The 72,089-nt window shown below is 43.4% G+C and overlaps 3 protein-coding genes and 1 long non-coding RNA gene across 6 annotated transcripts; all 4 read right to left on the reverse strand.

Annotated features, from left to right (window-relative positions):
• Positions 1–2,698: 2,698 nt before the first annotated feature.
• Positions 2,699–4,943, reverse strand: LOC112224031. The gene is made up of 4 exons (XR_002949412.2): positions 4,849–4,943; positions 4,290–4,384; positions 3,003–3,138; positions 2,699–2,806 (listed from the first exon to the last, which is right to left on the reverse strand). It is a non-coding gene; the product is annotated as an uncharacterized LOC112224031 (long non-coding RNA).
• A 6,399-nt stretch (positions 4,944–11,342) lies between these two features.
• LOC112224676 (nuclear protein localization protein 4 homolog) lies at positions 11,343–40,882 on the reverse strand. Of its 2 annotated transcripts, none has more exons than XM_024388374.2 (17): positions 40,567–40,882; positions 40,252–40,300; positions 39,090–39,170; positions 36,503–36,612; positions 36,091–36,315; positions 32,366–32,414; positions 32,162–32,256; positions 31,864–31,987; positions 31,084–31,263; positions 30,116–30,202; positions 26,785–26,983; positions 24,362–24,522; positions 18,080–18,151; positions 17,007–17,099; positions 16,601–16,717; positions 14,264–14,366; positions 11,343–13,818 (listed from the first exon to the last, which is right to left on the reverse strand). In XM_024388374.2, the coding sequence occupies exons 2-17, from the start codon at positions 40,264–40,266 to the stop codon at positions 13,655–13,657; spliced, it is 1,875 nt and encodes a 624-aa protein (XP_024244142.1). In that variant the 5' UTR covers positions 40,267–40,300; positions 40,567–40,882; the 3' UTR covers positions 11,343–13,654. The 2 variants fall into 2 exon arrangements, with proteins under 2 accessions (XP_024244142.1, XP_024244143.1); XM_024388375.2 differs by lacking the exon at positions 40,567–40,882 and adding an exon at positions 40,416–40,552.
• Positions 40,883–44,064: 3,182 nt separating this feature from the next.
• LOC112224032 (retinal rod rhodopsin-sensitive cGMP 3',5'-cyclic phosphodiesterase subunit gamma) lies at positions 44,065–46,624 on the reverse strand. Of its 2 annotated transcripts, none has more exons than XM_042306320.1 (4): positions 46,478–46,624; positions 44,574–44,785; positions 44,422–44,462; positions 44,065–44,296 (listed from the first exon to the last, which is right to left on the reverse strand). In XM_042306320.1, the coding sequence occupies exons 2-4, from the start codon at positions 44,717–44,719 to the stop codon at positions 44,220–44,222; spliced, it is 264 nt and encodes an 87-aa protein (XP_042162254.1). In that variant the 5' UTR covers positions 44,720–44,785; positions 46,478–46,624; the 3' UTR covers positions 44,065–44,219. The 2 variants fall into 2 exon arrangements, with proteins under 2 accessions (XP_042162254.1, XP_042162255.1); XM_042306321.1 differs by having other exon boundaries at positions 44,574–44,782; positions 46,478–46,617.
• Positions 46,625–50,197: 3,573 nt separating this feature from the next.
• On the reverse strand, positions 50,198–53,564 carry oxld1 (oxidoreductase-like domain containing 1). Its single transcript, XM_024388376.2, has 2 exons — positions 53,353–53,564; positions 50,198–51,232 (listed from the first exon to the last, which is right to left on the reverse strand). The coding sequence occupies exons 1-2, from the start codon at positions 53,401–53,403 to the stop codon at positions 50,822–50,824; spliced, it is 462 nt and encodes a 153-aa protein (XP_024244144.1). The 5' UTR covers positions 53,404–53,564; the 3' UTR covers positions 50,198–50,821.
• Positions 53,565–72,089: the final 18,525 nt, after the last annotated feature.

Consider the following 72,089-nt stretch of genomic DNA (forward strand, 5'->3'; position numbering starts at 1 on the left):
CCCATTTTGCCACAACTTCGGAAGTATGCTTGGGGTCATTGTCCATTTGGAAGACCCATTTGCAACCAAGCTTTAACTTCCTGACTGATGTCTTGAGATGTTGCTTCAATATATTCACATACTTTTCTTTCCTCAAGATGCCCTCTATTTTGTGAAGTGCACCAGTCCCTCCTGCAGCAAAGCACCCCCACAACATGATGCTGCCACCCCCGCGCTTCATGGTTAGGATGGTGTTCTTCGGCTTGCAAGCCTCCCATTATTCCAAACATAACAATGGTCATTATGGTTAAACAGTTCTATTTTTGTTTCATCAGACCAGAGGACATTTCTCCAAAAAGTACGATCTTTGTCCCCGTGTGCAGTTGCAAACCGTAGTCTGGCATTTTTATGGCAGTTTTGGAGCAGTGGCTTCTTCCTTGCTGAGCGGCCTTTCAGGTTATGTCGATATTGGACTTGTTTCACTGAGGATATAGATACTTTTGCACCTGTTTTCTCCAGCATCTTCACAAGGTCATTTACAGATGAACATGGTACTTTCAGACATTTGGAAATTGCTCCCAAAGAAGAACCAGACTTGTGGAGTTTCTTTTATTTTCCCATGATGTCAAGCAAAGAGGCACTGAGCTTGAAGGTAGGCCTTGAAATACATCCACAGGTACACTTCCAATTGACTCAAATTATGTCAATTAGCCTATCAGAAGCTTCTAAAGCCATGACATAATTCTATGGAATCTTCCAAGCTGTTTAAAGGCACAGTCAACTTAGTGTATGTTAGCTTCTGACTCATTGGAATTGTGATACAGGCAAATTATAAGTGAAATAATCTGTCGGGTAAACAATTGTTGGAAAAATGACTTGTGTCATGCACAAAGTAGATGTCCTAACCGACTTGACAAAACTATAGTTTGTTAACAAGAAATTTGTGGAGTGGTTGAAAAACAAATTTTAATGACTCCAACTTAAGTGTATGTAAACTTCCGACTTCAACTGTATATCAGATCTGAGACAAGTCAGAATTTTGAACCGGAACCCACTTGGGTTTCCCAAAATATTTTTTAGGCAATAGATGAATGTAAAAACAATATATACCGGTATATTAAATGCCGAAATGTATTCTATTACATTCACCTTAATGCATACTCATGATATAAATGTGAGTTTAACACAAAAACTGGAAAAATATATAAATATTTTCCTTAAAATATAATTTTCTTAGATTACTAATGTTACTTACCCCACTACAACAACAAAATCCATATATAATAACATTTAATTTGTCCTTGAAACATTTAATTGAAATACTGTAGAATTCCATTCATTCCTATGGAGGACTGCTTCTTCTGGGGAGTACCAATATGGCCGATCGGTGGGGGCAAAGACTCTCAAAGGCCCTATACATAGCATCAACAATCCAGGGTTTATATACATCATTGGTGACAACAAAGTGAGAATGAAGCAGTCAGTTATCAGGGGAAGTGACTCATGTTCCAACAGAGGCCTTTTCAAAATAAAATTCCCTCAATGAATCTGCTGACTCATTTTTCTAAATAAAAGTCTCATGGGGCGGGGGGGGGGTATTGTTCATGTGTTGTAATAACTGTGATGACAATAATAATAATAATAATTAGATAAACATCACATGACAAATAATTACATTGTAAAATTTCAAATACTTCAATCAAATCCTCACAGGGAACTAAAGGAGCAATCCACAAAAATGTGGCGCCACCTATTGACAACAAGGTTATCAGAATCTTCCACAGGTTCACACTCTCATAAAACATTGTGTAAAACATTTGGAATAGCAAAACAATATTTACAACTAGTCTTCCACAATATGTGTTTTGAAATTAAATGTGATACGAGTCCATTGAAGGAAAGGGGAAAGCAATACATGTCTACTGTATGTTGCTTTTACAACTAATTGAAGGACATGCAATGTACTTCTAGTCTTGAGTGCTTAGAGGGAATGATATTGTCATTTTCACCACTGAGTTTTAGATGGAGACAGTATGGACGGTTGTGGACACAGTCCAACCTCTTAGACCTGGGCACCATTAGCAGGTATCTTGACTCTCCGGACCACCACCCGGTTCCTGCGTCCCTGTGGTCTGGTACTGGTTCCCTCTCCGGTTCCGGTCAGTGTGGTGTTCTGGTTCTCTTCCTCTGGTGTGTGTGGGTGGGGCTGTGGGAGGGGAGGGGCTTCTTCCTGCCCTCATGTCATCCACAGAGCTCTCGACGCCCTCAAACATGGTGGTCAGCTCCCCCAGACGCTCCTTCAGAGCATTAAACTCCTTGTAGAGATCCTGGTAGAGGAGGGCATCTGATAGAGGAGGGCATCTGATAAGAGGAGGGCTCCTGATAAGAGGAGGGCTCCTGATAAGAGGAGGGCTCCTGATAAGAGGAGGGCTCCTGATAAGAGGAGGGATCCTGATAAGAGGAGGGATCCTGATGGAGGAGGGATCCTGATGGAGGAGGGATCCTGATAAGAGGAGGGATCCTGATGGAGGAGGGATCCTGATGGAGGAGGGATCCTGATAGAGGAGGGATCCTGATGGAGGAGGGATCCTGGTGGAGGAGGGATCCTGATGGAGGAGGGATCCTGGTGGAGGAGGGATCCTGGTGGAGGAGGGATCCTGGTGGAGGAGGGATCCTGGTGGAGGAGGGATCCTGGTGGAGGAGGGATCCTGGTGGAGGAGGGATCCTGGTGGAGGAGGGATCCTGGTAGAAGAGGGATCCTGGTGGAGGAGGGATCCTGGTAGAGGAGGGATCCTGGTAGAGGAGGGATCCTGGTAGAGGAGGGATCCTGGTGGAGGAGACAAGTACAGTCCATTACAGTGCAAAAACAAGCAACGTTATAATAAAGTCTTCTTGGGATCTAACTAAAACTAAAGGTATAATAGTCTATGTATCCAAACATACACTATTGTTAAAATGTCTGATCTCTCCAATTAAATTCTCAAATCTAAAAACCAACTAAGACACATCTGAACAGGATATACCCAACTCCCGTAGTCAGGCAGCACAGAGCTGTGGTCGTTGAGGAGAAGGTCTTTGACTTGGTTCATGATAGTAAAACCTCTAGGTTGTCCAACACCAGGGTGAGGTTGACACAGCCTCTAGTATTCACCTTCTCTGCTGCAGAGGCATGAAGAGAAGAGGGGGGGGGGATCATTTAGTAAAAGTTGCATTGATCGTGTTTGGCATCACAAGCTGTACTTCTCCTTCCAGCACCAGCCCTATGCTGATTTCTGTCAACCTTGTTCAAGTCTAAAGAACACCTCAGGAATGCAAGAGCAAATCCTGACTGGGGATGATTCCCAGTGATGTCGTGGAGGAGGGTAAACAAGCCCTTTTTTTTTTTTTTTTTTTTACATTTTAGAAGACACTCTTCCCCAGAGCGACTTAAGAGTAGTGATTTTTTTTTTTTTTTTTTGGAATACAATTTTGCCACGCTCTACCAACTAAGCCACCCTCTACCAACTAAGCCACCCTCTACCAACTAAGCCACCCTCTACCAACTAAGCCACCCTCTACCAACTAAGCCACCCTCTACCAACTAAGCCACCCTCTACCAACTAAGCCACGTTTAAGCCACGCTCTACCAACTAAGCCACCCTCTACCAACTAAGCCACCCAACTAAGCCACCCTCTACCAACTAAGCCACCCTCTACCAACTAAGCCACCCTCTACCAACTAAGCCACCCTCTACCAACTAAGCCACCCTCTACCAACTAAGCCACCCTCTACCAACTAAGCCACCCTCTACCAACTAAGCCACCCCTACCAACTAAGCCACCCTCTACCAACTAAGCCACCCTCTACCAACTAAGCCACCCTCTACCAACTAAGCCACCCTCTACCAACTAAGCCACCCTCTACCAACTAAGCCACCCTCTACCAACTAAGCCACCCTCTACCAACTAAGCCACCCTCTACCAACTAAGCCACCCTCTACCAACTAAGCCACCCTCTACCAACTAAGCCACCCTCTACCAACTAAGCCACCCTCTACCAACTAAGCCACCCTCTACCAACTAAGCCACGCTCTACCAACTAAGCCACGCTCTACCAACTAAGCCACGCTCTACCAACTAAGCCACGCTCTACCAACTAAGCCACACACACAACCGCAAAGTAAACACAGTTTATGCAGTTTATGCTTTTTGTTGAACAAGGAGCATTTTTTTATTCACCGTGAACCGCAATCAGAGTTTACCTACATAAAAATGTACTTTGTGAAATAAATGTAATTCTGAAACGAAAACAGCCCAGGGCAGCTACTCACCCTCTGTGCTGTTGTCCCATTCTGAGTTCTGTTCAGTCCTCTTCCGTGCTGCACACAGAGCAGCCAGGCACAGCAGAGCCACCGCAGTCATCATCCTTAAGTCAGAACAAATATATTATACTTAAGCAATAAGGCACAAGGGAGTGTGGTATATGGCCAATATACCATGGCTAAGGGTTAGCTTAGGCACGACGCATCGCAGAGTGCCTGGATACAGCCCTTAGCCGTGGTATATTGGCCATATACCACACCCCCTTGTGCCTTATTTCTATTATAAACTGGTTACTAAAGTAATTAGAGCAGTAAAGATAAATGTTTTGTCATACCCGTGGCTGTCAGCCAATCAGCATTCAGGGCTGGAGCCACGCAATTTATACTAAACATTATACCTGAAGTCACATGATATAATCATAGCAGTTTGATTTGCTCTGCAGACATCCATTCTATTATAAGGAATGTCTAATAACCTGATTCTTTTCTCAGTGTTGTTCACCAATGACTTTTTCACTGTGTTTGCTGAGAATACATGTGGTGGTAAACATAAGTAGGCAATACGTACCTGCTGTCACTCAAAAGCTCCTGAACAGTTCGTCAGTGTGTTTGATAATCCCACCGTAGTGCAACGGTGTAGAGTGTCCCGACACACAGTCACTATGACATCACACTGAGAAGGGTGTGTCCTCCATGTCTCCACCCACTAAGAAAAAAAAAAACTTGCACAGGGCCACCCACGTTATTTTTCATTGTCCGTTGCTCATAATAGGGCAGCAGGTAGCCTAGTGGTTAGGAGCGTTGGGCTAGTAACCCGAAAGGTTGCTGGTTCAAATACCCAAGCCGACAAGGTAAAACAATCTGTCCTTGGGCAAAGCACGTAACCATAGTGTGCTCCAGGTTGGGTTCCATGCAGAGTAGAAACAGCTGCTAGTGCATTCAGAAAGTATTCATACCCCTTAACGTATTTCACTCATTCATAGCCTGAATTTAAAATTGATATAATAACATTCTTAGCCATCTCTCTATACACAATACCCCATAATGACAAAATGAACACACGTTTTTTTTGTTTTGTTGTTGACATTTTCACAAATGTATTGAAATAGAAATCTCAAATTGACATAAGTACTCACACCCCTCTGCTATGACTCTCCAAATGGAGCTCAGGTGCATCTTTTGATCATCCTTGAGATGTCACTGCAACGTGATTGAAGTCAACATGTGGCCAATTCAATTGTTTGGACATGATTTTAGAAAGAAACACACCTTTCAATTAAAAAGGTACAACAGTTGACAGAGAAGAAATTATACCTTGAAGTCCAATGAAGTGTCTGTAGATCTCAGAGATAAAACGGTGATGAGGCATATATCTGGGAAGGGTATACAGCACTATCTAGAGCACAGTGGTCTCCATCATTGGGAAATGGTTAAAAAAAAAAATAATACCCAGACAGCCTAGAGCTGGCCACCAAACTGATCAACCAGGCAAGAAGGTATACAGCACTATCTAGAGCACAGTGGTCTCCATCATTGGGAAATGGTTAAAAAAAATAATAATACCCAGACAGCCTAGAGCTGGCCACCAAACTGATCAACCAGGCAAGAAGGTATACAACACTTTCTAGAGCACAGTGGTCTCCATCATTGGGAAATGGTTAAAAAAAATAATAATACCCAGACAGCCTAGAGCTGGCCACCAAACTGATCAACCAGGCAAGAAGGTATACAACACTTTCTAGAGCACAGTGGTCTCCATCATTGGGAAATGGTCGTTGTCGGTGATCAGGCCTACCACTGTTGTGTCATCGGCAAACTTGATGATGGCATTGGAGTCGTGCCTGGCCATGCAGTCATGAGTGAACAGGGAGTACAGGAGGGGGCTGAGCAAGCACACCTGAGGGTCCCCCGTGTTGAGGATCAGCATGGCGGATGTGTTGTCCCCCCCCCAGGTGGTATCAGGAAGTCCAGGATCCAGTTTCAGAGGGAGGAGTTTAGTCCCAGGGTCCTTAGCTTAGTGATGAGCTTTGAGGGCACTATGGTGTTGAACACTGAGCTGTAAGTCAATGAATAGCATTCTCACATCCCTTTTGTCCAGGTGGGAAAGGGCAGTGTTGAGTGCAATAGAGATTGCATCGTCTGTGGATCTGTTGGGGTGGGATGCAAATTGGAGTGGGTCTAGGGTTTCTGGGATAATGGTGTTGATGTGAGCCATGACTAGCCTTTCAAAGCACTTCATGGCTACAGATGTGAGTGCTACGGGTCGGTAGTCATTTAGGCAGGTTGCCTTTGTCTTCTTGGGCACAGGGAGTACAGGGACACATGTTGGTATTAAAGACTCAGTCAGGGACTGGTTGAAAATGTCAGTGAAGACACTTGCTAGTTGGTCAGCACATGCTCGTTGTACACGTCCTGGTAATCCGTCTGGCCCTGCGGCCTTGTGAATGCTGACCTGCTTAAAGGTCTTACTCACATCGGCTACGGAGAGCGTGATCACACAGTCTTCCGGAATAGCTGGTGCTCTCACGCATGTTTCAGTGTTACTTGCCTCGAAGCAAGCATAGAAGTAATTTAGCTCGTCTGGTAGGTTCGTGTCACTGGGCAGCTCGCGGCTGTGCTTCCCTTTGTAGTCTGTAATATTTTGCAAGCCCTGCCACATCTGACGAGTGTCGGAGCCGGTGCAGTACGATTCAATCTTAGTCCTGTATTGACGTTTTGCCTGTTTGATGGTTTGTTGGAGGGTATAGCAGGATTTCTAGTCCCACTCCTTGAAAGCAGCAGCTCTACCCATTAGCTCTTATTGCCTGTAATCCATGGCTTCTGGTTGGGGTATGTACTTATTGATGAAGCCAGTGACCGATACTCCTCAATGCCATTGGAAGAATCCCAGAACATATTCCAGCCTTTTCTAGCAAAACAGTCCTGTAGCATCTGCTTCATCTGACCACTTTCTTATTGACCGAGTCACTGGTGCTTCCTGCTTTAGTTTTTGCTTGTAAGCAGGCATCAGTAGGTTAGAATTATGGTCAGATTTGCCAAATGGAAGGCGAGGGAGAGCTTTGTACATGTCTCTGTGTGTGGAGTAAAGGTAGGCTAGGGTTTTTTCCCCCTCTGGTTGCACATTTAACATGCCGGCAGAGATTAGGTAGAACGGATGAGTTTTCCTGCATTAAAGTCCCCAGCCACGAGGAGCGCCGACCTCTGGATGAGCATTTTCCTGTTTGCTTATGGCCTTGTACAGCTAATTGAGTGCGGTCTTAGTGCTAGCATCGATCTGCGGTGGTATATAGACAGCTACGAAAAATATAGATGTAAACTCTTCGTAAATAATGTGGTCTAGAGCTTATCATGAGATGCTCTACCTCAGACGAGCAGAACCTCGAGACTTCCTTAGATTTCGTGCAGCAGCTGTTTACAACTATACATCGGTCGCAGCCCCTCGTCTTACCAGAAGCCGCTGTTCTATCCTGCCGAAAAAGCTTAAATCCCGGCAGCTGCATGTTAATCATGTCATCGTTCAGCCACGACTCGGTGAAACATAAGATATTACAGTTTTTAATGTCCCGTTGGTAGGATATGTGCTCGTAGTTAGTTTTCTTTATTATTGATTGATTGTACGTTAGTTAATAGGACTGATGGTAAAAAGTAGATTACCCTCTCGGCGACGGATCCTTACAAGGCACCCGGACCGTCGTCCACGATATCTCCTGCTTTTCCTTCTGCGAATGATAGGGATTAGGGCCCTGTCGGGCATCCGAAGTAAATCCTTCCCGTCCGACTTGTTGAAGAAGAATTCCTCCAGTACATGGTGAGTAATCGCTGCGCTGATATCAAGAAGCTATTTTCAGTCATAAGACACGGTGGCAGAAATAATGTACAAAATAAGTTACAAATAACGCAAAAAAAACAACATACACAATAGGTTAGGGGATCGTAAAACAGCAGCCATCTCCTTCAGCGCCATTATTCAATTCTCTTTATGGGAGAATAGCCATACGGAATTTACTCCTGTGAAAAAGGCACATGACAGCACGCCTGGAGTCGACTACAAGGCATGTGATGGACTCAGAGCATAGGGCCTCCCGAGTGGCGCAGTGGTCTACTAAGGCACTGCACCGCAGTTCTAGCTGTGCCCCTCGAGATTCTGGGTTTGAGGCTCTGGCGCAGCCGGCCGCGACACCAATGGGGTGGCGCAAAATTGGCCCAGCGTCGTCCGGGTGAGGGGAGGGTTTAGCCCAGCGTCGTCCGGGTGAGGGGAGGTTTAGCCCAGCGTCGTCCGGGTGAGGGGAGGGTTTAGCCGGCAGGGAGTCCTTGTCCCATGGTGCTCTAGCGACTCCTCTGGCGGGCCGGGCGCAGTGCACGCTGACACTGTCGCCAGGCGCACAGTGTTCCCTCTGACACATTGGTGCGGCTGGCTTCTGGGTTAAGTGGGCTTTGTGTCAAGAAGCAGTGCAGCTTGGTTGGGTTGTGTTTCAGTGGATGCGTGGCTCTTGACCTTCACCTCTCCCAAGTCCATACGGGAGTTGCAGCGATGAGACAAGACTAACTACCAATTGGATGCAACAAAATTGGGGAGAAAAAAAGGGCTTAAAAAAGCGCCAAGTCTGGAGAAAAGCAGCTCATCACCAGTCTAACACCGTGCGGCAGGGACTGGTAACAATGAATGGAGCTAAACACAAACAAATCCTTGATAATAACCTGCTTCAGATGACCTTCAGAGTGCAAATGACCTTAAACTGGGAGACAAATACTTACGTTCCAACAGGACAATGACCCCAAGCATGCAGCCAAAGCTACTCTGTAATTGTTTCATAACAAGAATGTAAAAGTCATTGAGTAGCTTAGCCAAAGCCCAGACTTGAAAACTGCTGTTGACTGCTGCTCCCCTTCTAATTTAAGAGTTTGAGAAAATCTGCAAAGGACAATGGGAGAAAATCCCCAAATCTAGATGTGCAAAGCTGATAAGACATACCCAAGACAACTCAACACTGCCAAAGGTACTTCTACAAAGTATGGACTCGGGTGTAAATACTTAGGTAAATTAGATCTGTATTTCATTTTGAATACATTGATTGGCCCAAAATCTAAATTTCAAAACATGTTTTCACTTTGTCATTATGGGGTATCATGTGTAGATGGGTGAGAGACCATTTAATATGTTTTGAATTCAGGCTGTAACAACAAAATGTGGTATGAATACTTTCTCTAGGCACTGTAAATTTACATTTTAATAAGTGTTCAAAATAGTGATAACTAAATCAGATATGCTAGCATCAACGTTAAAACACAAAAAATACAAGAAAAATGACTCGTATCAGATAAATAATCTGTAAAAGAGCTTCAAAACTAAATGAAGGGAAATACTTTGTGTTGGTGTTGCTTCAAAAAGGAGCCAGTGGTTGAAAATTCAGAGTACAATTTGAGTTATTTAGCAGATGCGCTTATCCAGAGTGACTTACAGGAGCAATTAGGGTTAAGTGCCTCGCTCAAGGGCACAGACATTTTTCACCTAGTCAGCTTGGAGATTTGAACAAGCAACCTTTCAGTTACTGTGCCAACACTCCTAACCGCTAGGCTACCTGCCCGACTTTAGGCCAGACTTTAACTACTCCATTAAGTTAACCTGTTTGGGATAGGGGGCAGTATTTTCACATTCGGATGAAAAGCGTGCCCAGAGTAAACTGCCTGCTACTCAGACCCAGATGCTAATATATGCATATTAATAGTATATTTGGATAGAAAACACTCTTAAGTTTCTAAAACGGTTTGAATGATGTCTGAGTATAACAGAACTCATATGGCAGGCGAAAACCTGAGAAAAATCAACCAGGAAGTGAGAAATCTGAGGTTTGTAGTTTTTCAACTCATTACCTTCCTAATATACAGTGTAAATGGGGTCATATTGCACTTCATACGGCTTCCACTAGATGTCAACAGTCTTTAGAACCTTGTTTCAGGCTTCTACTATGAAGGGGGAGCGAATGAGAGCTGCTTGACTAAGAGGTCTGGCAGAAGGCCATGAGCTAAATCATGCGGTTGGCCATGAGAGGTAGCTGCGTTCCTTTTCATTTCTAAAGACAAAGGAATTGTCCGGTTGAAACATTATTGAAGATTTATGATAAAAACATCCTAAAGATTGATTCTATACATCGTTTGACATGTTTCTATTAACTGTTTTGACCTTTCGTCTGGACTTGCCCGTGCCTTGTGAATTTCGATTAGTTCACCAAACGCACTAACAAAAAGGAAGTATTTGGACATAAAGATGAACTTTAGCGAACATTTGTGGAACTGGGATTCCTGGGAGTGCATTCTGATGAAGGTAAGTGAATATTTATAACGCTATTTCTGACTTTTACTGACTCCACAACATGGCGGGTGGCTTGTTTTTGTGCCTGAGCGTTGTACTCAGATTATTGCATGGTGTGCTTTTTCCGTAAATCTTTTTTGAAATCTGACACAGCGGTTGCATTGAGAAGTATATATTTAATTCTGTGCATAACACTTGTATCTTTTATCAAAGTTGATGAGTATTTCTGTAAATTGATGTGGCTCTCTGCAAATTCGCTGGATGTTTTCGAGGCGCAACATTACAGAACATAGCGCGCCAATGTAAACTGAGATTTTGGGATATAAATATGAACTTTATCAAACAAAAACATACATGTATTGTGTAACATGAAGTCCTATGAGTGCCATCTGATGAAGATCATCAAAGGTTACTGGTTCATTTTATCTCTCTATTCCTGCTTTTTTGTGACTCCTCTCTTTGGCTGGAAAATGGCTATATGTTTTTCTGTGACTAGGCACTGACCTAACACAATCGTATGGTGTGCTTTTGCTGTAAAGCCTTTTTGAAATCGGACACGATGGGTAGATTAACAAGAAGTTAAGCTTTAATTTGGTGTATTGCACTTGTGAATGAAAGTTAAATATTTCAACAACAAACAAAATGAATTTCGCGCTCTGCCATTTCAGCGGATGTTGTCGAGGCGGAACCCCTAGCCTTAACAGGTTTTAAGAAGACAAAAATCAGCCTAAAAGTACAAAACAAACACGGTGTTTCATTGATAGGAATTGTTTATTGTTTTACTGGTATTTCTGATATTAAATTAAAATCCAGGTCTACAGCATCATACAACTTTCTTTCAGGGTCCAGTTCTTCAGCTCAGAGTGGGAAGTTAGGATTTATGTAACTCTGGTCCAAGGCGTTGTGTGTGGCTGAAACTCAGCATCAACAAGCCCCACACGTAACACCCTGGACCAGATCGGGGACTTATTTTATGCATTTTAAGATAATCGTTCTCAACAACTCACACAGGGGGAAGTGGATATAAAATGGGCAAAATAACCTTAAACCATTCTCAAATAAAATCTACAAAATAAAAACTCAACTTTTTCAATGGAAATGACTACCGAGCGCTTACAAAAAAAAAAAAAAAAAAAAAAAAGTATAATTTGAAACCCATGACTCCTCTTCTCCATTCAACAGACAAGGATCATTTACTGATATCAGCCCCAAAATGGAGGACGACAGGCTCAACCCCTTGGACATGTGCTCACTACATATATCCCTCTCCAGGAAATACCTGAAGGCTGGAAAAAGTTGAGGTATCTGTTAGACTAAATCTGACTGCTACAGTGTCAAATTAGGGAGTAAATATCTAACAAAAAAACCCAATTCAAACCAAACACTTCATTGAATGTCATCAAAATAGCAGTGTCAAGGTTTGGCCACTTTATGAGAATATAAAGCTGAATTAATTGAATCAGCGTTCTGTGTGAAATAACACAGACACCTCCCCTGTGCTGACCAAGAGACACTGTGGAATAGGTACTTGTTCATGCTAACCACTAACCCACTAATTCATATTCTCAGACATTAATGGTGTACCTAGATCATTGTAATCCGTATCTAAAATGGGGACATGAGAAGAGAAAACATTCCCTACTGAATTGATTGTGCTGTGGACACAAGTTATTTGACGTCAAATAATTACTGTTGGAATGAGTTCAGTTTTACTGCTTTTTAGTGTGGAGAGAAAATATTGGTTCTCCGTAACAGAAGCAAACACACCATGAGCTCTTTAGCCCTGCCTGGCCACCACCTTTCCCAGTTCTTTCACAATCCCTCTTTTTTTCCCCTCCCCCTGCTTCCCTTGCCATCTTTCTTCCTCTCTCCATCCCAGGTGCACAGCACATTGGCCTGCTAAAAGGCATGGGACCATTAAGGCATCTTTCTCTCTCCGCTATGTTGACCTGTGACCTATAGTGTCTCTGAAGGCAGAGTGATAGAGATCCAGAGGAAACGTCGGAGGAATAAAAAGCATTCCATACCTCTCTGGCCCCTCTAGACGGGCGCCAGTCGAAAGAGGAGAACTGATGCAAGACAGGGAAGGAGAGAAAGAGAGAGATGCAGTGTTGGTAGCTAACCCAGTAAGCAAGCACCTCAAAGCTGCCAACAAAACAAACATGGCGTACTATAAGCTTCAAAACTTTATCAAACTTAACAAATAACCCAAAATTGAATGGCTTCATTAAATGCCAGGACCATCACTCCAAACTTACTCCTGAGGGCAGGGCATCAACTTAGGGGAAAGTGCCTGAGCAACCGAGAACACATCACTACTGCAATACAAAACACTCAAATAAAACAGCTAGGTTTATGATAGTGCCTGATAGGTTAATTGTATAACTCTGTGAAGAGGTTTGGGCCAATCAAGAGATCTTCTGGATAGACCGTCAGCGTCTGATAACTCTTGGGAGAAATGAGAAAAACACACCCGATATCTACTGTAGCTACAATCAGGAAAACAAAACGCTTCATGTGCAATTAAATAAAACAGCAATCAATCCTTCCTCAAGGAATGTATATTATTTACACAGACTTTCCAGAATAAGTCGCGAGAGGGTGCGCCGGTCGGTGTGAGTGACATATAACTTAAAATGATTGAGGCTTTCCTTTGCTGATGTCCCTGAAGCACAGCAACATTTATTGGCGGCAGGTCATGGAGGAACGTGAGGAACCGTGGGGAGGAAGAGGGAAGAAGCCTAGTTGCCATAGTGCTTTCAGCTAAACATGTCCCAGCCAGTCTCAGTCAGGGGCCACGGCAGAGAGCGTGTGAAAGAGATGAGAGCACAGTCATTATTTGTTAAATCATTTGATTTGGTGTAAACAAATACCATCGTTTTGCGCTTGTCAACCCCACAGCAGTCTGAGATTGAATGGACAAGGGGGGGGCAGGGGCCAAGAGGAGACATCCAATCACGCAGCTGTTTGCAGTATCCAATCCCGGTGCGAAGTCGTTGGTGGATAAGGGAAGCAGGTGGGTAGAGGTGTTTGGGAAACACGGGGGCCAGGGCAGGGGTGGGGTTTAACCCCTCGGCAGGCTGCACATCTCACAGAGCTCTGTGCCTGGTTGGTTCATAAAGGTGCAGTGGAGACAGGACCACATCGATGAGGAGGATGCTGGGGTAGAGGGGCCGCCGCCCATGGCCCCGTACTCCTGAGGGCCCGATGACTGCCCACCCACCGTGCCTGAGGAGAGGAGGGAGAGAGGGGTCAGGGACATAAGAGTGGCGGTGACTCTTACCAGGAAGGACTTCTCAGACTTCCTTTTTATATGTAGGGATGATACATGAAAGGAGCTCCAACAAATGTATCCTTGTGGTCAATAAAGTTCTACTGAATTGAATGCAAGACAAGTTTAACTCAATCACTTTAAAATCAGATCCAAAATCAAATTTAATTGGTCACATACACATTTTTAGCAGATGTTATTGCGGGTGTAATGAAAGGCTTGTGTTCCTAACTCCAACAGTGCAGTAGTATAACAATTCACAACAATACACACAAATCGAAAATTAAAATAATGGAATTAAGAAAAAAAAAAAACAATTCATTACTCTTCAACAGTGACAGACATTTAATAATTTCAATGAAGGCATGTCAGTGCCCTACCTGGATGGCCAGAGGTACTTACTGCACAGCTGCTCGATAGTGGCCCACTGCTCAGACTTCTTCCAGGTCTGAGCCAGCTCCTCGTCTTTCGTCTTCACAGCGTCCAACAGCAGACCAATGCTGTCCTGGGAACAAATAATGAGAACATATATTTGGGTAAAAAAAATAAATAAATAAAAATATTACGTAACTCTTTTCTGGCCACGCCAAGATAACCCCAATGAAATGCAGGGAAACATTGATTTTTAACGATAGATTTTTAACGAATGTTAACGATAGATGACATCAATCAAGGATTTCGAGCCAAGTTGCCATCATCAAAGAGATGGGGGGGGGGAGTACTGTTGACAAATACAATCATTTCCACATTGAACAAACCTGTGGTGATAATCTGAACCTTTTGTAGCGTGACAACAAACCAAAACATAGTGCTTGAACGTTTTTGGTTTGAGAGTGTGAGTGTGTGTGAGGGCGTGTGGGCGCGCGATACGGTTGGGCGATGTCTGGAAGGAAATATTGTCCCATCTTCCTGTAAAAACAGTTGTTCACGGTATACTGAAACTTTGGTCGTTTTTTTAATAGTAGAACACATTTTTGTCACTTCGGTATCAAAAAGTGTCTCACGTCATCTACAGATTGAGAGGAGCAAGTCTGTCTAGTAATATGCCAATCTTCAAAGGAGCAGTAGATAGCTAGCCAGGCTACTTGCGCCCATGCAGCTGACAGTGCAAGCCACTTATGAGAAGCAAGCGAGAGGAGAAAAAGCCCACAGCATGGCTTCTAACAGAAACACCATATCTCCAAGCCCCAAAGCTTGTTGACAAAACTGGCTCCAGAAGTGAACTATGAACTTAAGAGCAGATAACGACAACTATGCAAAAATGTGTTACAAAGCAGTGCAATGGAGGTTTAGTTGCAAAACGACAAACAATTTTACAGGTGACATTTGTATTGTAACATTCTACTGGCAACTAAATTACATTTTTTAGGAGATAATGACCTGAACATAGTGTTTTCAGAAAGTATTCACACCCTGAGACATTGTTGTTTTACAGCTTGGATTTAAAAGGGATTCAATTGAGATTGTGTCACTGGCCTACACACAATACCCCATAATGTCAAAGTGGAATTAAAAATATAAAGCTTAAAATGTTTTGAGTCAATAAGTATTCAACTCCTTTGTTATGGCAAGCCCAAATAAGTTCAGGAGTAAAAATGTGCTTTACAAGTCACATAAATTGCATGGACTCATCACTATGTAAGTGTGTGACATTTTTTAATGACTACCTCAATCGTACTCCACACATACAGACAATTATAAGGTCCCTCAGTCGAGCAGTGAATTTCAAAACACATATTCCACCACAAAAATACCAGGGAGGTTTTCCAATGCATCACAAGCAAGGGCACCTATTGGTAGATGGGTAAAAACAAAAACACATTGACTATCCCTTTGGGGATGGTGACGTTATTACTTTGGGTGCTGTATGAATAAACCAAGTCACCACAAAGACGTCCTTCCTAACTCATTTGCCAGAGGGGAAGGAAACAGTTCTGGGATTTCACCATGAGGCCAATAGTGACTTTAAAAGTCAGAGTATAATGGCTGTGATTGGAGAAAACTGAGGATGGATCAACATTGTAGTTGCTCCACAATACGAACTTAAATGAAAGTGAAAAGGAAGCCTGTACAGAAAATACATATTCCAAAAACATGCATCCTGTTTGCAATAAGGCACTAAAGTAAAATGTGACAAAGAAATTACATTTATGTTCTGAATGAAAAAAAATCCCCAAAAACATCACTGATTAACACTTCATATGTTCAAGCATGGTGGTGGCTGCATCATGTTATGGGTATGCTTCTCATCGGCAAGGCAGTCATTGAAAATAATAATTTGTTCTTAACCGACTTGCCTAGTTAAATAAAAGGTAAAATATATATTTTTTAAATTGGCCAAATACATAGGATAGGCTAAAATATTCTGTCAAACCATGAGACTTATTTTCAACGTGTTCTTCCCCCCTCCACTCACTACTCTAGGTTATTTATTTACTTGGTTCACACTCATTTCTTAAAATGTTGTAACTTATAGGTCTATATTTAGGATTTGTACAGTTTGATAGGTAAAAGGCATCTCCTAATAGGCCTATTAGTTTAACATTGTTCATTTGTTTCTAAGTGTTATAAATGATCATTTGTTTAAACTTCCTATTCCATAAGTATATTTAGCAATTGTTTTGTTCTCTCTTGTCGATAAAACGCAATTGTAAATTCGCCCAACCCTAGTGTACAAGTCTGTATGTGAGTGAGTGACAGTATGGGTGTGTGGTGTGAGTGTGTCTGTGCAGAACTTACTCTGAGAGGCATGACCTCGTTGGTGACCAGGAAGAGGAGCAGGTGGAAGTCAGACACCATGTCCAGGAATACAGTCGAGGTGCACTGGGACAGGTACGTAGCTAAACTGTGGAAATCCTGTCTCACACACACAGGAAAGGGGAAACATGGAATATGATCAAGAACAATAACTTCCATAGCCCAGGGACTCTTAGGATGAATTGGCAGACAATCATGTGATCAGGACAGATCGAAACAGAGAAATAATGTCTGTTGCCAAAGTACGTTTTTTTTTAAAGTCAGAAAAACACTTTTCGGAGCCTTCTGTATTTAGGTCATTCTTTGACCACTGAAAGAAAACAAAAATACCAAACCTCACACATCAGAACAACCAATTTAGCTGTTGTGTGTGTGTGTCAATGTGTACCTGTGTCTCTCCCAGGATGTCTCTGTTCTCTATGGGAAAGCGTGGTGTGGAGCTGAAGGTGTACTGGGGGTCCTTGGGGAAGGTGGTGGTTATCTGGATAGAGATGGATAGAAGGAGTGACAAACAAAGTTAACTGACTGGAACCTCTCGTCTCTTGGCCCTCCCCACCTCTCCCGCTGAGCCAAGTTAAAACGTCTCGGTCCTGGCACAACAATGGTGGAACCAGCTTCCCCCTAAAGATAGGACAGCCGGGTCCCTCTGCTCATTTTCCCAAAACATTTGAAACCATAACTCAAAGAATATCTTAAAATGAATCCCATAGCGCAGTCTGCTAGTTAGAGAAGAGTTAACAGACTGGAAGACAGTTCCATCTTGGAGAGTCCCCTTGACATCAGCGAGATGTAGAGCCAAGACAACAGATGTCAGTTGAATATGAAAACAGAGGACCACGAGACGACAACAGAGCGGAACACGAGACGACAACAGAGCGGAACACGAGACGACAACAGAGCGGAACACGAGACGACAACAGAGCGGAACACGAGACGACAACAGAGCGGAACACGAGACGACAACAGAGCGGAACACGAGACGACAACAGAGGAATACAAGATAAGTAACAAAGTGCTCTCAGCTGGTGCCAGTAAATATTTGGCGAGTCCATCTAGTTCTTGATTTTCTTGGGCTCATCATTGGACAGAACAACCTCATGATAGGTTGGTAGAGTTATGGTGATTTGGATATTTCTGTATGGCGTGGAGCTGCCAATATTTTACAACACTATTGTGGAAGGAGAAAGACATCTTTACAGCGTCGGGCAAACCTTCAGTTGAACAATTTAGTTGTTCGCAAAACACACATGGCAACTAGAAATGTGAAACACTTGCTAGTTAGATGGAGAATGTTAATGAACTAATATTAAAACAGTCAGAAGCGTATTTCAGTTGACTTGCCCTGCTATGTATCCTAAACTCTAAAACCTGCCCTACCACTCCTCATGTCATTGGTGATTCCCTTCTTTAAACCTGCATAAAAAAGGTCAAATGTACACACCCACATTCTTTCATACTTACATCTATGATAAGGTACTCCACAGGAAGGGGCCGGGCTAAATATGTGATGTCATTGCCAAATTTATCTTTGTCCTGTTGAGGGGGGGATGAAGAAAAATGACAATCAATGGAGAGAAAGACGACAGCTGTAACTGTTCCAATAGTTATTTGGTATTTTATTAGGATCCCCATTAGCTGTTTCTGTGGTCCACACAGTACATGAAGACATAATACAGAACATTAATAGACAAGGACAGAACTACATACAATGGCACATCAATACATACACAAAAGATCTAGGTCAAATAGAGGGGAGAGACGTTGTGCTGCGAGGCTTTGCGTTCTGTTTTTTTGAAACCAGGTTTGCTGTTCATTTGAGCAATAGGAGACGGAAGAGAGTTCCATGGATCTAATACCTACTCCGTCCTTGAATTTGTTTTGAATGAGGACAGTGAAAAGACCCCTGGTGGCATGTCTGGTGGGGTAAGTTGTGAGCGTGTCAGAGCTGTGTGTGTGTGTGTAAGTAGACTACGCAAACCATTTGGAATTTCACAGCATTGTTTCTCATAAAAATAACACTTAACCAAGAGAGGCTGGAATGCATATTATTTCAATTAGCCTTCTGATTACATTGAAGAGCAAGATGTGCTGCTCTGTTCTGGGCAGCTGCAGCTTAACGAGGTCTTTCCCTGCACCACTTGACCACACGCCTTGTAAGACAAAACTAGAACCTGCAGGACTTGCTTAGGAAGTGAGGTGTCCAAAAAAAAACAAAAAACAGAGCATCTGTTTATTATGGACAGACCTCTCCCCATCTTTACAACTATTGAATCTACAGTACCAGTCAAACGTTTGGACACAGTTTTTTCTATTTTCTACATTGTAGAATAATAGCGAAGACATCAAAACTATGATAGAACGCATATGGAACCATGTAGACACCAAAAAAAAAGTGTTAAATATATGTTGATTTGTTTGAGATTCTTCAAAGTAGCCACCCTTTGCCTTGATGTGAGATTTGCACACTCTTGGCGTTCTCTCAACCAGCTTCACCTGGAATGCATTTCGATTAATAAGTGTGCATTGTTCAAAGTTTATTAGTGGAATTTCTTTCCTTCTTAATGGAGTTTGAGACAATCAGTTGTCTTGTGACAAGGTAGGGGTGGTATACAGAAGATGACCCTATTTGCTAAATGTCCATATTTAGGTAAAAACAGCTCAAATAAGCAGAGAAACGATAGTCCATCATTACTTTAAGACATGAAGGTCAGTCAATACAGAACATTTCAAGAACTTAATATTAAGTGCAGTTGCAAAAACCATCAAGCGCTATGATGAAGTTGGCTCTCATGAAGACCGCCACAGGAAAGGAAGACCCAGAGTTACCTCTGCTGTAGAGGACAAGTTCATTAGAGTTAACTGCAACCTCAGACTGCAGCCCAAATAAATGCTTCAGAGTTCAAGTAACAGACACATCAACTGTTCAGAGGAGACTATGAATCAGACCGTCAACTACTAAAATGACACCAATAAGAAGACTTGCTTGGGCCAAGAAACACAAGCAATGGACAATAGACCGGTGGAAATCTGTCCTTTGGTCTGATGAGTCCAAATTTGAGGTTTTTGGTTCCAACCGCTGTGTATATGTGAGACGCAGAGTAGGTGAACGGACGATCTGTGGTTCCCACCGTGAAGCATGGAGAAGGTGTGATGGTGTGTGTGTGGGGCCTTTTTGGTGACACGGTCTGTGATTTATTTAGAATTCAAGGTACACTTAACCAGCATGTCTATCACAGCATTCTGCAGCGATACGCCATCCTTGTTTGCGCTTAGTGGGACAATCATTTGTTTTCCAACACGACAATGACCCAACACAACTCCAGGCTGTGTAAGGGCTATTTGACCAAAGAGAGTGATGGAGTGCTGCATCAGATGACCTGGCCTCCACAATCACTCAATCTCAACCCAATTGAGATGGTTTGGGATGAGTTGGACAGCGGAGTGAAGGAAAACCAGCCAATAAGCGCTCAGCATGTGGGAACTCCTTCAAGACTGTTGGAAAAGCATTCCTCATGAAGCTGGTTGAGAGAATGCCAAGAGTGTGAAAACGGTCAAGGCATAGGGTGGATTACTCTGAAAAACATCAAATAACATATTTTGATTGGTTAACCCTTTGTTGGTTACTACATGATTCCATGTGTTTCTTCATAGTTTTGAGGTCTTCACTATCATCCTACAATGTAGAAAATAGTGAAAATAAAAACCCTTGAATGAATAGGTGTGTACAAACTTGACGGGTACTGTATATGTTTGGACCATGACAGTTTACAATCTAAGGAAACGCCAAGTAATTTAGTCTCAACTTGTTCAACAGCCACACCACTCATTACCAGATCCAGATCCACGGACAAACACGGTTTGAAAAAATTAACTGCAATTTATCTTTTAGCTAGGTCTTTTTCATTTTCCGAAATTTGCACTAAGAATGGCATAATCAAGTTACTGTTGTTGAGGTGAGGTCTAGAGCGTCAGGAATGATTTGTACCAGATATAATGCTCTTGGTTTTAGAGATGTTCAGGACCAGTTTATTACTGGCCACCCACTCCAAAAACAGACTGCAACTCCTTGTTAAGGGTTTCAGTGACTTCATTATATGTGGTTGCTGACAAGTATATGGTTGAATCAGCATACATGGACACACGGGGTTTGTTAAATAGCAGTGGCAGGGCATTGATAAACATAGTAACGAGGGCCAAGAGAGCTGCCATGGTACACCACACATTTGACATTAGAGAAGGTTCTATTAAAGAAAAGTTATATTCGATTGATAGATCTTTAGCCACAATATGCCATTGGTTGAAAAGCCATAAAAAAAAATAGTTTTCAACAGGTTATGGTCAATAATATCGAAGGCGTCACTTAAAATCGAAAGGTACAGCTCCCACAACCTTCTAAATATCAATGCATTTCAAACAATCATCAGTCATTTGTGTCAGTGCAGTACATGTTCAGTGCCCGTCTCTATAAACATGCTGAAAGTCTTGTCAATTTGTTTACAGAGAAATAGCATTGTATTTGGTCAATAACAACAAAAATCCTACAGTTCTTTTAAAGCGCTGGCAGCAAGCTGATCGGTCTGCTGTTAGAACCGGTAAAATCCACTTTGCCACTCTTGGGTAGCGGAATGACTCTGGCTCCAGGCCAGATAACTAACACCTTCCTCTAGACTCAGATTAAAGATGTGACAGATAGCTGACTTTATGGCCACTCCTACCATCCTCAGTAGCTTTCCAAGTTGTCAATGCCAGGTATAAATATAGATCAATAATAATTCTCACCTCTCCCACACTAACTTAACAAAATTCAAAACTTACAATGCTTTTCTCTTTTTTGATGCATGAATACGATCGCTCACTGTTAGTTGTTGGCATTTCCTGCCTAAGTTTGTCACCTTCGCCAATGAAGGAATCATAATCATTGAAGGAATCAATGAACCAATGAAGGAATCAAAATAACACCAAATGGTTGTGAGGAATAGAGGATTCAATGAAAGATTGTTTTTCTGCCCATAATGGTAAAACTACTCCTAAGATTTCCCCCATCATTCATCATGGCTTCATAAGTTATTTTTGTTGAGTTTAGTCATCATATCTCAATTTGCAGTAAGTCAGGTAGTCAGATGTGCATTCATTTTTTAAATTGCCTGATTTTCTTATATAACTGATTTTCTTATATAACTAACTCAGTAAAAATCATTGCGTCTGTTTCAGTTTAGGGTATATTGAAAAAAAACTCCCCCATAAGTATTCCTGTCTCAAATATGTTATATCCTGCTATTGCTACTGCTGTATCAAAAGGAATGATCCAAGTAAGTCTCAGAAAAGGTTAATATCTTATTGTTGTTATCTGATGTTACCAGGTTATTGATTTCATGAACCTTATTTCTAAGGCTACATATATTAATATGGGCTATTTCCAGCCCATCTCCTGGGTAGCCTCAGACATGATATGGAAAAGAACAAACAAAAGAGGAAAATTTAAAATAAAAATAAAAAACATCCGTCCATTAAATCAGTTGGTGTGAGTGTGCTGCGCGGTTGAAGCTACAAACTCATAGGTTCGTCTCCCATCCCTTCCAGGTTTTTGGGAGGGAGGGTGAAAATAAAAATAAAAAACATCCGTCCATTAAATCAGTTGGTGTGAGTGTGCTGCGCGGTTGAAGCTACAAACTCATAGGTTCATCTCCCATCCCTTCCAGGTTTTTGGGAGGGAGGGTGAAAATAAAAATAAAAACATCCGTCCATTAAATCAGTTGGTGTGAGTGTGCTGCGCGGTTGAAGCTACAAACTCATAGGTTCGTCTCCCATCCCTTCCAGGTTTTTGGGAGGGAGGGTGAAAATAAAAATAAAAAACATCCGTCCATTAAATCAGTTGGTGTGAGTGTGCTGCGCGGTTGAAGCTACAAACTCATAGGTTCGTCTCCCATCCCTTCCAGGTTTTTGGGAGGGAGGGTGAAAATAAAAATAAAAACATCCGTCCATTAAATCAGTTGGTGTGAGTGTGCTGCGCGGTTGAAGCTACAGACTCATAGGTTCGTCTCCCATCCCTTCCAGGTTTTTGGGAGGAGGGTGAAAATAAAAATAAAAAACATCCGTCCATTAAATCAGTTGGTGTGAGTGTGCTGCGCGGTTGAAGCTACAGACTCATAGGTTCGTCTCCCATCCCTTCCAGGTTTTTGGGAGGGAGGGTGAAAATAAAAATAAAAAACATCCGTCCATTAAATCAGTTGGTGTGAGTGTGCTGCGCGGTTGAAGCTACAAACTCATAGGTTCGTCTCCCATCCCTTCCAGGTTTTTGGGAGGGAGGGTGAAAATAAAAATAAAAAACATCCGTCCATTAAATCAGTTGGTGTGAGTGTGCTGCGCGGTTGAAGCTACAAACTCATAGGTTCGTCTCCCATCCCTTCCAGGTTTTTGGGAGGGAGGGTGAAAATAAAAATAAGAAACCTGCACACTGCTCTTGCTAGTATCACTGCTCTTGCTAGTATCACTGCTCTTGATTAAGCTTTAAGTATTGGCCTCAAGGCCGAGGCTGGACAATGAGGCTGACATTGCTTACATCTGCTATGTCCCAACGCGCTCCGGCAACTTTCATGGCCGAGATAAGTTATTTTCTCTTCTGGAGCACATTTTTCAGGATAGTCCTTGGTGAGGAAGATGCACCTTCCTCTCAAGTTCTTGGCTCTTTCCAGAACATCTACCTTGTCCTTGAACCTCAAGAACTTGACCACTATTGGCCTGGGCCTGTCACCTGGGTTGGTGGCGAGTTTTCCAGTCCTCTGGGCATGCTCCACCTCAAATCTTCCTATGATCCATCTTCAATTTCTCAGAGATCATTTCCCTCACTTTGACCTCAGACTTCATCCAGGTATCATGTTGAGATCCTGCAATTCCATCCACAACCATATTGTTCCACCGTCATTGTTATCATGGATTCACATACAGGATGAGAGAGGTGCTTATGCCCTAGACCAGGGGTTGGCAATTCCAGTCCTCGAGCGCCTGATTGGTGCCACAGTCTTGTCCCAGCACCAGCTAACACACCTGACTCCAATAATCACCCAATCACGATCTTCAGTTTAGAATGACATTAGTTTCATCAGCAGTGTTTGCTAGGGATGATGGGAAAGTGTGACAATCAAAATCAGGCCCTCGAGGACTGGAGATGACCACCTATGCTCGGCAGGGTAGCCTAGTGGTTAGTGTTGGACTAGTAACCGAAAGGTTGCAAGTTCGAATCCCCAAGCTGACAAGGTACATCTGTCGTTCTGCCCCTGAACAAGGCAGTTACCCCACTGTTCCTAGGCCGTGATTGAAAATAAGAATTTGTTATTAACTGACTTGCCTAGTTAAATAAAGGTAAAATTAAAAAATAAAATGCTCTAAAACAGAGATTAAGATATTTGGGTTGCATTCATTCGGTCATTCTCACATTCTTGGAAAGATGTCATGTGATGAAAACATTTTGTTATTTCTATAAAGCAGTAATCCATTAGGTTTGCCTCAGGTCCAAGCTAGCACCATTTATTCACACAGAGTTCCCTTTCGGCTAACTCAATCTACTGGATGACTTTTTGTTTAAATCAACATTTTCTTCCTGCCATTTTAGCCAAAAAAAAAGAAACATTAGGAGCAGTAAATATGAGTGGTGAGAGATTTTAGTGACGGTCTCCTTGTGAGTTTAGCGCGTCTCAGAATGCTGTAGGAGAGCTGCAGACTTCCCAAGTTATCAAGTAACTGTACCTTGTAGAAGACGTCTGGTACGTACTGCTCTGTGCTGGACTCTTTAGCGTAGCCCAGCTCAGGGGCGTCTCGGCAGGGCAGTAGACACTCATCTCTGACCAGGGCCATGCACTGGTTAGACACCTGGTAACCCTCAAAGTGCACCTGGTTATCAGGACCACCTGCAGGGAGAGGCAGTGAGGCACACAGTCACCCTCACAGAACATCTGGAAAAATCACAAGATAGGAAGTCATCATCATCATCATCATGTAAGCATGATTGGTCCGTTATACAATAGTGCAGACCCGGGATAGCCACATTATATTCATAGAATCATGGCCATGGTTGTGGTGAAATATCCACATCTCTTTAATCCATGGGACAACATTTCATTCACACCCAAGTTCACATCCCAAACTTGAAGTGAGCCGTTAGAAGAACGCAGGCTAGAGGTTTGTTTTTATTACACATTAACGAAATGAGTCGGTCGGTGCAAACACTCGTCATTAAAACACCCAGGTTCGAGTCCCATAGGGCGGCGCACAATTGGCCCAGCGTCGTCTGGGTTAGGGGAGGGTTGGCGGGGTAGGCCGTCATTGTAGAATAAGAATTTGTTTTTAACTGACTTGCTTAGCTAAATACAAAAAGGTTTTGAAAAATTAAAAGTATTGTAACAACGTGCTGTTTTACTATCCTCAAAGCAAAGTCCACCATGTACAGTTGAAGTCAGAAGTTTACATACACCTTAGCCAAATACATTTAAACTCAGTTTTTCACAATTCCTGACATTTAATCCTAGTAAAAATTCCCTGTCTTAGGTCAGTTAGGATCACCACTTTATTTTAAGAACATGAAATGTCAAAATAATAGTAGAGAGAATCATTTATTTCACCTTTTATTTCTTGCATCACATTCCAAGTGGGTCAGAAGTTTACATACACTCAATTAGTATTTGGTAGCATTGCCTTTAAATTGTTTAACTTGGGTCGTAGCATTCCACAAGCTTCCCACAATAATTTGGATGAATTTTGGCCCATTCCTCCTTACAGAGCTGGTGTAACTGAGTCAGGTTTGTAGGCCTCCTTGCTCAGAAACGCTTTTTCAGTTGTGCCCACACATTTTCTATAGGATTGAGGTCAGGGCTTTGTGATGGCCACTCCAATACCTTGACTTTGTTGTCCTTAAGCCATTCTGCCACAACTTTGGAAGTATGCTTGGGGTCATTGTTAATTTGGAAGACCCATTTGCGACCAAGCTTTAACTTCCTGACTGATGTCTTGAGATGTGCACTTCACAAAATAGACAGCACCATGAGGAAGAAACATTATGTGGATATATGGAAGCAACCAGTCCCTGCTGCAGCAAAGAACCCCCACAACATGATGCTGCCACCCCCGTGCTTCACGGTTGGGATGGTGTTCTTCGGCTTGCAAGCCTCCCCCTTTTTCCTCCAAACATAACGATGGTCATTATGGCCAAACGGTTCTATTTTTGTTTCATCAGACCAGAGGACATTTCTCCAAAAAGTACGATCTTTGTCCCCATGTGCAGTTGCAAACGGTAGCCTGGCTTTTTTAATGGCGATATGGAGCAGTGGCTTCTTCCTTGCTGAGCGGCCTTTCAGGTTATGTCAATATAGGACTCGTTTCACTGTGGATATAGATACTTTTGTACCCATTTCCTCCAGCATCTTCACAAGGTCCTTTGCTGTTGTTCTGGGATTGATTTGCACTTTTCGCCCTAAAGTTCATCTCTAAGAGACAGAACGCTTCTCCTTCCTGAGCGGTATGACGGCCGCGGGATCCCATGGTGTTTATACTTGCGTACTATTGTTTGTACAGATGAACGTGGTACTTTCAGGCGTTTGGAAATTGCTCCCAAGGATGAACCAGACTTGTGGAGGTCTGTACATTTTTTTTTCCTGAGGTCTTGGCTGATATTTTTTTCCCCGTGATGTCAAGCAAAGAGGCACTGAGTTTGAAGGTAGGCATTGAAATACATCCACAGGTACACCTCCAATTGACTCAAATGATGTCAATTAGCCTATCAGAAGCTTCTAAAGCCATGACATCATTTTCTGTAATTTTCCAAGCTGTTTAAAAGGCAGTCAACTTCATGTATGTAAACTTCTGACCCACTGGAATTGCGATAGTGAATTATTATTAATTATTATAAGTGAAATAATCAATCGTTGGAAAAATATCTTGTGTTATCCACAAAGTAGATGTCCTAACCGACTTGCCGAAACTATAGTTTGTTAACAAGAAATTTGTGGAGTGGTTGAAAAACGAGTTTTAATGACTTAAGTGTTTGTAAACATCTGACTTCAACTGTACCTACTGCTATAGAGCGAGTCAGACAACTAGGACACATCTACACCTGCTTCTGGTCTGGTAGGATTCTGTTGTAGAAGTCATTAGATGGCCTTGTTAGGTACATGTACCTGTGGCCACCACAGTGATAAACTTGGACCCAAAGTGTCCGTCGGGTGAGAGTCTGCAGGGGTTACACTGTTGGTTCTGGAAGTGTCCAGCCGTGATGCACTCCTCCGCACTTAGGAAGTACGAGTCCTTGTTCCTGGTGTATTTGACCGTGCCTATCCTGGTGTCCTCAGAGAGAAGGTCAGTGAAGATCCACCCCACCTTCAGTAAAGACCACATAGGAAAACTATGGTCAGCAAAGTCAAGCTCATCAAACTCCACATTGTTGGACTAAGAATATATATATTATACTTTTGTCAAGTAACCTATATATTCACGAGGAAATTCTCTGGTGTGGACAGCTATAGAAACATACACTGCATTCAGGAAGCATTTAGACCCCTTGACTTTTCCCCCTCATTGTGTTACAGCCTTATTCTAAACTAGATTTGTTTTAACCCCCCCCCCGTCCTCAATCTACAGACAATACTCCATAACGACAAAGCAAACGTTTTTTTTTATTATTACATTTATACCAATTTATAAAAACACAAAACAGAAATATCACATTTACATAAGTATTCAGACCCTTTACTCAGTACTTTGTTGAAACACCTTTGGTAAGTACAGCCTCGAGTCTTCTTGGGTATGACACTAAAAGCTTGGCACGCCTATATTTGGGGAGTTTCTCCCATTCTTTGAAGATCCTCTCAAGCGCTGCCAGGTTGGATGGGGGAGCGTCTCTCCAGAGATATTCGATCGGGTTAAAGTCCGGGCTCTGGCTGGACCACTCAAGGACATTCAGAGACTTGTCCAAGGCCACTCCTGCGTCGTCTTGGCTGTGTGTTTAGGGTCGTTGTCCTGTTGGAAGGTGAACCTTCGCCCTAGTTTGAGGTCCTGCACTGGAGCAGGTTTTCATCAAGGATCTCGCTGTTCTTTGCAGCAATCATCTTTGCCTCGATCCTCTCACAGTCCCTGAAAAACATGCCCACAGCATGATGCTGCCACCACCACACTTCACCGTAGGGATGTTGCCAAGTTTCCTTCCTCTGTCTGGCCACTACCATAGAGGCCTGATTGGTGGAGTGCTGCAGAGATGGTTGCCGTTCTGGAAGGTTCTCCCATCTCTACAGATAAACTCCGGAGCTATGTCAGAGTGACCATCGGGTTCTTGGTCACCTCCCTGACCAAGGTCCTTCTCTCACGATTGCTCAGTTTGGCCAGGCAGCTGTGTTATTGCGGAACTTCAATGCTGCAGAAATGTTATGGTACCCTTCCCCAGATCTGTGTCTCGACACAAATCCTGTCTCAGAGCTCTACGGACAACTCCTAAGACCTCATGTCTTGGTTTTTGCTCTGGCATGCATTGTCAACTGCGGGACATTATATAGACAGGTGTGTACCTTTCCAAATCATGTCCAATCAATTTAATTAACCACAGAGGGACTCCAATCACGTTGTAGAAACATCAAGGATGATTCATGGAAACAGGATGCACCAGAACTCAATTTTGACGCTGATAGCATAGAGTCGGAATACTTATGCAAATAAGGTATTACGTATTTAATAAATCAGCAAACATTTCTAGAAACCTGTTTTCGCTTTGTCATTATGGGGTATTGTGTGTAGATTGATGAGGGAATCATTTTTTACATCCCTTTTAGAATATCTATCTATATATATCTATATCTAACAAAACATGGAGAAAGGGAAAGGGTCTGAACACTTCTCGAATTTACTGATTGGGCATCTTTCTTAAAATCCATGATGGATTCGTAAACTTGCTACACATTACATACACTATGGCCTGAGGGCATATGGAAGCTGTTTAAAGCCCCTATCCTGTAAAGACTGAGGAATCTAGGGAGCGCCCCATATTGATGAGTGCCTCATGACCCCAGTGGTCTATAATGATGGGCCAGTCAGACTGGACAGTAGCTGTCCTTAAATCAAATTTCATTTGTCACAGACATGGTTAGCAGATGTTAATGCCAGTGTAGTGAAATGCTTGTGCTTCTGGTTACGACAGTGCAGTAATATCTAACAAGTAATCTAACAGTTTCCCAACAACTACCTAATACACACACATCTAAAGGGGTGAATGAGAATATGTACATATACATATATGGATGAGTGATGGCCGAGTGGCATAGGTAAGGCGCAATAGGTGGTATAAAATACAGTAAATACATATGAGTAATGTAAGATATGTAAACATTATTAAAGTGGCATTGTATAAAGTGGCCAGTGAGTAGGTCTCCTTGTAGGCAGCAGCCTCCGAGTTGGTGATTGCTGTTTAGCAGTCTGATGGCCTTGAGATAGAAGCTGTTCTCCTACACCTGTTCCCCCTGAGTGAAGGGGGTACGACCCTATACCTGTTCCCCCTGAGTGAAGGGGGTACGACCCTATACCTGTTCCCCCTGAGTGAAGGGGGGGTACGACCCTATACCTGTTCCCCTGAGTGAAGGGGGTACGACCCTATACCTGTTCCCCTGAGTGAAGGGGGTACGACCCTATACCTGTTCCCCTGAGTGAAGGGGGTACGACCCTATACCTGTTCCCCCTGAGTGATACCTGTTCCCCTGAGTGAAGGGGGTACGACCCTATACCTGTTCCCCCTGAGTGAAGGGGGTACGACCCTATACCTGTTCCCCCTGAGTGAAGGGGGTACGACCCTATACCTGTTCCCCCTGAGAGACGGGGTACGACCCTATATCTGTTCCCTGTGAGTGAAGGGGGTACGACCCTATACCTGTTCTCCCTGAGAGACGGGGTACGACCCTATACCTGTTCCCCTGAGAGAAGGGGGTACGACCCTATACCTGTTCCCCCTGAGAGACGGGGGTACGACCCTATACCTGTTCCCCCTGAGAGACGGGGTACGACCCTATATCTGTTCCCTGTGAGTGAAGGGGGTACGACCCTATACCTGTTCTCCTTGAGAGTCGGGGTACGACCCTATACCTGTTCCCCCTGAGTGAAGGGGGTACGACCCTATACCTGTTCCCCCTGAGAGACGGGGTACGACCCTATACCTGTTCCCCCTGAGTGAAGGGGGTACGACCCTATACCTGTTCCCCCTGAGTGAAGGGGGTACGACCCTATACCTGTTCCCCCTGAGTGAAGGGGGTACGACCCAGATGAAGGGTTGTACATGGAAAAGGATACTACCCCTCCAATGCTGTGATACATTGTGATATCAAAATACAAATGTGGCACTAAGTCAGCTGGACATATTGAAGAGCACAATAGTTTAGAGATACGAGGGTACTAGGCAGAATCAACATCTGGATCAGGGAAAGGATATGGGGAAAAAAATAAAGTCCATATTTTTAGCTTGTGGTGTCGTCTAACCTTGCGCAGGCCCAGCTTGGCTGCGATCTCCTCCACAGCTGCAGCTTTAGGGTCCTCTACCAGCTCAAGACTGTTCTGGGTGGCAATCTGATGGACAGAGGAATTCACAAGAGCTCAAATTCAACCAACTAAATCAAACACATCTCGGATAAACATTTCTAAACAAACACGTAAAAGTACACAAGCTAAAAGTTGTTTCCAATAGCCTAAGAATATATATCACACACACACATTCAAAAGTGTGGGGTCAATTAGAAATGTGCTTTATTTTCAAAAACAAGGACATTTTTTTGTCCATTTAAAAAAACATCAAATTGATCAGCAATACAATGTAGACATTGTTAATGTTGTAAATGACTATTGTAGCTGGAAACGGCTGATTTTTAATGGAATACCTACATAGGCATACAGAGGTCCATTATCAGCAACCATCACTCCTGTGTTCCAATGGCACGCTGTGTTAGCTAATCCAAGTTTATAATTTTAAAAGGCTAATTGATCAATAGAAAACCCTTTTGCAATTATCTTAGCACAACTGAAGACTGTTGTCCTGATTAAAGAAGCAATAAAACTGGCCATCTTTAGACTAGTTAAGTACATGGAGCCACCTGTCAGGTGGATGTATTATCTTGGCAAAGAATAAATGCTTACTAACAGGGATGTAAACACACCTGTGCACAACATTTGAGACGATGAAGCTTTGTGTGCGCGCGCGAGTGTGTATGGAACATTTCCGGAATCTTTTATTTCAGCTCATGAAACCACACGTTGCGCTTGTATTTTTGTTCAGTGTAGATACAATGATCTGATTACTGAAGTCTGTGATAAATGTTGCTCCTGCAACAGCAGCACCTGGTCAATACCCATTACCCATTGAACCTCCTGCCATCCTGTGGCCGAATTAATCTTACTACATCTACAAATCACTAACAAACCACTGGACTGAGTCCAGAGCGCTGAACACTCACCTGCGGGGGTTCGTAGATGGCAGCAACCTCTGCTCTGATGGCCAGAGGGATGTCTTTGTGCTCCGTGTACCTGCCGTACAGGTAGCCCATCCTCTGGCTGCCCGTCTTCCTCCAGAAGTCCAGGAAACGGTCTGCGATGGTGTGGTTCTCAAACATGATGTTGTCTATATGTCTGTATTTCTGTTGGCGGGGATGAGGCGGGTTATTAAAGCAACATCTCCACTAGGAAATGAGTAGAGGTTGAGAAACCTCTTTGAGGTGCATTTCAATAGGTTACAGTGGATTCCTCTCCTCGTGTCCTTTTCTAATCTGAAGTGATGGGACTGAAGTGGACAGGTGAAAAAGTGAAAACAAATAGCCTTGTAAGCACCAATCCACCATATTTCCTTGTTATCACCCATCCTGTGAGACCCAATGACTAAATGAAGCCAAGAAAATGAGGAGGAGCTACTCTAGAAAAGGGTTTGCCAAATTCGGTCCTGCCCCACTCCCCTCTCTAGGTGCATATTTTGGTTTTACCCTAGCACTACACAGAGCATTCAAATAATTAAAGCTCAATGGTTATTTTAACATCAGCTGTATAGTGCTAGTGCAAAAACAAATACAAATGTAAACATGTGCCCAGGGGGGGCCCCAGGACCGAGTTTGGGAATCCCCGCTTTAGACTTCCCGAGATGGACCCTTGGCAGTAAAGTGGAGTATTGAGATGGACCCTTGGCAGTAAAGTGGAGTATTGAGGTGGACCCTTGGCAGTAAAGTGGAGAGAGTTATAGGGTGTACTTGTCTATTGAGGGTGATGGCGCTGGGCTGGCACTTGGTGCAGATCCCCTCTGGCCAGGGAGGGTGGCCCTCACAGCCCGACTTGATCTTACAGCTGATGTTCTCCAGGGCCACAAACTTCCCTCTGTAGAGGAAAATAAGATTTGAACAAAGACAAAGAGCTTGTGGATGTGGCCAATCCTCCTGCTGGAAAAGAGCAGAGTATACAGAGCGTATATTCTTTTGATATCGTCATGACAAACATGTTGCCAAGACAATAGACAGATCTAGAACCAGGCTACAGGCTAGAGCCACTCACTTGTCAGCGCCTCCTGTCAGCTTGCGGATGTAGGCATGGAATGACATGTGTTTGACAGGTGGCTCTAGATGACTCAGGTACTCTTCGTCAAAAGGCTGGCAGATAGAAAACAATTCAAATTCACAGCAAAGTTGACACGTAAAACAAATGTTAAGCTTCACAGTCAATAATTGTTGGACGAATGAAGGAGGAAAGAGCACTTACCTCGAGGGGCACACAGTGCACGCACTTTCCCATCGATCCATGTCGACACCTGAAACAAGAACTGAATTAATACACTGATACAATTGAATGGCTTAATACAATTACATATCTAGCTGGCAACAGTCTCTCTTATGTCTGTAGATCTCGGCTCCTATAGATCTTTATGTATATAAATATCTCGGCTCCTATAGATCTTTATGTATATAAATATCTCGGCTCCTATAGATCTTTATGTATATAAATATCTTAGTTGTAGGATCGATGCTCCTGTTATGGGTGTGAACATTTAAACTAAATTCATTCCTCAAAGTTAAGTAAAAAATGTACCTCCACAAAATTCAAATCACAATGCAGTTATGAACGTTACAGGACAGCCACCGGGGCCCTGCCAATGTTACAGGACAGCCACCGGGGCCTTGCCAATGTTACAGGACAGCCACCGGGGCCTTGCCAATGTTACAGGACAGCCACCGGGGCCCTGCCAATGTTACAGGACAGCCACCGGGGCCTTGCCAATGTTACAGGACAGCCACCGGGGCCCTGCCAATGTTACAGGACAGCCACCGGGGCCCTGCCAATGTTACAGGACAGCCACCGGGGCCTTGCCAACGTTAAAACTGGCCTTCTTTAGACTAATTGAGTATTTGGAGCATCGGCATTTGTGGGTTTGATTACAGGCTCAAAATGGCCAGAAACAAAGAACTTAGAAATGGTCTCTAACCAGAATAGAAAGAGTGGGAGGCCCCAGTGCACAACTGAGGAAGAGTGCAAGTACATTGTGTGTACATTGAGTGTCTAGTGAGAGAAAGACGCCTCACAAGTCCTCAACTGGCAGCTTCGTTAAATAGTACCCTGCAAAAGTCTCAATGTCAACAGTGAAGAGGCAACTCCGGGATGCTGGCTTTCTGGGCAGAGTTGACAAGAAAAAGCCATATCTCAGACTGGCCAATAAAGATGGGCAAAAGTACAGACACTGGACAGAGGAACTCTGCCTAGAAGGCCAGCATCCCGGAGTTGCCTCTTCACTGTTGACGTTGAGACTGGACAGAGGAACTCTGCCTAGAAGGCCATCATCCCGGAGTTGCCTCTTCACTGTTGACGTTGAGACCGGCAAGATCTATATTGACATCAAGTGTTTAAAAATCGAAGAAAAAAAACAAATAGCAGAATGGGAGCTAAAATCCCTCTGCTTTTATCTTCTCCCACTACCATATTTGGTAGTGAGTGGAAACGCCAGGCGGATGCTTCACATTTCTACATCCGGTGAAATATCAGTCTCATTGTTCTAGCTGTGCCTCCAGTTAACAGCATTAGAACGCTCAAATGCCTCCCCTTTTAACCAGTAGGCCTAAAATCCCGGATTTGATGCATTTTCTTTTTCCCGGTTTGATTAGTGAGCTTAAAACTAGATGGGCAGGCTTTTGTTAAAACAAGAAACCAAACTAGGCCCCTTGGCTAATGAATAAGCAACTTGCCTTCTTCAAAACAATGTTATTGTTGCATATTTCAGTCTGGAACCTGGGGCAGTGTAACCTATTCTGCTACACAGTAGCGGTTCGCAAAAAAAGCCTAATCTATTACCCCAAAACGGCAGCTTGTGGTTGGAACCCACACTTCCCTACTTTAAATCAACCAGTCTATTTTGAATGTGTGATCAAGCAGACTTTATTTGGCAAGGAATATAGCTCTTCTACAGATTCTGTTAGTGTATCCCAGTCATTTCTGTAGGAGCAGAGCTTGGATGTGTGTAAAAAGAGCGTCAGATTGAAGATGAGTGAGCGACACGTAACGGAGGGAAAAGGAGAACTGTAAGGAGAATAACTGATCACATGGCTAGGTATCTTTTGTTTTGTTTTGAGTCCCTAAACCGCAGTACACAAGTAACACTCGTGTCCAAAGTCAATTAACAGTAGTCTTCGGGACAAAAAGTCCAAATCAAGGTCCAAATCTGTCGTACTGCCCCTGAACAGGTAGTTAACCCACTGTTCCTAGGCCATCATTGAAAATAAGAATTTGTTCTTAACTGACTTGCCTAGTTAAATAAAGGTAAAATAAAAAAATACAAATATATGACTGTGGAAGACTTGGGCGAAATACCGCTTATACCGGGGCATTTTGAAATACCGACAGCCACTGCTTTTAACTATATTTATACATATACTATATGTATACCTCATGATAAGTAGCTAGATGTCAAAATCAAGATCTTCTTGGTTAGAGCAGAGACCCCTATCCTGGATTAAAATCCCGGTTGCGTAAAATAGCACCTGCTATATTTTATATTTGAGATTCTTCAAAGTAGCCACCCTTGGCATTGACAGCTTTGCACACTCTTGGCATTCTCTTAACCAACTTCACCTGGAATGCTTTTCCAAAAGTCTTGAAGGAGTTCCCACATATGCTGAGCACTTGTTGGCTGCAATTCCTTCACTATGCGGTCGAACTCATCCCAAACAATCTCAATTGGGTTGAGGTCGGATGATTGTGGAGGACAGGTCATCTGATGCAGCACTCAATCACTCTCCTTCTGTGTCAAATATCCCTTACTCAGCCTGGAGGTGTGTTGGGTCATTGTCCTGTTGAAAAACAAATGATAGTCCCACTAAGTGCAAACCAGATGGGATGACGTATCGCTGCAGAATGCTGTGGTATCCATGCTGGTTAAGTGTGACCTTGAATTCAAAATAAAATTAAAGCCCCCCCACACCATCAGGCCTCCTCAACAATGCTTCACGGTGGGAACCACACATGCAGAGATCATCCGTTCACCTGCTCTGTCTCACAAAGTCATGGCGGTTGGAACCAAAAATGTCTAATTTGGACTCATCAGACCAAAGGACAGGTTTCCACCGGTCTATTGTCCATTGCTCAAGTTTCTTGGCCCAAGCAAGTCTTCTTTTTGGTGTCCTTTAGTGGTTTCTTTGCAGCAATTCGACCATGAAGGCCTGATTCACACAGTCTTCTCTGAACAGTTGATGTTGAGGTGTGTCTGTTACTTGAACTCTGAAGCATTCATTTGGTATGCAATTTCTGAGGCTGGTAACTCTAATGAACTTATCCTTTGCAGCAGAGTTAACTCTGGGCAATCCTTATGGAGAGGGAGTGTCATAACGCTTGATGGTTTTTGCAACTGCACTCGAACAAAGAGACAAAGAGACTGCACTCGAAGAGACTGCACTCGAAGAGACTGCACTCGAAGAGACTGCACTCGAAGAGACTCAAAGTTCTTGACGTTTTTCGGATTGACTGACCTTCATGTTTTAAAGTAGTGATGGACTGTTCTTGCAATAATATGGACTTGGTCTTTTACCAAATAGGGCCATCTTCTGTATACCACCCCTACCTTGTCACAACACAACTGATTGGCTCGTAACGTATTATTAAAGGAAAGAAATTCCACAAATGAACAAGGACACCTGTTAATCGAAATGCATTCCAGGTGACTACCTCATGAAGCTGGTTATCCAAAGCTGTCATCAAGGCAAAGGGTGGCTACTTTGAAGAATCTCAAATATATTTTGATTTGTACAACACTTTTTGGTTACTACATGATCCCATATGTGTTATTTCATAGTTGTGACATCTTCACTATAATTCTACAATGTAGAAAATAGTAGGTGTCCAAACTTGTGACTGGTATTGTATATAAATCTTACAGCTGTGGATCTTTATTCCTGTAGATCTTTGCTTAAATACAACATACAGGAAGTATATAAAGCTCTTACAGCTGTGGATCTTTATTCCTGTAGATCTTTCCCTCCTGCTTGGCCAGGTACTGGTCGATCTCGTCCTCTGAGATTTGGGGCGCCGAGTGGGAGCGTGACATCACGGACGATGATGAAGAGGACGAATGGGAGGTAGAGGGTAGTGATGACGAGTGAGGCGTGGCCAGGTCCATGGTCTCTCCTGCCGGGGAGCCCGAGGGGTATAGGTAGAGCATGTCTCCATGTCTAGAGGGAGGGAAGAATTAGACACATTAAATTCACCCACACAATGAGCATAATGACATTCCAAAATAAAATGCTGAAGTGACGATATTGATGACAACATGTGTAGCTAGCTAAATGGAGCAGTCTAACGACTAGTGATGCATGTAATAGGTCTAATAGTAACAACTTAATGTTGCTCCTAACTCACTTTATCTTCAGCAGGCTGAGGGTCTTATTCTGGGACTGGATCTCGTCAGTCTTGTTACGGTTCAGGAAGATGGTGAAGCCGTTGGAGGGGAATCCAAACTCTTTGCCCACCTGACAGTAGAAACAGAGTAATGACGATTAGTCCTGTCTCGCTTGCCAGACTCATGGCACGGCTGTGGGAAGAGACTAGATAACGATGAGCTTTAGTAGAGGGTTAAGTAGGGCCACTTGTCTCCTGGAGCATGGCACATCATGAGTGTAGTATAAAGTAAAGTGTCTAATTGTCTATTAAAAGCCCATAAAATAAAAAAATAAAAAAAGGGAAAACAAAGATTGTAAGAAATCTGGTTGTGAAGATTACTCATGTCTCGCTAATCCTTCTATCAACTGTGTGTTTAACAAAGAGTGTTCACTCCACTTAATTTCACTACCCATTAAACTGTCAAAGTGGATTACCAAACAATAGGCTGACAGAGGAGAAAGTAAGACTGTCAGAGTTGCCTGGTCTACGGTCATTATCGCAGAGACATCCAAGATCTATCCAAGTCCTCTGACCACTTCTGCTGAGCCTAAGTGGGCTTTCTTGCATTTAATCAAATCCATAATGCTTTAGTGGTGCAAAGAGAGTCAACTCTGTTGTACTGTTGGTCACATCTCAACAACAAAGGATAAGTCACAATTCCAAGAGATCAGCAGGAAAAACATTAACGACTGAGGATGTCCATGTTGTCAAACTGGAAGGTTAAAGCAAAGGTGTCACTCAGCAGGTTTCAATCCAACTTCATTTGAGTAAAGTGCGCACACACAAAAGTATGTGGACACCCCTTCAAAATGAGTGGTTCAGTTATTTCAGCCCCACACATCGCTATAGACAAACATTGGCAGTAGAATGGCCTTAGAGAAGTGCTCAGTGAATTGGTGGAGGAGGAATCCTGGTTTGGGGCTGTTTTTCATGGTTCAGACTAGGCCCCTTAGTTCTAGCGAAGGGAAATCTTAATGCTACAGCATACAATGACATTCTAGACGATTCTGTGCTTCCAACTTTGTGGCAATTCCACAAATGAACTTTTAAGAAGGCACGCCGGTTAATTGAAATGCATTCCAGGTGACTACCTCATGAAGCTGGTTAAGAGAATGTCAAGCGTGTACATATCTGTCAAGGCAAAGGGTGGCTACTTTGAAGAGTCTCAAATATATTTTGATTTGTTTAACCCTTTTTTGGTTAACACATGACTTCATATGTGTTAATTCGTGGTTTTGATGTCTTCACTATCATTAAACAATGTAGAAAATAGTAAAAATAAAGAAAACCCCTTTAATGAGTAGGTGTTCTAAAACTTTTGACCGGTTGTGTGTGTGTGTGTGTATTTCCTGATATTTCTTATACATCTCTCAGATATAGAAGACAGACACTTCAGAACCAACTTCCATTAGATTTTTTTTGGGGGGTTATTCGATGCAATAATAGCAGAAAGGCCCCCAAAAAAATGTTCAGAAAAATACCAAACAAAAAGATACCTCGAGTGGTCTTAAAATTCTAAATCAAATAGCAAAATGATCCTTGGTATAACCTTCTCACACAATTCCACATAGCTTCCTAGACCCACACCTGTCCCACCCAGCTTAGACTCTTATGGGTTAATTAATGCCTCTCTGAGCTCTTCATGCAACTCTCCATTTCCATCTCTCCCCATCACTGAGTGACTATACATCTGAGACCAGGGAATAAAAAAATACCCTCATTGATCTGCCACACATGTATTTTTTTTAAACTCAAAGACATGCATTTTTAATAAGGCACTGCCGCAGGCAACCCTTCTCCACGGTGACCGAACAGCCGGCCACTCCTGATTCAGCCATTGATGTGGAAATTTGACTCCCACTTAAGATTTCCTACCCAATACTGTCTCGCAGTCACTGAGGTCCATTTGTGCCCAAGGCGTTGCCCATATTTCACCGTCATTATCTAAATGCTGCTAAGCCAGAGTTAGACATTCATATCCATTTCATCCAAACACAATCTGGCTAGATGAAGTGGATTTGGAATGGAAAACCCTTACTGGAAGGTAGCTAGGTACTCCCAAGGGGTTTTATCCTGGCAGGATAGCAAGCAGCTGCTGTGGTGAATCTATTGATAGCAAGCTGTTTAAAAACATTGCATTGCACACCATTCTCTCTCCACATAACTCACAGCTTTCCCTACACACACACAGGTCTCTGCTGAGCCATGCATCAGATCCATCAACAGTGGATGCCATTAACTGCACAGACAAGGGGGGGGGGGGTAAACACTGAAATATCTTCGCTTTCCTGCAGAGCTGCCTGCTTCATACATAAATTAACAGAGGTTGAGCACAGGCTAGGCACAGGGAGATAAAGACATAAATGTCTATCTTCTGATGCTAGCTGGTCAATAGCACAGTTGGAAAGAATGTGCTATGAGTATGACAACAGAATGACAGAAAGAACTACAAGTTTCCCATGTGTTTGTGGGAAGTACTGTTTGTTGTACACGGCCCAACCATATAGCCTAGAGTACCACTGAGAGCCAATGTTTGTCTTCATATCATGCATCCATACTTTAATACCTTATTGAGGAAAGCGGCTGCTGTCTCCTTCTTGGTGGCAGGGATCTTCTTCATTCCGTTCGGGGACTGAACCCTGATGATCTGCAAATTAGGAAAAACATTACATTCTCCACATCATATTGTTGTTTCCTTGAATTTAGATTGCTTTGCCAAACCAAATACATCCATTAGGGAAACCATATTGGTCATGACTCATTAGCTAATTTGATTAACCATGAGCTTTACCGGCAACCCACTGAAAACATGACACTGCTGTAGCTAGTTAGATTGTTCAGCTAGTCTCTTTCAGTGTGTGGACCATGACAGTGCATAAATATGGGTGGAGGGTCGTTGACACCATTGTCGTTCATCTTTATCATGACACACGGGGTCATAATTCACAAGCAATAACGTGGCTGTGATATTAAATGAACAGTAGATAGTTTAGTTGGGAATTTTAAATGACATGAGCAGCTTATATCATGACATGGGCCGGCTAAAATACCAGTGACTGGTTTTCAGGTCATAAGCTAACTTAGTTGGATTGTTTTACCTCGAATGAGCAAAGATAACACTAGCTAAAGTTAGCTAGTCGATAGTGTGGCTAACTAAGTAATGTTTGCTAGTCATTTTTTCTGCCACGAGTTGAATACAAGCTATGAACACTGACTAGCTTTTATTTCTCCAAATTTAGCTAACTGTTGCTTCTTTCCTGCAACAAAAAAAAAAGTAGAGGCCAGGGTTGTTGATAAAAACCAGTTAGCTTGCTAACCACAGGTACTGTATGTAGCTAACTAGCTAGTTAACAAAGTCAACAATGTACCCTTTCTCAAAGTGAACGTCCACGCATTTTATTTAAAAATCCAACAACGTTACAAAGATAACGTTATTAAGTTAATATACTACGACCTCGTTTATTAAATAAGATAGTGTTAACTAAAAACAACAGTACATACGGGCACATTTTAATTCAAAACATTTCTGACCAGTTAAGCTTGCTAACAGTGAGTTAGCAGTTATCTAGGCCTTGTCATTCTAGTACTGATGCTAGCAAGTGGCTAATTCTGCTGCCTCATCACTCCGACAATCAGACTACGGTAACGTTAGCTAGCGAAGTTAGCTACCTAGCCGGCTAACAATACACAATATTTTATCAATAACTACAATGTGTTGTCACACTTACCATATTTTCTGCCATTGATGTTCGGGTTTTGTACTCCCGATGTATTTCGCTGTGTAACAAAATAGACCGATGTCAGAGATTAAAAATTGACTGACTGGACAAGAGTCAACAAAACTCCATCCCACAATTCAAACACCGGGCGTTACACGCTAACAAGTCCGTACTCTTAGTGTCCCTCCTCATCAATCGCCCGAGTGAAACAATCAATATAAAAGAATTCCGCCACTTTATTTTTAGCAAGATTTCCAGGTTATTACGCCCTCGATAAAGTAACCACATTTAATTGAAATGAAGGGATAACAACAACAAAAATACCAGTGATTTGTTGGCTGTTGTTCAAATTGACAAGCCCTAAACTTTTTGTAGGAGCCATTTCGGCCTGCTTTACTGTGCTCATTAGAGAAAAGAGGAAGCGGCGAAGTGAAAGGGACGTCACTACTTACAACAAGTCATAATTATGGCTAAACCCCGCCTATTTCTACAATGTATCTTTTTTTTAAATCAGATTTTAAATCTAACCCTGAACTTTAAAGTAATCACACTGCTAACATTATGTCAAATGAAATGTTATTGGTCACATGTTTAGCAGATGTTACGAAATGCTTGTGTTTCTCGCTCCAACAGTGCAGTACTATCTACTGATAACAAGTTCAAACAGGTGCCATTAATACAGGTAACGAGTGGAGGACAGAGGAGCCTCTTAAAGAAGAAGTTACAGGTCTGTCAGAGCCAGAAATCTTGCTTGTTTGTTTTTTGACCAAATAATTATATTCCACCATAATTTGCAAATAAATTCATTAAAAATCCTACAATGTGATTTTCTGGATTTTTTTTCTCATTTTGTCTGTCATAGTTGAAGTGTACCTATGATGAACATTACAGGCCTCTCTCATCTTTTTAAGTGGGAGAACTTGCACAATTGGTGGCTGACTAAATACTTTTTTGCCCCACTGTACATGAGATGAGTAATGCAAAATATGTAAACATTAATAAAGTGACTAGCGTTCCATTATTAAAGTGGCCATTGATTCCAAGTCTATGTATATAGGGCAGCCGCCTCTAAAGTGCTAGTGATGACTATTTAACAGTCTGATGGCCTTGAAATAGAAGCTTTTTTTCAGTCTCTGTCCCAGCTTTGATGCACCTGTACTGACCTCGCCTTCTGGATCATTTTTCTTTTTTCTTTTATTTAAAAGTCAGTTAAGAATACATTTTTATTTACAATGACGACCTACCCTGGCCAAACCCGGACGACGCTGGGCCAATAGTGTGCCGCCCTGTGGGACTCCCAATCACGTCCGGATGTGATGCAGCCTGGATTCGAACCAGGTACTGCAGTGACGCCTCTTGCACTTAGATGCAGTGCGATGATAGCGGGGTGAACAGACAGTGGCTCGGGTGGTTGTTGTCAGAAGAGGACTGGCCACCCCTCATAGTCTTCCTAGGTTCTGACCTTTCTAGGGAGTTTTTCCTAGCCACCATACTTCTACACCTGCATTGCTTGCTGTTTGGGGTTTTAGGCTGGGTTTCTGTACAGCACTTTGAGATATCAGCTGATGTAAGAAGGGCTTTATAAATACATTTGATTTGTCCTTGATTATCTTTTTGGCCTTTTTACCCACTACGAATGATTGATATTATGAGATGATGCAGAGATAATGAAGAGGAAAGAATGCACAAATACAAACTGCAGTGAACATAATGAAAAGACGAGCATGCAGCATAAACACAATACACACAGGACACAATGCCAACATGCGGTGGACAAAGTATAAGACAGAGAACATGCAATCATATAATACCTACATCTATGAATGATATATGCTACTGAAATGGAACTGGCCATACGGGTACATTGATCTCTGGAAATATGATTCAATGAAATATACAATTGAAATTGATATGAAACTACAATGAACAAAAAGAAAACAAAATGATGGTAAGTGTGATAATGAAAAGAATGAGATGAATGAAATAGAGATCACATGCCCAACTATATAATATGTCAAAGAGACGTCAACATGAGCATTGGGGAAGATGAAAAACCTTCACAAAAGAAGCACAACAACAACACGAGACATCACCAACTACTACTGCCCAATCACAGCATGGTAGATTATCAGGTGACAATCACATTTGGAATCAAGTTTGACATCTGAGATTTGTGGGTAATCTGTGCAGTGGCTGTCAGTGCCATCTACATCCATTGTAGTAATGTTGCATTAATCTCCAATCCGTGTCAGTGGAGACTGGCGGGATGATGGGCTCATTGTAAATGAATGGAACGGTATCAACCACATCAAACATATGGAAACCACATGTTCGACTCTGTTTCATTTATTCCATTCCAGGCATGACAATGAGCCCGTCCTCCTACAGCTCATCCCACCAGCCTCCACTGTCCCATGTAAATCATGCTGCTTGGGGTGAAACTAAGGGCAGCAAAAGTCAAAATTCCCAATGACAAGGTGTTTTTTCCAAGCCATTAAACAAGCTTCTATCCCGGAGAATACTAAGTTAGAATATATAGTACCAGTCAAAAGTTTGGACACACCTACTCATTTATGGGTTTTTTGTTATTTTTTAAACTATTTTCTATATAATAATAGTGAAGACATCAAAACTATGAAATAGCACATATGGAATCATGAAGTAATCACAAAAGTTTTTGAACAAATCAGAATGTATTTTATATTTCAGATTCTTCAAAATAACAACCCTTTGTCTTGATGACAGCTTTGCACTCTCTTGTTATTTCATAGTTTTGATGTCTTCACTAATTATTCTACAATGTAGAAAATAGTAAAAAAAAATAAAGAAAAACCCTGGAATGAGTAGATGTGTCCAAACTTTTGACTGGTACTGTACATGATATATAATAAAGATAGTCATAAATAATTTATTATAAAAATAATATATAGAAAATCAGTATAAGTAAAGGAGAAGTGAAGAGTATGCCAGTGTTAAACAGGATGGAATGTTATAATCCTGCTTCTGTTAAAGTTGTGTGTGTGTGTGTGTGTGTGTGTGTGTACCACTAATGGATAAGTGAGGGAGGGGAAAAGGGGAGTGGGATGATGAGGATGATGTAGCTTCATCCACATTGTCCCAGGGACAGATTACAGATTACAGCTCAGCAATGACCAGCAGCTGTCTCATCTCTACAGGAGTCATGTTTTATATGTGTAATATTCCGCATAGATGGGCAGGCGTCTATGATGACAGCAGAGGTGCCGGGGCACATGAAATGAGAACCCACCCATTTCACGAGTATGTCACCTGTTTGTTTCCTCAAGGTTGAGGCTGCTTTGCTTTCGTAAGTGTTGTTTGTTGTGTTCCGTGTAAAGGAGAGGATAGAAGATAGAAGAAGAGAAGCACGTGGAGATGGTGGAGGAGAGAAGGGCAAAATGGCTGCCGGTTGCTGCAATAGACAGCGATACCAGAACAGAGTCCTAATCATGAGCAGACATTTTGTATGATGTGAACATTGGCAGCAGAAACAAAACAAGAAACCAGTGAAAGATGGATACACTCTTAGAAAAAAAGGGTTCCAAAAGGGTTCTTCCTGCCTTCCTCATAGGATAAACTTTTTTGGTTCCAGGTAGAATCCTTTTTGGTTCCAGGCAGAAATAGAACCCTTTTGGGTTCCATGTAGAATACTCTATGGAAAGGGTTCTACATGAAACCCAAAAGGGTTCTACCTGGAACTAAAAGGGTTTTTACCTAGTAGCAAAAAAAGGGGTCTACAAAGGGTTCTACAACGGAAACAGCAGTAGAACCCTTTTATGTTCTAGATAAGAGTGTAGACAGTTGTTTTTCTGTAACGTTTTCTTTCTTTATTTATTCTTTGGTTTATGTTTGAAAGTTCTAGTCAAACCCAGTGAGAGTGCTCGAGGCACATGCATGGCTTGAAGTAGATGGAGGTGGATGCAGAGGACTGTGGGATGGATGGTGAAGGTCTGGATGACTTAGATGATACCATATTTGGCCAGCTCACTAAGCTCCAGGTGGTTGAAGGCCTCCCAGGGGCAGATTACTGTGATGTCTGCAGAGGAAACACATGTTACGTTCAGTAAAAGTCAGTAGGCCAAGCAAACTATACAATATGGCTTTCTACAGTTTTTTAGGGAAGGCGCAGGTAGAGTAGATGAACAGTAATAATGAACGTACCAGTGCCTAAGCCTTCCATTCCAGGGATGTCATCGCCAAAGCTGTAAAGGAGACAGAGATCATTTATTTACAATCAGACCTCATGAAAATGTCATTATGCACTTGTCGAATGCCTGTTTGAGACTAAGAAACCCAATGAAAGTGGCCCTTACCCCTGGATTCCCTTCTTGGGGGGCTTGCTCTTGAACTGGCGAGTCTGCCTCTGCTTGAATTTAGGGGGTCCCTTGCGTGGTGTTGCAGGGCCTCCAGTGACACGGGTGGCAGACTTGATCTCCAACTTGGGGACCTCGAGATTCATGGTTATTAGTTAGCTGGTTGATGTGTGCAGCTGATTATGTGTTCAATCTCTCTCTGAAGTCCTCTTCTGGGGAAATGGGGAGACAGAGAGAAACAGATCGTATTACACCCACACTTCATGATAGAACTCACATTGTCATAGCTTGGTGTTTTATCAATTCAGTATTGACCATTTGGAGTATTGACTGGCTGCATCACCTCTTGGTATCTCAACTGTACGTCATCCGAGCACGAGGTGCTACAGAGGGTAATGCGTACGGCCCAGTACATCACTGGGGCCGAGCTCCCTGACATCCAGGACCTCTATCCCAGGAGGTGTCAGAGGAGGGCCTTAAAAATGGTCAAAGACTCCAGCCACCCAAGTCACAGTCTGTTCTCCCTGCTACCGCACGGCAAACAGTACCGAAGCTCTAAGTCTGGGACCAAAATGCTCCTGAACAGTTTCTACCTCCAAGCAATAGGACTGCTAAACAGTTAACTACCTGAACTTTCTGCTTCTCACAAACCTACCTACATGTACAGAGTACTTCAATCAATCACACCAACTACTTCATACCCCAGTACACTGACTCAGTACCGGTACTCCTTGTTTATAGCCTGTCTACTTATTGTTATTTTATTGTGTTACTATTGTATTTTAATATATTTGTTAATTATTTTACTTTTTAATTGCATTGTTGGGAAAGGGCTCGTAAGTAAGCATTTCACCGTAACAATAAAATATAATTAAAAGACAAGTACCTGGCCCTTAACTTTGTCTGACATGTAGACCTCATCCTAATCCACTTACTGATCGTATCGCCCTCGTCATGTAATGTCCGATGAATGTCTAGCTCGAATAACTATTCATCATGTAATCCCCAGTTCACGTAAATAAGCACCCCCCCCACCACATCCTCCTTCCTCATTTCAAGCCAGTGGCCAGTCATCTACACTTGGGCTAATCTTATTAGTACAAGGACAACACGGAGAATATGTTGAGCAGGCAGAAAGGGTCTAAGAACCAATCCTATTATCTACCCCTCATACAATGGTGTTCCAAAAGGCTCTAGAATGTTTCTTACTGGGATCAACTCTACATTATGTTTAACTCAACAGGAGGTCACTTTCAATGCACGATGATGCATTGAGCAGCAGTTGAGAAAATGAAACATGAAAATCAGCCATATTTCCAGTCATTGACTGACGTACAATACAAAATACAAGAATGTTCAGAAATGTGATCGTTTTGGGTCTGTCTAATTTAAACTGCTACGTGTATCAGGAACATTTCAAACATTAAACAGATCTCGAACTGAAAAAATGTATCCACACTACAAAGTCATGAAGCAATTCACTCTAAATCCATTCAAGAACCTCCCAATATCAATATAACTGCTCACAACGATCTCCACACACATTCCCTCTTCAACCACACACATTCCCTCTTCAACCACACACATTCCCTCTTCAACCACACACATTCCCTCTTCAACCACACACATTCCCTCTTCAACCACACACATTCCCTCTTCAACCACACACATTCCCTCTTCAACCACACACATTCCCTCTTCAACCACACACATTCCCTCTTCAACCACACACATTCCCACTTCAACCACACACATTCCCTCTTCAAGTGCCAACTATTCAGGAAGTAGTATATTTTCTTACTACTTGAAAAACTTCTCTCCGAGGTTCAACAGTACAGTTACAGAATCCATCACGTCTCTGTCATCACGGGCTATGTGTCTGAATGGATGGTGGGTGTACTCACCTGCTGCTTGGGTGAAGGCTAGCCAGAAGAGTGGGCGTGGGCGCTGAGCGCAGCTCTCTCTAGCAGATGTGTGGGTCTCTATGCTAGGTTGGCTCTGAGGGCCAGGCTGGGCTGATCGGACTTCTTATATTCCTCATGGCCCCTCTGCAGATTAGGAATGTCCCGCCTTCCATCACTGACTCCTTGTTATCGCGGCTCTGGTCTGAGGTGGGGTTCAGCGGGTGAGGGTCAGGGGTGGGAGTCAGCGGGAGGGAGTCCGGGGGTGAGGATCAGGGGTGGGATTCAGGGGTGGGGTCAGGGGGTGAGGGTCAGCGGGTGGGAGTCAGGGGGTGAGGGTCATGGGGTGGGAGTCAGGGGGTGGGGGTGAGGGAGTGGGGTCAGGAGGTGAGGGTCAGGGGGTGAGGGTCAGGGGTGAGGGTCAGGGGGTGGGAGTCAGCGGGTGGGAGTCAGGGGGTGGGAGTCAGAGGGTGGGGGTCAGAGGGTGGGGGTCAGGGGGTGGGAGTCAGGGGGTGGGAGTCAGGGGGTGGGGGTCAGGTAGTGGGAGTCAGGGGGTGGGGGTCAGGGGGAGGAGTCAGGGGGTGGGGGTCAGGGGGACCCTTGTGAAGGGGTGGGGAGCAGAAGAGGGGGTGAAGGGAGATGGATGGAAGTTAATTAGAGCGCTAAGGCAGCAATAACTTGAATGCATGTAGTGATGCTTGTATTCTAGCATGTTTTCCATACATGAAATCCAAGATGACACCTTCAATGGTCTTTTATCTACAATCTTCAAAATCCTTCAAACTAAATGGAGACATAATACGGGATACAACATTGCATGGAGGTGTGGATTAATCAACTGGGTGAATGACGTCTTCGTGGCACCCAGAACCAAATGAGAAAACTGTCACGAGAGATTAGGAATTATGTAGCTAATAATACATTATTGACTTGAATGGTAATGAAGATTCTCCATATGTCCAGAACCTTCCAGTCTTAAACCTACTGACCAGAACCTTCCAGTCCTAGCCCTACTGACCAGAACCTTCCAGTCCTAGCCCTACTGACCAGAACCTTCCAGTCCTATACCTACTGACCAGAACCTTCCAGTCCTATACCTATTGACCAGAACCTTCCAGTCCTAGCCCTACTGACCAGAACCTTCCAGTCCTAGCCCTACTGACCAGAATCTTCCAGTCCTATACCTACTGACCAGAACCTTCCAGTCCTAGCCCTACTGACCAGAACCTTCCAGTCCTATACCTACTGACCAGAACCTTCCAGTCCTAGCCCTACTGACCAGAACCTTCCAGTCCTAGCCCTACTGACCAGAACCTTCCAGTCCTATACCTACTGACCAGAACCTTCCAGTCCTAGCCCTACTGACCAGAACCTTCCAGTCCTAGCCCTACTGACCAGAACCTTCCAGTCCTAGCCCTACTGTCCAGAACCTTCCAGTCCTAGCCCTACTGTCCAGCCCTCCCACCTGTTACGTAACCCTCTCTCCATCCATCTGCTGGGCCAGGTTCTCTGGGCTGGCCTGGCCAAGGGGTGTCACCAAAGACTCAATGCCCATCCCTCAGGTGTATCTCAGATTGACTGATCTATTACTCAACGCACCACATAGGCTAATCCTCTACGGTGAGTGTCTTCATGGTAGGCTACTCACCAGATGACTCACTTGTACCTCACTCTAAAGACACTCCACATGCTCTCAGATGGTTGCTCACTTGACTGGCTGCAGCCCCCCACTCTGAAAAACAGAAAACAATTACTCTGACTGGAGTTGGGGATTATAGTGGCTGGCTTCTGTTCTCTAGTTAATTAATTACATTGGGTAAACCCACAGTGAGGCCGGGATTATTTCACCTCAGTAGTTATTGGCCAATCGGTTTTCAATTATGCTCATCATCTACATGCATTAGATTTTAAATGAATGACAGATCAAATAGATAGCATGTGGCTCTGCATCAATACCATCTCCACTGCATCAATACAGTCTCCTCTGCATCAATACCGTCTCCTCTGCATCAATACCGTCTCCTCTGCATCAATACCGTCTCCTCTGCATCAATACCGTCTCCTCTGCATCAATACCATCTCCACTGCATCAATACCGTCTCCTCTGCATCAATACCGTCTGCATCAATACCATCTCCACTGCATCAATACCGTCTCCTCTGCATCAATACCGTCTCCTCTGCATCAATACCGTCTCCTCTGCATCAATACCGTCTCCTCTGCATCAATACCGTCTCCTCTGCATCAATACCGTCTCCTCTGCATCAATACCATCTGCATCAATACCATCTGCATCAATACCGTCTCCTCTGCATCAATACCGTCTCCTCTGCATCAATACCGTCTCCTCTGCATCAATACCGTCTCCTCTGCATCAATACCGTCTCCTCTGCATCAATACCGTCTGCATCAATACCATCTCCACTGCATCAATACCGTCTGCATCAATACCGTCTCCTCTGCATCAATACCGTCTGCATCAATACCATCTCCACTGCATCAATACCGTCTCCTCTGCATCAATACCGTCTGCATCAATACCGTCTCCTCTGCATCAATACCGTCTCCTCTGCATCAAAACCGTCTCCTCTGCATCAAAACCGTCTCTTCTGCATCAAAACCGTCTCCTCTGCATCAATACCGTCTCCTCTGCATCAATACCGTCTCCTCTGCATCAAAACCTTGTCTGCGTGTGATATTCATCAGAGCCCAAAAATAGTAGGCCTATGGCATTGACTATTGTTCTTTCTGACCTGAGATATTTTGTTTCATATTGTCCATAGCACATTCCATGTATTGTACTACAATCCTATTTTTGAAGCGAATACCATTACTGTAAAGTAAATACAATAGACAAGATGAATATTACATCAGGTGGCTAAACATGTTTGCTAGACAAGGCATAGGTTAAGTGACATGTGACATGGAAAGGATACATGATTTCAGAGTGTATAGCATTGTAAACTCCCAGGTATCCTGCATTTTACTAGGATCCGGAATTGACTTCATTCATCTGAGTTGTAGTCAATCAGCAGTTGTCCAGCAGTGTAGAGTGCTGCCACGTTCACAACTGTAAAATCAGAAATCTCTGGTTTCCAACTTCAGTGTGATCAAGAAAACTGGAAACTAACAAAAACGAGCTCCGACTGTGAGAAATTGTTTTGAACAGTCATCCAAGTTGGAAACACTGGCATCTTTCTAAAGCTTTTTCTGATAAAGGTTATTGTTTAATCTGGGTTATTTGGGGGATTATACATAAGATATTCTTTAGGGTGATCAAGCCAGATGGCTATGATGTCATGGGAAACAATGAAAGATTATGCTGGTTGTAATGTCCCTTACTGCTAGGTGCCCATGTCACAATGACACGTGTCATAATACCTCTTACTGCCAAGTGCCCATGTCACAATGCTACATGTCATAATGCCCCTTACTGCTAAGTGCCCTTGTCACAATGCTACATGTCATAATGCCCCTTACTGCTAAGTGCCCATGTCACAATGCTACATGTCATAACACCCCTTACTGCTAAGTGCCCATGTCACAATGCTACATGTCCCCAATGCCCCTTTCCTGTGCATTTATTCTCACATGGAAACAAAACTTAAATGTCAGAAGTGTCAAAAAGTATTTGTTATTCAACAGATGATAACTCTGTACTATTGAACTAGACCACCCTATAGTGGTCAATATGGTCAAAGAAAATGAGAGTTCATTCAGTCATACAAGTACAAGATTTATTTCAAAACAAATGTTCTCCATCGTCAACCTACACTTAATTTATATTTAAATAATAAATAAGAACAACTCATCCACCACCAACTGATATAAAAATAAAATCAACCCATAAACCTAAAAATGTTTAAATCCAAACATAATTGTGCGTATTCTATTTCAAGTGTCAGGGAAATGTATTTTTCAGGTTCATTTGTCACAGTATAGCAGAAGGTAACACTGTCAGACGGCATAAATAAATTAAACATCAAATGTATTGAGATTATGTGAACATTGAAATCATTAGGCCTACCCTATTGAATGCCTCAACAAAGTATGCTTGAATGGCACTAGGCTATATCTATGCATGAATGAAATGAGAAATTATACATGTATACACTCATGCAAAAAACTATAGACTAGGTTAGAATATGCAAGATTATGCGATGACAAAAACTAGTTGAAATGTCCATGACTAAATGAAATGACAGTTTGATAGACACGTAGGATAAAATGCATACCAGTATTCAAATACGAGGGAGTGGTTTAAAGTGCATACAGTGTCAAAAGGCCCTCAATGTCCCCATTCCCTCTCTGCCACACAAAGACACAATAAAAAATAAAAAAAAGAGTCTACTTCTTCTTCATCATCCTGATCTCCATCTTCAGGAAGGCTTTCAGGTTCTCATCCGATACATTCTCCTCAATAGCAGCCAGGGCACTCTCTTTCCCAAACCCTCCATCACGGTAGTAGGCTAGGAGCTGCTCTGCGTGTTCGATCCACACACAGTTATGGCAACCGCTCATACAACAGTGGGTGGGGGCGAGTGGAGGGCCAACGGCCTTGGCAGGAGGGGGGTCAGAGCTACAGTGGCCAGAGCTAGACTCAAGGCTACTGTCTGAGGTATTCAGAGTAGGAGGAGTTGGAGTGGTTGATCCAACTTCAGCTGTGACTCTACGGACAGTTCCTAGTCTGAGGTAAGGTTTTACCCACGGCAGTTGAAACTGTTGAGAGATCCGCCCTCTCAGGTACAGGACACACAGCTGGTAGAAATACAAAACATATTGCCTAATTTCATCACCATCATGTGATAATGAAAGAAGGGGGTGAGAGAGAAACAGTATGGTGTGGTAGCTAGCTAGCTAGTTTAAAAAAAATGTACTGTTAAGGAGTGTAGGCTTGGGGAATGAGAGCTAGTAGCTAGCTATCCCTTGATCATGACTCTCAGTTCCTATATATTACATATAAGAGTCATTGGATGAAGGCCTCTTCTGTATGGGGGAGTTTTCTTATGAGTCCCGACTCAGTCTGAACATAAACTTCCATCACGGTTTTGGAAGCAAAAGGAACTTATCTTTCATTTCAGCAAGAAATAAATGTACAAAAAAAGTGAAATGTTAAATTGATACAGACCTTTATGGGGTTAGTGTTGCCACATGGCCATACCTCCATGTTACAGTGAGTTCATGGAAAACTGACAGAAGACAGTTGACCATCTGTGCTAAACCTCAACCTTTCTCTTTCACTAGTGACATTTCTGATCCCCAGCTACACGGGCACCCCTACAATTAACACATTCCACTACTTTCCCCAATACTACACATTCCTTTGTCTCGTTGCCCTTCTGCACACATTGGACCCTCCCTCCTACACACTGCTGACACATGCCCATAAGCTTGACACCTGTAACATCTTAATGTAATCGGCACATACGCTCGTACAGGACAACGTATATATCCTAAATTCACTTTGTCCGGCAAAGACAACTTCAAAACTCAAAAGAACAGACAACGAATGACTCTTCTGTTTCCCCAGTCTGTGTCGCATGAAACGAGGAGCATCACAAACACCGGGAATCTTTGGTCAACGTTGATATCTACTGCTACCCCAGTTATCACTCCTTTCATTGGTGCCCTTTTCTTGAGAACGAAACAATTCACTTTACTTGCCCCGCCCCCATTCGTTTTATTTCGAGGGCATTCTTCCTCTGCCCAACAGAAGTAAACAATTATCACTAGACCACTTTTAGCTACCCTCCCTGATTCCACATGACCCAACTCTTTTTTTCCACCCACAGTGAAACCACAAATGGATCGGCCAAATGGCAAGAGTCCACTTTTTCCATAAACATCACTCCTACGGTCACAGACTCTTCTTTATCCTGATCCTCGGTGCATACTTCAGGTCTCCGATAACTTCACTGCACCTACCACCTCCGATACTCCCCCCCTCATTCACTTCCATTTCTCCCCATCCAGCTCCCCCTGCTTACACTTTCTGCCATTCTTCTTTGACAAACCATCTCCCTTTTCCCCACCATTTTTATCCGACTCAAACTCACCCTCTTCTTCCCTCACTCTCTTAGACCTCTTCTCCCTCCTTTCCTTCTCTGTTTCCCCAAGTACATGTCTCCTAATGATTATACTGCCGCTCCAACCCCGACACCCACAGTGTACTTGCTTTATCTAGGGACTCCACTTCCCCCTTTGGGAGTTATGCTCATGTGCCTCTTATTTTGACGTGATATGAAAGTAGAGGATTTATGTTTCTAGAACCGTATCGCAATCGAGAATCAACATGCGTTTAGATGGAGTATTTTGCGGTTTTGGCTTCCAGAGCCAATTCGCCCGTAAACAGAACACGTAGCCAATATCTGTGGACTATAATGAGTAATGTTATGTACCTTTAGTCCAACATTGTACAAAACAGCCAAATACTCCATCTAAACGTGAATCGATTCGCAATTGCGCCACGGTTCTAGAAAACACAAGTCCTCTACTTTCATATCACATCAAAAATAAATACAAAATGCACACTTACTCTACACCTTTTTCAGTAGCAACACCTATTCCGTTTCCAGGTGTTAAGAGATACAGATGAGTGATTGGGAAAGTAGTCATCGGTTTTCCGTAAATAAGCGATGTAACATGGGGATAAGACCGTATGGGAACACTAACCCCGTTAACGGTCTGTATCAATTTAAACACTTATTTATTATTATCATTTCTCGCTGATATGAAAGATAAGGTCCTCATGGTTCCAACCCCGTACAGCGTTTTACGGCTCTTCATTAACAAAACTCCCCATACAGACGACGCCTTCGTCGAATAACTCATGTGTAATGGTACTGAGAGTCATGACCAAAAGACCGTGGATAACCAACCTTCTGTAAAGACAACGATGATCCCATGATATTTCCTCTCAAACGAAACATATTTCGGATGTATACGTTGCTACATATCTGAAGACATCATTTCCTACGTAGAGTACAATTCACAAATCTATTTCCCTCCAGCCAAGTGTTTCCGCTACTTGGCTAACTAGCTCGCATGGCAGCCGTGAAATTCCGCCATGTTGGAATGACCTATGACCGTCAGTGGCTGTAAGCAACGTTGCTGATTGGCTGAAAGGAAACACAGGGCGGGCTGATGTTCATGACTGCATTGTCAACTTGTGTCCAGCAGATGTCATTGAAGAATATCTATGAATTTGGCCTTCAGTTAAAACATCCCTCAGTGTCTGATTTGTCAAGAAAAACGGAGCAAACGAATGTACATAATGGTCCATTTATAAACAACGGATATTTCAACAGATTTGTAATGAAGATGTTAGATTAAAAATAAAAAAAATAAAAAAATGATATGCCCTGCTGGCTGTAGGCCACACCAATACATATGTACTTCCAACAAAGAGAGACTCTTGCTTCATCATTACTACATCAAGCTGAGGATGGATGGAGGGTGTGAGTATTACCCCAATGGACGTCTTGTTGCCAAGGACTACCTGCTTAGAGAGTTGAAGAGCTATGCAGCTGCTCTGTCAGGACTCTCTCATTAGCGTACGAGAAAAGAGTCTTAACACATGACATCATTTGATTCCACATTTGAGTGTTAGAATAAAATAATTAGAACATCCTATTATAGGGGAGCTCTATGGTTCAGCTTTGTTAAAAATAGTTTCAGTTCGAGTCATATATAATTCTTTATGTAGAGGGCTATCCATTTGAGCAAAAGCCATTGAAAATATGTATTTCTGAGTAAAATACATATGTTTCTGTCTCGTGCTCACTAGGATGTTGTTATTCGAGTATTACATTTTGTAGCAGCACACCAACATGTCTCCTCTGTTCCAAAGTATGCCAACAAACGAATATCCTGATGCCAGCCCTTCACTGATTCACTTCCTTGCAATTACTCACACCTCCAAAAGAAAATGTTTTCCTTTGACTGCGTTACAATGGTTGGCAAACATATGCAGCACAATTGTACATCTTGTCCAAAGGTCTGTTGGCATTAGAGTACTAGCCTACCTCTGTGTGTGACCGTGAATCATGGAAGTCAATATTACACCAACAGGATTCTCTCTCACTGTATAGCCAGTCTAAAGACTACAATAAGTTCAGGTATTTCTCCATACAGCCTAACCTACTACAGCATGTAGTAACAACCTGAATTATTATTGTTTTTATTTCACCTTTATTTAACCAGGTAGGCTAGTTGAGAACAAGTTCTCATTTACAAATGCGACCTGGTCAAGATAAAGCAAAGCAGTGCGACACATACAACAATAGAGTTACACATGGAATAAACAAACATAGAGTCAATAATACAGTAGAAAAAGTCTATATACAGCATGTGCAAATTAGGTAGGATAAGGGAGGTAAGGCAATAAATAGGCCATAGTGGAGAAGTAATTACAATATAGCAATTAAACACTGGAATGGTAGATGTGCAGAAGATGAATGTGCAAGTAGAGATACTGGGGTGCAAACGAGCAAGATAAATAAATAAATACAGTATGGGGATGAGGTAGTTGGATGGGCTATATACAGATGGGCTATGTACAGGTGCAGTGATCTGTGAGCTGCTCTGACAGCTGGTGCTTAAAGCTAGTGAGGGAGATATGAGTCTCCAGCTTCAGTGATTTTTGCAGTTCGTTTCGCCGAGAGTTCTGTATTACCTCTGTGTGACATGACTGAAGTAAATATTTTCAGGGTCTCTGCACAAAAGTGATATGTCTGTTATTTCTTCATAGTGTCTGTAGCCTTCTATGCTTGCTGAAATAATCTCAAGACTCTTCACTACTTATAGGTTGTATCCCCAATGTCATACTATTTTCTTAATGGGCCCAGGTCAAGAGTATTGCATTATGTGACCTTGCCGCAGGAAGTAGGGGGTCCTGAGGGTGCTGCAGCACCCCCTGAAAAATCAGATTTAAAAAAATGTTTATATTCAATAAATGTAAAAATCGTGATTTTTTCTTTCTTTCACAAAAGTAGTTAACAGGGCCTTTACTAGTCCTGTATTAATGGCCATTGTGGACAAAGATATTTGTCCAGGCCCCTGTTGGAGAAAAAAAATCACACACTCCCAAACTACTTCCCCCGGCTATGGGCAGGGGGAGTTTGTCATGATTTCGGGGCATGTTGTCACGTGAAACTTATTGAAGCCTCTGACCCTGCATATCCATTGCATGGGACTGAAGGCTCACATTTAACTGATGTCAAAACTCTCTCACATTCTCTCACTCAAACAAACACACACACACACACACACACACACACACACACACACACACACACACACACACACACACACACACACACACACACACACACACACACACACACACACACACACCCAACTACTACCCGTGGCTATGCTGTGTGGGTAATAGGAGGCCATTTGGGGACCAGGCCAAAAGGTCAGTCATTCTTTTTTAACTCCCTGAAGGGAGTTTGCTGACTGGCTAATCTTATATATTTTATTAAGAGCATTAGTGTGTTACTGGTTCAGATTTGGTCGCTAATAAATGGCTTCATTATGTTCATGTGTGATAATCTGTTTCTTTGATGTGTTTATTCACTGTGAGAGTAGGCAGTCCTGTGGCCACAGCCCATGCTTTCTTATTCTACTTGACCACTTCGACGATGCATGACGAAGTATGTTAGTAGTGTTGTGTGTGTGTGTGTGTGTGTGTGTGTGTGTGTGGGGGGATCCCTATGGGCCTTAATGTTTGCAAGCCACTTCCATGGAGACTCTGTCGCATGGAAACACTGAGATACCAGGTCACCTACAGGTGTAGGTGTGTCACCTACAGGTGTGTCACCTACAGGTGTGTCACCTACAGGTGTGTCACCTACAGGTGTGTCACCTACAGGTGTGTCACCTACAGGTGTGTCACCTACAGGTGTGTCACCTACACCTACAGGTGTGTCACCTACCTGGGAAAGGTCTTGAAACATGATGGAGCCACTCATCTAGGGAGAAGCTGTCTGTGATTCACATGTTCTATCCTGATTCATTCCACAGGTTTAAAGGTACTCAAATGTATCATGGGATGGTAACAGTGTCAATGTCAACACATGATGAAGTCACTTGTGAGACTGTGGGAGATAACAAGTGGACTGCGGACTGACCCTTTAGTGTTATTGGTAGTAGTGTAGAACAGTCACAATGACTCTGGAATGTACGGACAGATACCTTATTGTCAGGTGGGGTCCGTCATTTAGGTTTATCAGTTAGAGGTGGCGCCTCACATAGTTTTTTTTTTATCATGGGCTGGACAGTGAGGATAGGTTACTTATCATGGGCTGGTCAACCTGAATGGTAATGCTTCTGCGTTCCACAACTCTCCACCTGTTGCACAATAACAGAGATGTGGTAGACATTTCCTTTTGATTGCTACATCTTCCACAATCTGTCAACTTTAGTAATGAAAGGATTTCTATTTGGATACAAAGGATCAGGTTCTGGGACAGAGTAACCCATGACATATCTGTGTTTAAAGAGCCATAACTTTCAAGTGAGCAGACATACGCCAGTGAAGTGCTGTCCAGAGAGAGAGAGAGAGAGAGAGAGAGAGAGAGAGAGAGAGAGAGAGAGAGAGAGAGAGAGAGAGAGAGAGAGAGAGAGAGAGAGAGGAGAGAGAGGGAGAGAGGGGGAGAGGGGGAGAGGGGGAGAGAGAGAGAGAGAGAGGGAGAGGGGAGAGAGAGAGAGAGAGAGAGAGAGAGAGAGAGAGAGAGAGAGAGAGAGAGAGAGAGAGAGAGAGAGAGAGAGAGAGAGAGAGAGAGAGAGAGAGAGAGAGAGAGAGAGAGAGAGAGAGAGAGAGAGAGAGAGAGAGAGAGAGAGAGAGAGAGAGAGAGAGAAACCCTGTAAGTATGCCAGATATGTCTCTAGTAAAAGGGGGAGGAGAAGGGTACTCGTTCTCTCACACTGCCATAGCGTTTGTATCTGAGGCAGTCAGCCCCCCTCCTCCACCCAGCTGAATAGAGTTTCTCTCCACACCTGTTCCCATGGAAACCAAGGAACTTCAGTTTACCTCAGGCAGGTATTTCCTTAGGGCTCTCCGCTCAGAATGTGGGTCAGATTGGCCGAGACATATGCATGGTAACACGAGGAGAACAATTTAGAAGAGGACTTTAACAAAGAAAAATATATACGTCTGTTACAATACACATGACCATCATGTTACACATGTGGCTACAAGTTACAGGATAAAGAGCTTTAGCTGTCCCTGTGTTTGAAGCCTTCTGACTGTGGGCCACACAATGGGCCTGGCTGGCAGCCTTTCTGACTATTTCCTTTTGGCCTGGTGGCCGTTCTGCAATGTCCCTGTCCCTCTTTAAAGGGAAAACATTCCCACTCTAGTGACAATACAGCACGCCGTGACTAAAGATAGAGGGTCTTAAACTGAGGCAGAGAAAATCTCAGTTTCCCTGCCCTTCAACAGTTGGCGAAGCAGCTGTTTTTCTCTATGACTGACAAAGGAGGTTCAAGTGGTACTGCTATGCGATTGCATGGCAACAGTTGTAGTTCTACCTACTGTGATGTAGCCTTCCCATGACAGTCTGACAGTGTAGTGCCTGAAGGAAGAGGGTAGCCCACTGCATCTGTCTCAACAGGCTGGGCAAACACCTGCAGACCTCTCCTGGTCTCTCAAACGGGATAGTCAGAGAAACATTACTGGGTAACACAGTATTACTGACTCATCAAGCTCTTTCCCTTGCACTCACTCCAACCCACCCACTCCTACCCACCCACTCATACCCACCTACCTACCCACTCTCTCCTACCCACCCACCTACCCACTCTCTCCTACCCACCCACCTACCCACTCTCTCCTACCCACCCACTCCTACCCACCTACTCCTACCCACCTCCTCCTACCCACCCACTCCTAACCACTCACTTCTATCCACCCACTCCTAACCACTCACTTCTATCCACCCACTCCTAACCACTCACTTCTATCCACCCACTCCTAACCACTCACTTCTACCCACCCACATATCCATACCTACCCACCCACTCCTACCCACCCACTCCTAACCACTCACTTCTACCCACCCACCTACCCATACCTACCCACCCACTCCTACCCACCCACTCCTATCCACTCACTCCTACCCACTCCTTCTCACTCAATCCTACCCACTCACTCCTACCCACCCACTCCTACCCACCCACTCCTACCCACCCACTCCTATCCACTCACTCCTACCCACTCCATCCTACCCACTCACTCCTACTTCTATTCACTCCTACTCATACCACCTACTCCTACGTTTTAACAACTTGACAGCTACGACCACAATGAGTGATTCGAAGGTAGTTGTCAAGGAGTTTTCCATATGTCTCTAAATGTGTTCTTCACCTGACTCTTCAGTTCACCTGACTCTTCAGTTCACCTGACTCTTCAGTTCACCTGACTCTTCAGATCACCTGACTCTTCAGATCACCTGACTCTTCAGATCACCTGACTCTTCAGATCACCTGACTCTTCAGTTCACCTGACTCTTTCTATTGGCATTGGTTGATGCTTTGAAAGGATGTAGCCTACAAGCTGAACATCTAAGGTTTTGGGTTACGAGATTATCTGTTCAGGGGATGACACTGTGGTTGTCCGCAGGACAGGGGGCTGTTGTGGTCCTGCAGACAGTAGAATATCTTCGCTGGCCCTGCCTTCCTCTGACTCTCCTCTCTCACAGGACCAGCTCTGTCCTAAACACACAAAGACCAGACTGTTCATCTCCTCTGGCAGTCCAGCAGCCACCGCTACGGATCCAAAATGACATCTTAGTGACACCCCAGACTCCTCACCTGACAGGAATCCGGATGGCCACAGGCCACAGTGTGAAGAGAACGCAGAGGGAGGGTATACAGAATTAGGGGAAGAGGAGAACAGAGACCTGTCCCGAGAGGTTATTTTTGAACATGTCTGTTCCTATTGTAGTTGGACGTATTTATTCATAGAAGTGCATCAAAAACATATTTTTTTGCATCTATCACGGCCATTTGGATTTTCCGACTATATTCTTCTCATGCCTCAAGACCATAGATATGTTGATATGGTATAACTCTGTGGTTATCATCCCACAGTTGTATATCAGTAGTGTGAAGCTGTTGTCTGTCATGAAAATGACTGTGCGGTGATGACCTGAAACAACAATGCCCTTCTCCACAGGGAGTTAGGGCCCAGAGAAGATGAGGTAAACAAAGAAGGGAGTCATCAGAACACTCCAATTAAACACATGAGTAGAGAGACAACCCTAAGTGGTAGAGAGCCAAGTAACCCTCAGGGATAGATAGTAGACAGTCAAGTAACCCTCAGGGATAGATAGTAGACAGTCAAGTAACCCTCAGGGATAGATAGTAGACAGTCAAGTAACCCTCAGGGATAGGTAGTATAGAGCCAAGTAACCCTCAGGGATAGGTAGTATAGAGCCAAGTAACACTCAGGGATAGGTAGTATAGAGCCAAGTAACCCTCAGGGATAGATAGTATAGAGCCAAGTAACCCTCAGGGATAGGTAGTATAGAGCCAAGTAACACTCAGGGATAGGTAGTATAGAGCCAAGTAACCTTCAGGGATAGGTAGTATAGAGCCAAGTAACCCTCAGGGATAGATAGTAGACAGTCAAGTAACCCTCAGGGATAGGTAGTATAGAGCCAAGTAACCCTCAGGGATAGGTAGTATAGAGCCAAGTAACCCTCAGGGATAGATAGTAGACAGTCAAGAAACCCTCAGGGATAGGTAGTATAGAGCCAAGTAACACTCAGGGATAGGTAGTATAGAGCCAAGTAACACTCAGGGATAGGTAGTATAGAGCCAAGTAACCCTCAGGGATAGATAGTAGACAGTCAAGAAACCCTCAGGGATAGATAGTAGACAGTCAAGAAACCCTCAGGGATAGGTAGTATAGAGCCAAGTAACCCTCAGGGATAGGTAGTATAGAGCCAAGTAACCCTCAGGGATAGATAGTAGACAGTCAAGAAACCCTCAGGGATAGATAGTAGACAGTCAAGTAACACTCAGGGATAGGTAGTATAGAGCCCAGTAACACTCAGGGATAGGTAGTATAGAGCCAAGTAACACTCAGGGATAGGTAGTATCGAGCCAAGTAACACTCAGGGATAGGTAGTATAGAGCCAAGTAACACTCAGGGATAGGTAGTATAGAGCCAAGTAACCCTCAGGGATAGGTAGTATAGAGCCAAGTAACCCTCAGGGATAGATAGTAGACAGTCAAGAAACTCTCAGGGATAGATAGTAGACAGTCAAGTAACACTCAGGGATAGGTAGTATAGAGCCAAGTAACACTCAGGGATAGGTAGTATAGAGCCAAGTAACCCTCAGGGATAGATAGTAGACAGTCAAGTAACACTCAGGGATAGGTAGTATAGAGCCAAGAAACCCTCAGGGATAGATAGTAGACAGTCAAGTAACACTCAGGGATAGGTAGTATAGAGCCAAGTAACACTCAGGGATAGGTAGTATCGAGCCAAGTAACACTCAGGGATAGATAGTAGACAGTCAAGAAACCCTCGGGGATAGGTAGTATAGAGCCAAGTAACCCTCAGGGATAGGTAGTATAGAGCCAAGTAACCCTCAGGGATAGATAGTAGACAGTCAAGAAACCCTCAGGGATAGATAGTAGACAGTCAAGTAACACTCAGGGATAGGTAGTATAGAGCCAAGTAACACTCAGGGATAGGTAGTATAGAGCCAAGTAACCCTCAGGGATAGATAGTAGACAGTCAAGTAACACTCAGGGATAGGTAGTATAGAGCCAAGAAACCCTCAGGGATAGATAGTAGACAGTCAAGTAACACTCAGGGATAGGTAGTATAGAGCCAAGTAACACTCAGGGATAGGTAGTATCGAGCCAAGTAACACTCAGGGATAGGTAGTATAGAGCCAAGTAACACTCAGGGATAGGTAGTATAGAGCCAAGTAACACTCAGGGATAGGTAGTATCGAGCCAAGTAACACTCAGGGATAGGTAGTATAGAGCCAAGTAACACTCAGGGATAGGTGTTCTGTTCCCCAGAATATCTATGTGGAAACGTATCAGGTGGCTATTCAAGAGTTCACTTAGGAAAAAGTAGTCTCACACGTGAGATTTGGTTCTGGGTTCAGAAATGAATGAAAAATAGACCATGTTTTTTTGCTCTCTATTCTTGCTCATGTCAAACATTTGCCTTCACTGTCATCTATACCGAATTACTCAATCAGTATCACAGTTGCTAATGTTGCTATGGTTTCCTCAGTGAATTACCTGTTGCTAATGTTGCTATGGCTTCCTCAGTGAATTAACTGCTGCTAATGTTGCTATGGTTTCCTCAGTGAATTAACTGCTGCTAATGTTGCTATGGTTTCCTCAGTGAATTGACTGCTGCTAATGTTTCCATGGTTTCCTCTGTGAATGAACTGCTGCTAATGTTGCTATGGTTTCCTCAGTGAATTGACTGCTGCTAATGTTTCCTCAGTGAATGAACTGCTGCTAATGTTGCTATGGTTTCCTCAGTGAATTGACTGCTGCTAATGTTTCCTCAGGGAATTAACTGTTCCTCACAGTGCTAATGTTTACTGATACAGTGAATGGAGTGCCCTTGGCATAACCCTACCATACAATCAACACAATACATAATGCCACGTAGATGTACACAGACGTATAGATTTGTTTGCAGTATACAACAGGTCTCTGATGTGGACCATTAATGACTGTAGTTGTGAGGCAAGTCTGTACTGTATTTAATTTAATTTAATTGATTTAACCTTTATTTTAACTCGGCAAGTCAATTAAGAACAAATTCTTATTTACAATGACTGCCTACACCGGCCAAACTCGGACAACGCTGGGCCAATTTTGCGCTGCCCTATGGGACTCCCAATTACGTCCGGTTGTGATACAGCCTGGAATCGAACCAAGGATGTCTGTAGTGACGCCTCAAGCACTGAGATGCAGTGCCTTAGACCGCTGCACTACTCAACAGGTCTCTGTTTGATTTGACCACTGACTCCAGGTCATCTATAAGACAATGCTAGGTAAGGCCTCGCCTTATCTCAGCTCACTGGTCACCATAGCAACACCCACGCGCTCCAGCAGGTATATTTCACTGGTCACCATAGCAACACCCACACGCTCCAGCAGGTATATTTCACTGGTCACCATAGCAACACCCACGCGCTCCAGCAGGTATATTTCACTGGTCATCCCCAAAGCCAACTCCCCCTTTGGCCGCTTTTCCTTCCAGTTCTCTGCTGCCAATGACTGGAACAAACTACAAAAATCAATATGAGGATCGGTTTAGAATTCAGTTATGACCTAGAGCAGGGGTGGGCATCTCCAGTCCTCAAGGGCCTGATTGGTGTCACACTTTTCCACCATTTCCCACAGCTGATTAAACTAACGTCATTCTAAACTGAACATCATGTTTAGGTGATTATTGGAGTCAGGTGTGTTGGCTGGGGCTGGGGCTGACCTGTGGCACCAATCAGGCCCTCGAGGTCTGGAGTTAACCCCCCTCTCCCCCCCTGACCTAGAGAGAAGGTGACTCTCTCACTCAGGAATGATTAACCAGCAGTTTGCAAAAAGCTGGGGGCAGATACAACATCTCTTTTTTATTTCACCTTTATTTAACCTGGTAGGCCAGTTGAGAACACCTTTATTTAACCAGGTAGGCTAGTTGAGAACACCTTTATTTAACCAGGTAGGCTAGTTGAGAACACCTTTATTTAACCAGGTAGGCTAGTTGGGAGTCTATATACATTGTGTGCAAAAGGCATGAGGAGGTAGGCGAATAATTACTGTCACGTAGAGTAGGCCAGATGGCTAAACTGGATAACCTAACCTCTATAAAAATAAAAAGATGGCGGAACCGCAAAAGTTCTTCTGTGCAAAGGTGTTTATTTACAAGTGATTCCGGAACAGAAAACAACAGTACTGCCATCAACATCTACCTTATGGGACAGCTTAACAACAATGCTGCCCCATCCACAGCTCAATCCAAAAAATACCCCTTAGAGACTGGAGAGAGGCTCCTTTTGTAGGGCTAGCCCCTCCCCTCAGAACAATTAACCCTAATTAATTAATCAATTAACAATACAAACCTACATTTTCCATGAACTAAACATACTAAAGGATATACATTGCAACACGGTTTTAAACAATATCACAACATAACATTTACAACATTACATCATTACTGACAATATCTTTCAATATGCCCATATGCATTAATGAGCCATTTGGGACAGGCACTATAAAGCCAACCCAATTCCCTTAGCTCGGGTCCTTTTCCAGCATACCCAGAAGCTACAGAGATGGAGAGAGAGGAACAGAACAAACAAACAATGCGCTCATCCACAACATTGATAAGTATAATAATTATTGTATCTCTCAAATATGAACATTGACAAGTGTGAAATGCATGCACCAAGACAGAAGTTAAATTGTGTGTCGACCCACATTGTTAACTTATGGTATAATGGCGCAGGGAGGAGTGATGAATATGTGTGTGCGTTAAAGAACCAAATGCTGCCCGCGGCCAGTGACGGACTTCTACGTCACATTACCTTCCTCCTCTCCTGAAGCGACCATGTTCGGGAGCCTTGATAGGTAGTCCGCAGTAACGTTCTCTTTTCCTGCCTTGTGACGGACACAGAACCTGAAGGGCTGGAGCTCCAGATACCACCTGGTCACACGAGAATTCCGGTCCTTCATGGTCTGGATCCAGGTCAGTGCTCTGTGGTCCGTGTGCAGGTCAAATTCCCTCCCAAGAAGGTAGTAACGGAGGCTATCTAGGGCCCACTTTATAGCCAGGCACTCCTTTTCGATTGTAGAATACCTGGTTTCCCTGGGCAACAGCTTCCGACTCAGGTACAGCACAGGAAGCTCTTCTCTTGGCTCCCCTTGGGCCAGTACAGCTCCAATTCCTACAGCCGAAGCGTCCACCTGCACGAGAAATCTCTTCTTAAAATCAGGGGTCTGGAGAACAGGGAATGAGCACAGTCGTTTTTTCAGTGTCATGAAGGCTTCCTCACACTCCTCAGTCCACTTCACAGGGTTGCTGGCCCCCTTCGAAGTGAGGTTGGTCAGAGGGACAGCGATGGTCGAAATCTGTGGAATGAATCTCCGGTACCACCCTGCCAGACCTAGGAAGGACTTCACCTGTGTCTTGGTTCTGGGTTGAGGGCTATTCCTGATGGACTCCACTTTCTCCACCTGAGGCCGAACTTCACCCTTACCCAGCTGGTAACCCAGGTACTTTGTCTCCTGTTTCGCCCACTCACACTTCAGGAGGTTAAGCGTGAGGCCTGCTTCATGGATCTTCCCCAGGACGCTGCTAAGATGCTGTATGTGCTCCTCCCAGGAGTGGCTGTAGATCACCACGTCGTCCAAGTAAGCAGCACAGTAATCGTCACAGTCCTGGAGGACCTTGTCCATCAGCCTCTGGAAAGTCGCAGGGGCCCCATGAAGGCCAAACGGCATGACCTTGAACTGGATCAGGCCCATTGGCGTCCGGAATGCAGTGTAGGCCTTGGATTGTTCATCCAGGGGCACCTGCCAGTACCCTTTGCAGAGATCCAATGTGGTGATGTAATGAGCTCTACCTATTCTCTCCAGTAAGTCGTCAATGCGGGGCATGGGATAGGCATCAAACTGGGAGATGGCATTCACCTTACGGAAGTCCATGCAGACGCGCAAAGAGCCATCCTTCTTTGGGACAATGACAATAGGGCTGCTCCATTCACTTGAAGATGGCTCGACAACATCCATCTCTATCATGGTGTGGACCTCTTCCTTGAGGGCTACCACCAGCCTCTCAGGCACACGGTAAGGATGCTGGCGGACAGGGTTCTGGCCAGGTTTCAAACGAATGACGTGTTCCAGGACTTTGGTTCTTCCTGGTCTCTGACTGAAGAGGGCCGGATACTTGCCAAACAGCTGCTTCAGCTCATCTTGCTTGTCTTCTTCCAGGTGAGCCAGTATGACTTCTGCTCGTTCTTTCCATGCCTCTGTGACTCCATCCGACTCATCCTCTTCTACTCTGTGGACCAGAAAGGACTTTCCTTTGGAGAGTTCCTCTTTCTCCTCCCAGGCCTTGAGAAGGTTCACATGGTAGGTTTGCTTCTTCTTACCCTTGTCCGGGTGCAGCACCTCGTAGGTCACTGGGCCCATCTTCCTCCCGATTAGGTACGGTCCTTGCCATTGCGCAAGGAGCTTGCTGGTAGACGAGGGAAGGAGGAGCAGGACTTTCTGTCCTGGCTCAAACTCTCTGTGGCGAGCATGCTGGTCATAGCCTCTCTTCTGGGCCTTCTGGGCTTGCTGAAGGTTTGCTCTCGCTTCCTCTCGGTACCGTTCCAACCTGTCTCGCATCTGGAGGACATACTGGACAATCCCCTGTCCTGAGGTAGCTACTGGGGAACCTTCCCAGCACTTCTTCAGCAGGTCCAGTGGTCCTTGCACTGGCCATCCATAGAGGAGTTCGAATGGCGAGAAACCTGTCGATGCCTGAGGCACCTCCCTGTAAGCAAAAAGCAGAAAGGGTAACCACTTATCCCAGTCTTTACCAGTGTCAGCCACAAACTTCCTCAGCATGTTCTTGAGCGTTTGATTGAATCTCTCTACGAGCCCATCCGTTTGGGGATGGTAGGGAGTAGTCCTCAAGCCTTTAATGCCCAGCTGTCGGTGGAGTTGAACCATCAGTCGCGAGGTGAAGTTTGTCCCTTGGTCCGTCAGGATTTCATCTGGGATTCCTACACGAGAGAAGAGCTGAACAAGCTGTACCTGAGTCGGAAGCTGTTGCCCAGGGAAACCAGGTATTCTACAATCGAAAAGGAGTGCCTGGCTATAAAGTGGGCCCTAGATAGCCTCCGTTACTACCTTCTTGGGAGGGAATTTGACCTGCACACGGACCACAGAGCACTGACCTGGATCCAGACCATGAAGGACCGGAATTCTCGTGTGACCAGGTGGTATCTGGAGCTCCAGCCCTTCAGGTTCTGTGTCCGTCACAAGGCAGGAAAAGAGAACGTTACTGCGGACTACCTATCAAGGCTCCCGAACATGGTTGCTTCAGGAGAGGAGGAAGGTAATGTGACGTAGAAGTCCGTCACTGGCCGCGGGCAGCATTTGGTTCTTTAACGCACACACATATTCATCACTCCTCCCTGCGCCATTATACCATAAGTTAACAATGTGGGTCGACACACAATTTAACTTCTGTCTTGGTGCATGCATTTCACACTTGTCAATGTTCATATTTGAGAGATACAATAATTATTATACTTATCAATGTTGTGGATGAGCGCATTGTTTGTTCTGTTCCTCTCTCTCCATCTCTGTAGCTTCTGGGTATGCTGGAAAAGGACCCGAGCTAAGGGAATTGGGTTGGCTTTATAGTGCCTGTCCCAAATGGCTCATTAATGCATATGGGCATATTGAAAGATATTGTCAGTAATGATGTAATGTTGTAAATGTTATGTTGTGATATTGTTTAAAACCGTGTTGCAATGTATATCCTTTAGTATGTTTAGTTCATGGAAAATGTAGGTTTGTATTGTTAATTGATTAATTAATTAGGGTTAATTGTTCTGAGGGGAGGGGCTAGCCCTACAAAAGGAGCCTCTCTCCAGTCTCTAAGGGGTATTTTTGGATTGAGCTGTGGATGGGGCAGCATTGTTGTTAAGCTGTCCCATAAGGTAGATGTTGATGGCAGTACTGTTGTTTTCTGTTCCGGAATCACTTGTAAATAAACACCTTTGCACAGAAGAACTTTTGCGGTTCCGCCATCTTTTTATTTTTATAGAGGTTAGGCTATCCAGTTTAGCCATCTGGCCTACTCTACGTGACAGTAATTATTCGCCTACCTCCTCATGCCTTTTGCACACAATGTATATAGACTCCCAACTAGCCTACCTGGTTAAATAAAGGTGTTCTCAACTAGCCTACCTGGTTAAATAAAGGTGTTCTCAACTAGCCTACCTGGTTAAATAAAGGTGTTCTCAACTGGCCTACCAGGTTAAATAAAGGTGAAATAAAAAAGAGATGTTGTATCTGCCCCCAGCTTTTTGCAAACTGCTGGTTAATCATTCCTGAGTGAGAGAGTCACCTTCTCTCTAGGTCAGGGGGGGAGAGGGGGGTTAACTCCAGACCTCGAGGGCCTGATTGGTGCCACAGGTCAGCCCCAGCCCCAGCCAACACACCTGACTCCAATAATCACCTAAACATGATGTTCAGTTTAGAATGACGTTAGTTTAATCAGCTGTGGGAAATGGTGGAAAAGTGTGACACCAATCAGGCCCTTGAGGACTGGAGATGCCCACCCCTGCTCTAGGTCATAACTGAATTCTAAACCGATCCTCATATTGATGTAGTAACTTGCACTGAGAGTGGCTAAAACTCACTGTAAATGTGTACTCTAAATTATAACCTATTCCCTATGATGTAGCTCATGGGCCAATGGGCTCTGGTCAAAAATAGTGCACTATATACTGTAGGGAATATGATGCCATTTGGCAAGCAGCTTACGTTTCTCCTGTTATGGACTGTATAACCTTACTGACCGGTGACCGCATACTGACGCTGCATGGCAACACTGTCAGTCAGTTAGAAGGGGCCTCTGGCAGGGCAGGGGCCCAGTGGAGCTGCTAGCGGTAGGGATGTAAGCCCGTTGGTAAACATGACAGAGGTTCAGCACAGGTTCATGAGTCCAAAATCAGAGGCTTCCTGAACCACGTAGCTGAGGTAATCTGTCAAACACCACTTTAAATGTTAATGAATGTCAAAGAGAGACTTATAGCTTCAGTAAACAATAACAGAAACACTACAATCAATTTCTCGCAGTCAGTGATTTATATGTCCAGATTGTGCCATTTAGTTGATTTCCTGGCTTTATTTGATAGATCCATTATGCCCATGTTTGTAGTCCATTATGCCCATGTTTGTAGTCCATTATGCCCATGTTTGTAGTCCAGTATGCCCATGTTTGTAGTCCATTATGCCCATGTTTGTAGTCCAGTATGCCCATGTTTGTAGTCCATTATGCCCATGTTTGTAGTCCATTATGCCCATGTTTGTAGTCCTAGGCTACAAATAAATGTAACATATTTAAAGTCATTTTGCAGCTGCTTTTGTCCAGTGTGTCCAATGTGGTGTGTGATATGGTGTCCCAGTGTTTGAGCTCATTTCGCAAATGTTTTCAATCAAAGTCTGACTTCAATTTGGTGTCCACTGTGGTGTCCGAAATGGTGTCCAGTGATTGTGAAATCAAATGAGGATATCATTAACACAGACAAAAGTTGTTTAGCAAGCCATTTATCCCTTTGCATGTGGTACAGTGAGTTGTGATGTAATACTGACACCTTACCTTTCATGGGAACACAGACATTTGCATATTGTTTCTGTTCTTGCGAGCGATACTAAGGCTTCAGTGACCAGAATGCACACAGTCACAGACCCAGATGTCAGCAGGACACAGACAAAGTCATACCACCTATCAATCAAGGTCCATGACAAAGCCTTAAAGGGGCAGTTCAAGGTGAATGACAAAGCCTTAAAGGGGCAGTTCAAGGTGAATGACAAAGCCTTAAATGGGCAGTTCAAGGTGAATGACAAAGCCTTAAAGGGGCAGTTCAAGGTGAATGACAAAGCCTTAAAGGGGCAATTCAAGGTGTGTGACAATACCTTAAAGGGGCAGTTCAAGGTGTAAGCCTTAAAGGGACAATCTGCAGTTTCTACATGCATTTTTGAAGAATATAACTTAGAAATGCCTCATTTTAATTGTTTTATTTTATTTCACCTTTATTTAACCAGGTAGGCTAGTTGAGAACACCTTTATTTAACCAGGTAGGCTAGTTGAGAACACCTTTATTTAACCAGGTAGGCTAGTTGAGAACACCTTTATTTAACCAGGTAGGCTAGTTGAGAACACCTTTATTTAACCAGGTAGGCTAGTTGAGAACACCTTTATTTAACCAGGTAGGCTAGTTGAGAACACCTTTATTTAACCAGGTAGGCTAGTTGAGAACACCTTTATTTAACCAGGTAGGCTAGTTGAGAACACCTTTATTTAACCAGGTAGTCTAGTAGAGAACACCTTTATTTAACCAGGTAGGCTAGTTGAGAACACCTTTATTTAACCAGGTAGGCTAGTTGAGAACACCTTTATTTAACCAGGTAGGCTAGTTGAGAACACCTTTATTTAACCAGGTAGGCTAGTTGAGAACACCTTTATTTAAGCAGGTAGGCTAGTTGAGAACACCTTTATTTAACCAGGTAGGCTAGTTGAGAACACCTTTATTTAACCAGGTAGGCTAGTTGAGAACACCTTTATTTAACCAGGTAGGCTAGTTGAGAACACCTTTATTTAACCAGGTAGGCTAGTTGAGAACACCTTTATTTAACCAGGTAGGCTAGTTGAGAACACCTTTATTTAACCAGGTAGGCTAGTTGAGAACACCTTTATTTAACCAGGTAGGCTAGTTGAGAACAATCTCATTTGCAACTGCGACCTGGCCAAGATAAAGCATAGCAGTTCGACACATACAACAACACAGAGTTACACATGGAATGAACAAAACATACAGTCAATAATACAGTAGAACAAAAATAAAACAAAAAGTCTATATACAGTGAGTGCAAATAAGGTCAAATAAGGGAGTTAAGGCAATAAACAGGCCATGGTGGCGAAGTAATTACAATATAGCAATTAAACACTGGAATGGTAGATGTGCAAAAGATGGATGTGCAAGTAGAGATACTGTGGTGCAAAAGGAGCTAAATAAATAAATACAGTATGGGGATGAGGTAGATAGATGGGCTGTATACAGATGGGCTATGAACAGGTGCAGTGATCTGTGAGCTGCTCTGACAGCTGGTTCTTAAAGCTAGTGAGTGAGATGGGAATCTCCAATCTCCTCATGAGCTTAGTTCAACTGTTGTACCCCATCAGAACTTAAAATATGCATTTTTTTTTACTCCAATGTGTGTACACAAAGTAAATGTAAACAAACACTATATAACCTCAACAAGGTTAAAACTATAATTTTGATATCATAGACGGTTAGTCCTTGTATCCATAGCTTTATCTACGAATTTTAGAGTGGTTACATTTCTCCAGCCCCGTCCCTGAAAGCCCCACTGAAAGATGGGCTTTGTTATTGTTTCAACTGCTGATTGCCGCTTTATGATGTTGTCAATACAAGCAACAATGCTCTGTTTGGGAAGGGCAAACAATCGTGTGACATCTCTGCTACCTCAATGGACACAGAACACAGATTAAATGAGGGTAGGAGATGCCTCTCTGAATACTCTGACCACAGAATGACGTGGAACACTACTGTATCGATATGGCTCCTGTGACCTTGTGTTCACAGACAGGGTTTTTCACATTGATTCGGAAGGTTCCCTCTCTCTTCCTCTGAGTTTATGGTCTGATCTCAAGTGTAGATTTTTTACTAGAAAGGCGGAAATCCTCTTGACAATGTAGGAGACTCCTCTTGGCAATATGTAGGAGACACCTCTTTACAATGTGTAGGAGACTCCTCTTTACAATGTGTAGGAGACACCTCTTGGCAATATGTAGGAGACACCTCTTTACAATATGTAGGAGACTCCTCTTTACAATATGTAGGAGACTCCTCTTTACAATATGTAGGAGACTCGTTTTTACAATATGTAGGAGACTCCTCTTTACAATATGTAGGAGACACCTCTTTACAATATGTAGGAGACTCCTCTTTACAATGTGTAGGAGACACCTCTTTACAATATGTAGGAGACTCGTTTTTACAATATGTAGGAGACTCCTCTTTACAATGTGTAGGAGACTCCTCTTTACAATGTGTAGGAGACACCTCTTTACAATATGTAGGAGACTCCTCTTTACAATAATGTAGGAGACACCTCTTTACAATATGTAGGAGACTCCTCTTTACAATGTGTAGGAGACACCTCTTGGCAATGTGTAGGAGACACCTCTTTACAATATGTAGGAGACTCCTCTTTACAATGTGTAGGAGACACCTCTTTACAATATGTAGGAGACTCCTCTTTACAATGTGTAGGAGACACCTCTTTACAATATGTAGGAGACTCGTTTTTACAATATGTAGGAGACTCCTCTTTACAATGTGTAGGAGACTCCTCTTTACAATATGTAGGAGACTCCTCTTTACAATATGTAGGAGACTCGTTTTTACAATATGTAGGAGACTCCTCTTTACAATGTGTAGGAGACTCCTCTTTACAATGTGTAGGAGACACCTCTTTACAATATGTAGGAGACTCCTCTTTACAATGTGTAGGAGACTCCTCTTTACAATGTGTAGGAGACACCTCTTTACAATATGTAGGAGACTCCTCTTTACAATGTGTAGGAGACACCTCTTTACAATATGTAGGAGACTCCTCTTTACAATGTGTAGGAGACTCCTCTTTACAATGTGTAGGAGACACCTCTTTACAATATGTAGGAGACTCCTCTTTACAATGTGTAGGAGACACCTCTTGGCAATATGTAGGAGACACCTCTTTACAATGTAGGAGACTCCTCTTGACAATATAGGAGACTCCTCTTTACAATATGTAGGAGACTCCTCTTGGCAATGTGTAG

The sequence above is a fragment of the Oncorhynchus tshawytscha genome, linkage group LG25 (assembly GCF_018296145.1).
Source record: "Oncorhynchus tshawytscha isolate Ot180627B linkage group LG25, Otsh_v2.0, whole genome shotgun sequence".
Taxonomy (NCBI): domain Eukaryota; kingdom Metazoa; phylum Chordata; class Actinopteri; order Salmoniformes; family Salmonidae; genus Oncorhynchus; species Oncorhynchus tshawytscha.

Coding starts and splice junctions, on each gene's coding strand:
- LOC112224676 (XM_024388374.2), bottom strand. Junction 31,264..31,863: donor CCATCACCCTCAATAGACAA/GTACACCCTATA, acceptor CCCCGCCAACAG/AAATACAGACATATAGACAA. Junction 18,152..24,361: donor TACCAGACGTCTTCTACAAG/GTACAGTTACTT, acceptor CCCCCTCAACAG/GACAAAGATAAATTTGGCAA.
- oxld1 (XM_024388376.2), bottom strand. CDS start 53,403: ATGTTTCGTTTGAGAGGAAATATCATGGGATCATCGTTGTCTTTACAG. Junction 51,233..53,352: donor CATCGTTGTCTTTACAGAAG/GTTGGTTATCCA, acceptor TATTTCTACCAG/CTGTGTGTCCTGTACCTGAG.
- LOC112224032 (XM_042306320.1), bottom strand. CDS start 44,719: ATGAATCTCGAGGTCCCCAAGTTGGAGATCAAGTCTGCCACCCGTGTC. Junction 44,463..44,573: donor CCCAAGAAGGGAATCCAGGG/GTAAGGGCCACT, acceptor TCTCCTTTACAG/CTTTGGCGATGACATCCCTG. Junction 44,297..44,421: donor AATGGAAGGCTTAGGCACTG/GTACGTTCATTA, acceptor TTTCCTCTGCAG/ACATCACAGTAATCTGCCCC.